Source organism: Pimephales promelas, chromosome 17 (assembly GCF_988280905.1).
Source record: "Pimephales promelas chromosome 17, fPimPro1.hap1.1, whole genome shotgun sequence".
NCBI lineage: Eukaryota > Metazoa > Chordata > Actinopteri > Cypriniformes > Leuciscidae > Pimephales > Pimephales promelas.
The window spans coordinates 2,274,706-2,346,794 of record NC_142785.1 but is presented as its reverse complement, the minus strand read 5'-3'; the positions used below and the strand labels follow the sequence as shown (position 1 = coordinate 2,346,794).

The following is a 72,089-nucleotide window of genomic DNA, read 5'->3' as shown; positions in this document are numbered from 1 at the left end:
AAGGGAAAAATTGAAGGCCTAAATATGTGTATATTGTTGGTTTTCTGTTCGTTTTCTCACACAAACCGCTCGTTTCGTGTCTTAGGCCATCAATGTGTACTTACATTTACGAGTCATTAAATCATGTTTAATTTGGACTTCTCTGTGCATGCTCTTTGAGGTGGTGACCATAGACCTCCATTATATGACTGACAGACAAGAACGGTTTGACCTAAAAATATCAAAATTGAAAATACTGCGGAAACAAAGACACCTACATCTTGGATGCCCTTGAGGTAAGATAAAACACATCAAAAATTAATTTCAAAGTGAACTGTCCCTTTAATATTTAAATAATGGAGCGTCACTTTCACATGCTCACGGCTGTCATGTCATGACTTCTACAATATCTAATCTTCCTTTAGTAAGTGTTTTATTTTTTATTGGTTTATCTTAGACAAGAATGGTTTGACCTAAAAATATCAAAAAAATAATTTCAAAGTGAACTATCCCTTTAAGGTGGAATTTAAAGTACTGTAAATATGTTTGTGTGTTTTTTAAGGGAGAAAATACGTTTGTGAACCCATGACCTATAAACAGCCAGAAAAGACCATATATTCTGGTCACTAAGAGCTGGACATGAAGTTGGCCTACAGTATCAGGAGGAATTGTGCTATTTTTATTGTTTTGCAGAGTCATGACTGTAAAAGCTGGAGATTACGGTTTGAACAGTCGGTTTGGATATGAGAGAAACATTTACTTTACAGCATGAGTAATACATTATGAATCATTTCAGGGATTAACCGAGGAAATCCTAAAGATTTGTGACAAAGCTCACATCTCAGCTTTAGAGCAATGATGGACCTTTCACATGCCGTGACATGAACCAGAGCGCACCGCGTTTACCGGCCGCAAATCTTAAGTGAGGTCAATGACAACGAGGTGCTCAGTCTTCAACACAACTACACGTCTTCAAAGCCAATATACCTGAAACGCCACACACTCGTCAGCGGGAGAAGAACCAGACGGGCCACCGTCCCACGGTCCTGGAGGATCGCATGAGCGCTGGAGGGCAATCACTGCAGGCGCCCACTGTCACGGGACGCTACAGGGGCCATCCGTCACTGGACCACACCACAACACACACACACACTGAGCATTTCTGTAGTCTAGGTTGTGTGAAAAAAGAATTATCATTTTAGCATCAGAGAAGCCTGCTTATTTTTGAAATAATATACTTTAAATAAATAATATAACTGAATGTACACTATAAAAAACGCTGGGTTGTATAGGATAGCGATACGGACAGCGCTATCCCAACCAATGAATGGCTGAGGCTGAGTGAGTCCAATGTGTTTTCCCTTGATATGTTAAACTTCGGCAATATCCGGTCGTCAAAACACCGAACACATCTTCCTTTTTTAGCACTAAAACTGTGTTCTGGACAAATGTGGGCAAAAAATAAATAAATAAAACAAAAGAGTTTACACAACAAAAAGGTTTTAAAAAAGCACCAATAGGATCTCATAAATCAACACATGTATTAGGCATGTATTAGTCCACCACTGACCATGAATCACATGAACCGCGCTCAGCTCGCATCCCTGAGAGATTCACCAGTGATTACAGTTTACAGCACTGTAGTAAAGGGGATTGTGGTGTGAGGTGTTGGGCATTATTCTGTGGCTGAGGACAGTGTGTGTGTATTACCGCAGGAAGTGAGTTGGAAGTATTCGAGAGATGACACAGAGATTCATGTTTAGCTTGGCTGCATGAAGGCATGTCATTAAAAAACAAACAGTATAGGTCATTCTGCGACACAGGGCCTATAGATCAATAAAGTGGATCTTAAAGGTTTTAAACATTCAGTGAAATTAATCATTTGTGCAATTAATTGCATTCTTGACCTAAATATTAAGGAAACGTTAAATGAGTTCTCTTCCTGAAAGAATAACAATATCATTTATTTTCATTTAAAAACTGTTACTTTACCTGTAGAAAAAAAATTTTGAAACACAGTTGCTGCACAATTTGGTTAAATTAAATTAAATTAAATATATATAACAATTTAATAAATTAAAATAAATAAATAATTTTAAAAAGCATTACTGGATTTATGTTTTGTATGTATGAGCATCGCAAAAGTTGGCGTACAGGATTTTTAACAAATTAAGACAAATAAATGAATTAAAATAAAGAAATAAATCAATTTAAAAAGCATTACTGGATTTATGTTTTGTATATTTGAGCATTGCAAAAGTTGGCATACAGGATTTTTATTACTTGTATATGATGGATACTAATATCACTAGTTTTGTAGAATGACCAAATTAAATAAAATTAAATTATTACATTAAATAAAAAATAAATAAAAAAATATTTTTAAAAAAACAAATAAATTAAAACAAATAAATAAATTAAACTAAATAAATAAATAAATTTAGAAAGCATTACTGGATTTATGTTTCATATATTTGAGCATTGGAAAAGTTGGCAAACACTTGTACAGTATATGACGCCGAGAGACGGAAACTAATATCGCTAGTTTTGTAGAATGACCTACGTAATTAGTAAAAGGTACATTGGCACATTATATAGAACTTCTGGCTATTGTTATATTCTCTTTATTTGACTTAACTGTATTACAGTAAAAGTGAAAATCGCACACTCCTGCTCATTTTAATGATTTATGTGACAACATTTGGACAGCTGCAAAGTAATTTAACTCTGGTTCTAGTTTGCAACTTTTGCATTACTTTTTGAATATGTTATGCTGCACATTAAAGTTTGATGATTCAGGAGCACATATGGCTGAAAGACTGTTTGTTCATTCCACCATACGATCAGAAAGCGACAGCAGATGTGAACGCAGAGCGGCAGGTTGTGCGGTGGAGCCCTTCGACTGCAGTGGGAGAGACATCTCTTATTCAGAGAGGATGTTCAATACGCCAATGACAAACTCAAACAGGTGAGAACACTTCTAGAAGCGCTTGAGAAAGTTGGACGCAAGCGGTGTGTGAAGAGATGTGTGTGTGTGTGTGTGTGTGTGTGTTAGCTGGGCTTAGAGGCATTGTTATGTACGCCGTCCAATAACACATGCCAAGAGTTTGGCTCCTAAATCCAAGCCCAAATCCTTCTGGGCTTCCCCTCCTCTTTCTGCACTCCTCTACCCTCCTCCATCATCGGGAGGCGTGTCGACATCGCCGTTAACCCCACATCAGTGGCCTGTGGTTGGGTAATGATAGAGTGGGTTGGCTTCTCGGGCCAGACAGCTGCAGTGGAACCGTCCTGGTTTCTATTACACCAGCTGCTCTTCACCAGCCAAGCAGAACCGGCTCGGCCTGTTCCCTCCGCAACACACAAAACATATTTAGCAAATGTTGTGAAGGCATCCTAATGAAGAAGAATCGTGTTTGAATTGTATTATTATTTATTTATTCACAGACTGGAGGTTAATATGGAAATACGCCCCTGGCGTGAATAGGGAACAATTAGGAAGTGTTCCAGGATGTGTGTTAGTTTTGGAAAAGCGGGATAGCGGTGCCCGAAGCTAAACGCTATGAGCGATATATTCTCAATTTTACACTTGCGTATTATCCGAATTATATTAATACGTTAGGTAAGTTTGGCGAGCGGAGAGATGGGGTAGTTTGGCGAGAGGGGGGTGCAACTAACTGTTCAGGCCAAAACAGAGACTGTAATACACTGAACAATGTGGAAACAATTACCTCTTGGCAAGGGTGAATTTGGCTAAGCTCTGCAAAACCAACCAACCAGACGGTGTGTGTGTGTGTGTGTGTGTGTGTGTGTGTGTGTGTGTGTGTCACTGCAAAGAATATGCAAAAGGTAGGCAAATGAAAAAAAAATGTGTTTTTTTGTTGTTGTTTTTTTTACTTTTCACCTTAAATGCTAGGACAAAATCCAGTCTAATTGTCTGTAATTAAGCGTTTAAATAGATAAATAAATCAAAAATAACTTAAAAAATTATCTGTTCTTTAGCATGAAAGTATCTTAATTTCTTGCAATTTTGCCAACTTTACCCTTGACTTTCAATTGTAACTTTTATGGAAGCTTGTTTCCGCCATTGAAAATAAAAAATGTAATTGCAACGTTTTTTTACGCACGACGTAAACTTTATAATGCAAAATTGCGAGTTTATATCTTTATAAATAAATATATATCGAGTCAAGTCTGAAGTCTATTAAAATGCGACTCGAGTCGAAGTCACTATCTCTGCCGATCTCTTGCAACTTTGTCTGATAATACCGAATTTATCACAATTGCGACTTTAAATCTCTCAATGTGGCGTTATTGTAGGCTAACTTTGACTTTTTTTTCCCTCTTCCAAAAGTGATTTTAAAATTGCATTTGTATGGAAGCTAAGCTTGTTTACGCCACGGATTAAAAACTAATAATAATAATTGTGACTTTTTATCTCACAATTGCGAGATATGAAGTCAGAATTTTGAGAAATAAATTCGCAATTGCGAAAAAAAAGTCGCAATTCTGAGAAATAAAGTCGCAATAGTGAGAAAAAAAGACAGAAAAGATACTTTTTTCCCCCTCAGAATAGTTTATATCTCACAATTCTGACTTTATATCTCACAATTCTGACTTTATATCTCACAATTCTGACTTTATATCTCACAATTCTGACTTTATATGTCGCAATTCTGACTTTATATCTCGCAATTCTGACTTTATATCTCACAATTCTGACTTTAGATCTCACAATTCTGACTTTATATCTCACAATTCTGACTTTATATCTCGCAATTCTGACTTTATATCTCACAATTCTGACTTTATATCTCACAATTCTGACAATTCTGACTTTATATCTCACAATTCTGACTTTATATCTCGCAATTCTGACTTTATATCTCGCAATTCTGACTTTATATCTCAATTCTGAATTTATATCTCACAATTCTGACTTTATATCTCGCAATTCTGACTTTATATCTCGCAATTCTGACTTTATATCTCACAATTCTGACTTTATATCTCACAATTCTGACTTTATATCTCGCAATTCTGACTTTATATCTCACAATTCCGACTTTATATCTCGCAATTCTGACTTTATATCTCACAATTCTGACTTTATATCTCACAATTCTGACTATATATCTCACATTTCTGACTTTATATCTCGCAATTCTGACTTTATATCTCACAATTCTGACTTTATATCTCACAATTCTGACTTTATATCTCACAATTCCGACTTTATATCTCGCAATTCTGACTTTATATCTCACAATTCCGACTTTATATCTCGCAATTCTGACTTTATATCTCACATTTCTGACTTTATATCTCGCAATTCTGACTTTATATCTCACAATTCTGACTTTATATCTCACAATTCTGACTTTATATCTCACAATTCCGACTTTATATCTCGCAATTCTGACTTTATATCTCACAATTCCGACTTTATATCTCGCAATTCTGACTTTATATCTCGCAATTCTGACTTTATATCTCGCAATTCTGACTTTATATCTTTAAGGGCCCTATTTTAACGTACTGAAACGCAAGTATCAAGCGCAAAGCGCAAGTAACTTTGTGGGTCCCGGCGCTGTTGCTATTTTCCCGGCGGGATAAATGCCTCTTGCGCCTGGCGCAAATCTAAAAGGGGTTGGTCTGATGTAGCTTCATTATTCATAGGTGTGGTTTGGGTGTAACGTGAAATAAACCAATCAGAGCGCCATCCAACATACCCTTTAAGAACAGGTGCGCATGTTGCATGACGGATTGTTACAACCCGATCTCACGACCAAGTCGTACGAATTCGACGAATGATTAAAAAGTGGCTAATTCGTAACAATTCATATGACCTCACTCGTACGAATTAATACGATTTTGCTAAATCGTACATATTTTACGAATTGGCCAATTCGTATGAATTCGTATGAATGACCTACCCCTGACCCCGCCCCTAAACCTAACCATCACCTGGGTTTAGACAAATCGTACGAATTAGTACGAGTGAGGTCGTACGAATTAGACACTTTTTAATCATGCGTCGAATTCGTACGAATTGGTCGTGAGATAGTGTTGGATTGTTATTATAATAGCGGGTTTACCAGGCGCACGCCAGGAGCGTTCACAGCCGATGAGACTGACGTTCTTGTCGTTCTTTAATTTTTGGTTGTATCCCCACAGATAATTGATGTGGATTTTCGTGTTTTGGCACACAAACTCCTTAAATATCTGGGTGTGTGTGTCCTACTACCGAAATATCACAGTTTATCAAGCACGGTTTTACGTATCAATTGAATAATTACTGTACATCTGAAATCCATTTACTTTTAATTCTACCGTCACTGCACACCTGTGTGAAAGTCTCTTCCATTCATTTACCAGGTCAGTCGGATAAAGTTTCTCTGCCAGGTTTACCTGTCCGACCCTTTCTCATGAAAACGTCACAAACGAGGAATGAGTGCGACCTCAAGCTATGGAATCTCAGTTTCATGATGTCATTGTCTCAGGATGAAGCTGATTGGCTTTAACATGGTAAGCATATACTCTTTTGGACTCTCTCTCTCTCTCTCTCTCTCTCTCTCTCTCTCTCTCTCTCTCTCTCCATACACACTCATCCATATGGATGTGATTTGGGTAATCCTGCAGACTCAGTGAGCTGACAGCTGTGTGATGGGGGAATGATGGGAGAGGTTTTGCTCCAGGACTGTGAATCTGGAAGACATGAACATATGTAAAGTACAGAGAGCACGTGATCCTGGAGCTCACAGGTCATGCCACTGAGGTAATTGCGAGGTTTCTTGTCTCGGTTTGGTTTCATTTGTTTCGGCATCGTTTGCTCCAGTAATTAAGAGTGAGAAAAGTTGAGTTCAAAAGATGCAATAGAAATGCTAAGTAAATAATCTGAGCCTTGGCAACTTGGCATCTCCTAAATGCACTGGAGTGCCAGAACACTCATCTGACACATCTGATCATCTGTTCCAATCCATGTGTCGAGAAGCAAACGAGCACCAGCCTTCCTCTGCGAGAAGTTAAACATCAGAATACATGTGCGAAAGCTCCGAAAATAAACCACAAATTACAGCTGCCCCGGGGAAACTTATTTAAACCTCATAAAAATAAAGTTCACTAATGCATAAAGGTTGCATAAGTATCCCTTTCAGCATTTAGTTTTCTTTCTTTTTCTCTTAGCTTTAAAAACAACAACAATGTGGCAACTTTACGAGAGGTTGGAAAGCCATGTACTATGTACCTGCAGTCTGCAGCAAAGCATGCTGGGAGATTATTTTTGGCTGGTATGGGATGGAAGATGTCACAAAGATCAAATTTAGTGAGAGATATTTAAACATGAGCACTTTTACAAATTATTACTTTAATTCTTGTATTTTTAAATATGAATTACCGTTCAAATGATTGGGGTCAGTAAAAAATGTAAGAAATTATTACTTTCATTCAACGAGGGCTCAGTAAAGACATTTGTAATGTTGCAAACAATATTTATATTTCAAATAAATGCTGTTGTTTTTAACTTTTTATTATTATTTGATCACACTGAAGACTGCAGTAATGATGCTGGAAATTTTGCTTTGATCACAGGAATAATTTGCATATTAAAATACATGCAAGATGATCACAGATATTTTAAATTGTAATAATATTTCACAATATTATTGTATTATTGATCAATCCAGCCTTGGTGAGCAGAAGAGATAAAGTCAGTTACATAAAAAAAGTATATCGGTCTAATGTAATATAGAAAAAGTAAGACTGATTCTAGGTCATTTGTACGTAATATATAGTATTAATTAATATATTTTTTTATATATTTATTCACTTTTGTATTTCATTATGCAATTTGTCTCTTCAGGGTGTACAGAGTAGAAGACAATAAATTACCAAACATGGAATAAATAACTTGGCGTGATGTTGTGTTTCAGCACTTCGTGACACACTTGCATCATTTTTAAATCCTCCAATTTCACACTCACTTAAATGCCACAAGAGTCCACAGCTCCAGATGACGCATTCGATGTTTACCGCCTGTGAATGCAGGTACCGCAGGACTCGCTGTGTACACACTTATTTTAACCAATATGTTTTAACACATGCATAAACAAAGTACGTGTTTCAGGAACTGAAACACTCTGAAATCATGTAAAGCAGAGCAGGGCTCTATGCTTGTACCAATGTTTCATCCAGAAATTGCATGTTTGGTGCACTGCCAAAAAAGAGTCCAAAAAGAGCAATGGAGATTCGCTGTAAATGCCAGTGTGTAGGTGGTCCTACAGTAGGCACAGCTTTAAAAAGTAGCAGAGCTTATATACTTTCACGGTCACTCCACCCACATGTTTACAAACATTCAGCAAAAGCCTCGGGTGCGTTCATGGTTTCAGCAACCGGTTCCTTCAAAACTACAGCCAGCAGATTTACTCACATTCATAAATACTCACATACATACATACATGCATACATACATACATACATACTTACATACATAAATACATACATACATACTTGAATACATACATACATACATACTCATATACTCACATACATGCTAATATACATACATACATACTCACATACACACACACACATATATATATATATGTATATATACATCTCTATTACATATCATTATTAGAGCATTTCAATATTTATCAAAAAAGTGTCAAACATCACACAGAAGCTGCTTCAATGGAAGTCTGTAGATATTTGTATAGGTGATTATAATGGTGCAAAGATCAGTTTTAAATCAGACAACAGACTCTTAAACATTGGGCTTTCAATCAGTGTTGGTTTTTCCTCGACTTCTTGATTCTTAATTGATCAATTATTTACATTAAGTAATCTCACTGTTTATTGGTAGTCCAACAAGCAGCTATTATAAGCAACATTGCAGATAGATAAATAGATAAAACTCATAAAGCTGACATTTTGCAGCTGATAAGTCCCATGCACCCTTACCCATGAAGAGTTTGTTACCGCCATTCTTAGAGAGACATATATCGGACAAAATGGGCGACAGAGCTTTTGTAAGTGACTCAGCAATGATGAAAGCTGGGATTTATCAGTTTTTCCTTCAGGAAACCAGAGCCTTCTTAGAAAAGCTGTCAAAATACAGGGTTCTGGTTACAGAGTTCTTCCAGGACACCTCCAACTCCGCACTATATGAGTCAGAACCACAGCCATGTGCTCTTGTGTTGGAAGATTGTGCCCACAGACCCTGAGAGGACATTTTCAAAGTATTTTCTTGCCCACCAATTTGAAAAATGACATCCAAGCAATGGAGTGCAGAACCAGCAATTAGAATCACAACATTACAAATTGATATGAAGCAAAAAATAAAAAATAAATAAAAATAAAAAAAAGTATTTGAAACTCGAACAAAAGTACAAGACTGTGAACTTAACAGCTTTAAAAAGGGAAAGAATTACAATCACATGAAGTACTGTGAACAACATTATCAAATTTGGATGGATGGATGGATGGATTAACCAGAGCCATGGATGGATGGATGGATGGATGGATGGATGGATGGATGAACCAGAGCCGTGGATGAATGGATGGATGGATGGATGGATGAACCAGAGCCATGGATGAATGGATGGATGGATGGAACAATGCATGGATGGATGGATGGAATGATGGATGGATGGATGCATGGATGGATGGATGGAATGATGGATGGATGGATGGATGGATGGATGGATGGATGGATGGATGGATGGATGGATGGATGGATGGATGAACCAGAGCCATGGATGGATGGAAAGATGGATGGATGGAACGGTAGATGGATGAATGGATGGATGGATGGATGGATGAACCAGAGCCATGGATGGATGGAAAGATGGATGGATGGGTGGAACAATGGGTGGAAAGATGGATGGAACAATGGATGGATGGAACGATGGGTGGATGGATGGATGGATGGATGGAACAATGGATGGGTGGAACAATGGGTGGATGGATGGAACGATGGATGAACCAGAGCCATTGATGGATTGATGGATGGATGGAATGATGCATGGATGGATGGATGGATGGATGGATGGATGGATGGATGGAATGATGGATGGATGGAACGATGGATGGATGGATGGATGGATGGATGGAATGATGCATGGAACGGTAGATAGATAGATGGATGGATGGATGGATGGATGGATGGATGGATGGATGGATGGATGGATGGATGAACCAGAGCCATGGATGGTTGGATGGATGGAACGATGGATGGATGGATGGAACGGTAGATGGAACAATGGATGGAACAATGGATGGATGGAACAAAGGATGGATGGATGGAATGATAGATTGAATGTTAGATGAATGGATGGATGGTCGATAGATAGAACGACGGATGGATAGACAGATTATAATTTGTGGCGCTTCATGAGTGGGCGGAGCTGAAGAGCTCCTTTGATGCATTTTGCTTTCTGCATTCTCTGATTGGTGGAATTTACTGTACAGAATCATGGGTGATGTAGTCCCCCCTCCCCTCAATTTTATTTAATTCCACTGTTAAATACAAATATAAAAAATAAAAATAAAAAAATAGGTTGAAATAATGTGAACGGATGCCATCAACACATACACACACCATCGATCCAGACCCTCATTGCTCATAGGTCTGTCTTTGGTAAGTTATTCTTAAAAATCAATTTCCTTTGGAGGAAAAAAAGTTCAGCTATTCCAGCCAAACATGGAAGCTGTGTGTAGCATTGGATCAGTGGCATTAGGTCCAATGTGGATATGGTTAACATGGTTGATCACAGTTCTGGAAATGAAAAAGAGTCTGAACTGGCAACCATACCCACTCCCTGCTCTGGTAATGGGTCCTTATGATTCACTGTGGGAGGACTGGAGGCCAACCTGGCACCGTATAAATACATGTGAATCAGAGGGGTTGCCTTAATTTCAGTCTAATCATCGCCGTCTTAATCATCATGTAACAACAACGTGTTGTGGAACGTATGAGACTGTGAAAGTGTGCGTCTCACCATCCATACTTGCGTTTCCCCGCTAATTAAACGGTTCTTCCCAAAGGAAATCTGACTAAAGTAATGAGGCCTCTTTTTCTTTCTTTTAAGGTTTCCCCAGTCTGTGAAAGACACCTAATTTTGACAATTACAACTACCCAGAAAAAAATAAAATAAATAAAGACAACAAAAAACCAAGTGCAAAAATGTGAATGAAATTGAGCTTATTCAGTAATTTAAACCAGACATCCGTGCATTTGGTGTTTCGGCCCCCAGACCCAGAAAAGCAAGCTTTCTGCAGGATACAGGGGAATAACGGCCAGTATTAACCTTTCTACCACTGAATATTAATCAGCATTTAATAAAAGGAAAACAACCCACTTGCCACTCCAAATATTATCAGTGTGACATTACCTTTATTTTCATTTTGCGAGACGTTTTGCAAAAAAATTTCAAGATAAACACTTACGCCTCAGCATTCAATAGTCCGAAAAGCAGAGGGAGTTGGGCTAGGAAAATAAAATCATGAAATAAAACAAACATGGCACTTGCCGAGGAGAGCGTATTGGACGCGGCGCTTTCCTCTGGCTCAGTCTGCCTTCAGAGCGACGCATTGTAGCTTTTGGATTGACGAGGGCAACCACGTTTCCATGTTCATGAGCTGGCGCTAGCCAGGAAGACTCCCATTAGAAACGAGTGCGTGTGGTTTCTCCTGAACACGCCTGGGACAGAAACACAAATTCCCTCATTTCTCACTGCAGATGAAAATGTCACTGTAAAATGGGAGCAATATGGTCAGTCATAAACCTACCAAAAAAACAATGTTTTATGGAAGGCAGAACAAACACACTTTAAATGAGCTCTTAATGTTAAAATAAAAAATAAATAAAACACAAGATTAAATTATGACGCTCAAAGTTTCCTCCTTGAAATTATCATAATACATGTTAGGCGTAATAAAAACATTAAAAATGTGGGTCTAATGGGGTCTAAAAGTCTGTGACATGAGATTTTTTCTCTGACTATCATCATCATAGTTTTGGTAACACTTTATTTTAGTGTTACACATGCTACATTATGCATGTTTACATCCTAACCCTAAATCTTTTTCTGACACAGTACTTAAAGGAGTAGTTCACTTTTGAAATAACTTTTGCTGATAATTTACTCACGCCCCATGTCATCCAAGATATCCACGTCTTTCTCTCTTCAGTCGAAAAGAAATTAAGGTTTTTGATGAAAACATTCCGGGATTTTTATCCATATAATGGACTTCAATTGGAACCAAACGGTTCAAGGTCCAAAAGAGAGTTTCAATACAAACTACAAACTGATCAAAGGGCTTTAAACGATTCCAGACGATGAATAAGGATCTTATCAAGCAAAATGATCGCTCATTTAATAAATAAATAACAAAGTTTAAGTTTTATAAGCACAAATGCTCGGCTTGCTCTGTTTGCCCTGCACGTTTGTGACTCTCCTGTTCGAACTCATTTATCAACATGAATGAATATTTTTTTCCGAGTTGTTCCTTGAATGAACCAAATGACTCGGAAAAAGATATGTTCATTTTGATGAACGAGTTCGAACAGGAGAGTCACGAACGCGCATCACAGAACAGAGCAAGGCGAGCATTTGAGCTTATAAAACTTAAAATTTGTTAATTATTTATTAAATTAGTGATCGTTTCGCATGATAAGACCCTTATTCATCATCTGGAATCGTTTAAAGCCCTTTGAACAGTTTGTAGTTTGCACTGAAAATTTTCTTTTGGACCTTGAACCGTTTGGACCCCATTGAAGTCCATTATATGGAGAAAAATCCTAGAATGTTTTCATCAAAAACCTTAATTTCTTTTCGACTGAATAAAAAAAGACATGGACATCTTGGATGACATGGGGGTGAGTAAATTACCCGCAAAAGTTTTTTAAAAAAAGTGAACTTCTCCTTTAAATGCACTCTAAAATATGCTGGGTTGTTTTAACCCAATTTTGGGTCAAATATGGACAAACCCAGCCATTGGGTTACATTTTTAGATTAAATTTTTAACCCAATGTTTGAGTTTGTCCATATTTGACCCACAATTGGGTTAAAACAACCCAGCATCTCTTTGAGTGTGTATAATTACACCATAACACAGACCATAACATAAGTTTTTTTTTTTTGTGTGTTGCATTTTTAAAAAATCCTAAAATCCCAGTTTTCCAGACTCTTGCAGCCCACTGCACATAGATAAGTATATGCAAACATGTATAAGCTTCAATAAAACATGGGATAGTAAAACTTCCAGTCGAACTCTATACCTGGATCCTGCGTGCCGTGCAAGTGTGAAATATGCTAGGACTGGGAAAGAGACTGTTTTGAAAGAGCGATAGCATCAGTTGGCACTCAGTGAGAAGCCATCCATCTGAACAAAGACGAGGCCAACAGACCTCAAACAGAGAAGGAGGGACGAACACGAGTGAGACACACACAGAGACGGGGAAGCAGGAACCAAAGGAACATGCTAACACGCTACATCCTCCACTGGCACTGATTTCCCATCAGCTCCAGTAATAAATACTATTCAAGTTCAAGTTTAGATCAGCATATTTAAAATAATCTTGTGATGAAATCCTCATTTGCATCGTTGAGCATCAAGACAACCCTCATAATACAGTCCCTAAAAAAAAAGCTAGTATTGCTAATGCTAATATCGGTTGTGAGCTTCAAACCTGAAGTGCTTTTGAGAAACTGTACTACAGATTATATTAATAAAATGTAAGACCATTAAAGTGAGTACAATTCTTAACACACTTTCAAAACGTGCCCCCGTGTAAAACGTTACTTTAACGTGTTTTAAATATTTATGTTTTGAATAATCTCTTGTCATGCTTTAATGAAGTGCACTTATTTTGATGTCTTGACTAACATAAAAGTACTTGATTATAATTTTAACAGTTGTGTGTTATTCAACATTACAGTACATCTACAGTAAATATATAAATTTCACCTGCATCATTGCAAATGTGTAATTATAAATATACTTATATGGCATATATGATTCAATAGAAACAACATCAAAGTGTTGTACACTCTAAACATATCAACAGATTTATGAAATTACACAAAAAGATGTTCTTGGGTCAAAAACACTAACAGTAATTGCTTCTTCATGTAAATATAAACGTTTCATAAATATAAAATACAAACTAATGCATTTCATTCAATTGTAATTAACATGCAATTGAATAAAAATTCTCTCTCTCTCCCTATATATATATATATATATATATAGGCTATATACAGTATATATATAACTGAGTGATGACATAACATTCGAAAATTTACCGTATAAAACAGTCATTATCATGAAAATATACGGTAACTTTTCGAATCACTCTGGACAATTTAAGTTTACTGGAATCTCATCAAAACATGTTCTCTGTTTGTTTATTTGCTTGTTTGTGTATGCTTCACTGTTTGCTGAGTGAGCTAGTCAACTAGTGCTAGTCAACACATGCTAGCCCTGCAGTCGTGTGTGAGGAGGCCTTGTACAGTTCAGTATTGTGGAAAGGAAAGGAAATCTAAGTCCGCTAAACCCCATATTAGGTCGGCAGACGTCAATGACCCTCTGCTAATATTTACCATGAACATTAACTCGAGTGTACAGTCAGAAATGGCTTTATTAAAAAGTGTTAATTCCAAGCAAACATCAATTATGAGCAATAAAGGAGTCCGTGTCGAGGGCTTTGATGTGAGCTGGTTGTGATATACACTTCTGGGCAATGCGACATGGAGCAGGGGGATTCTGGGAAGGTCAGCGAGTTATTTTACATTTATGTTAGAGAGCAGGCCGATCAGGCGAACGCGGCCCGATGTTTTGGGTTGGAAACAGCATCAGTTCTGTTCGGGAATAGAGTGACATTCATCTGTGTTTATTTGCCCTGTCAGGTGATACCGGAGCACTTGCTAAAAGGTTTTGTTTTTAAAAGCTCAGACTCTGGATTTTTTTATTAGAAATTCAAACTTAGTTGCATGACAAGTCTAATATGCGGTACGGTACAATGCAGAGCCAAGGGCCTGGGATTAGGGCGGAGAGACATTATACACACGCACACACACACAAATGCTACGCATGCACATACGCATGGGGGCTCTTCCAAACAGACAAAAACGTCGGTCCTGAATAAGAATGAGCAATCCTGCATAAACAGACATGATGCAAACAATGGCCTTCAGTCAGCCGTCAACAGCCACTGATAGAGCAGACCAAACATGAGCACAGGATAGGACGAGTTTCTGCCGTGGAATAAAACCATTGCAATGACAATTTTGACTTTTTATCTCAAAATTCTGACTTTATATCTCGCAATTCTGACTTTATATCTCGCAATTCTGACTTTATATGTCACAATTCTGACTTTATATCTCACAATTCTGACTTTATATCTCACAATTCTGACTTTATATCTCGCATTTCTGACTTTATATCTCGCAATTCTGACTTTATATCTCGCAATTCTGACTTTATATCTCGCAATTCTGACTTTATATCTCGCATTTCTGACTATATATCTCGCAATTCTGACTTTATATCTCGCATTTCTGACTTTATATCTCAAAATTCTGACTTTATATCTCGCAATTCTGACTTTATATCTCGCAATTCTGACTTTATATGTCACAATTCTGACTTTATATCTCACAATTCTGACTTTATATCTCACAATTCTGACTTTATATCTCGCATTTCTGACTTTATATCTCGCAATTCTGACTTTATATCTCGCAATTCTGACTTTATATCTCGCAATTCTGACTTTATATCTCGCATTTCTGACTATATATCTCGCAATTCTGACTTTATATCTCGCATTTCTGACTTTATATCTCGCAATTCTGACTTTATATCTCGCAATTCTGACTTTATATCTCGCATTTCTGACTATATATCTCGCAATTCTGACTTTATATCTCGCATTTCTGACTTTATATCTCGCATTTCTGACTTTATATCTCGCAATTCTGACTTTATATCTCGCAATTCTGACTTTATATCTCGCAATTCTGACTTTATATCTCGCAATTCTGACTTTATATCTCGCATTTCTGACTTTATATCTCGCAATTCTGACTTTATATCTCGCAATTCTGACTTTATATCTCGCAATTCTGACTTTATATCTCGCATTTCTGACTATATATCTCGCAATTCTGACTTTATATCTCGCATTTCTGACTTTATATCTCGCATTTCTGACTTTATATCTCGCAATTCTGACTTTATATCTCGCAATTCTGACTTTATATCTCGCAATTCTGACTTTATATCTCGCAATTCTGACTTTATATCTCGCAATTCTGACTTTATATCTCGCAATTCTGACTTTATATCTCGCATTTCTGACTTTATATCTCGCAATTCTGACTTTATATCTCGCAATTCTGACTTTATATCTCGCAATTCTGACTTTATATCTCGCAATTCTGACTTTATATCTCGCAATTCTGACTTTATATCTCGCAATTCTGACTTTATATCTCGCATTTCTGACTATATCTCACAATTCTGACTTTATATCTCACAATTCTGACTTTATATCTCGCATTTCTGACTTTATATCTCGCATTTCTGACTTTATATCTCGCATTTCTGACTTTATATCTTGCAATTCTGACTTTATATCTCGCAATTCTGACTTTATATCTCGCAATTTTGACTTTATATCTCGCAATTTTGACTTTATATCTCACATTTCTGACTTTATATCTCGCAATTTTGACTTTATATCTCGCAATTCTGACTTTATATCTTGCAATTCTGACTATATATCTCGCATTTCTGACTATATCTCACAATTCTGACTTTATATCTCACAATTCTGACTTTATATCTCGCAATTCTGACTTTATATCTCGCATTTCTGACTATATCTCACAATTCTGACTTTATATCTCACAATTCTGACTTTATATCTCGCATTTCTGACTTTATATCTCGCATTTCTGACTTTATATCTTGCATTTCTGACTTTATATCTTGCATTTCTGACTTTATATCTCGCATTTCTGACTTTATGTCTCGCATTTCTGACTTTATATCTCGCAATTCTGACTTTATATCTCGCAATTCTGACTTTATATCTCGCAATTTTGACTTTATATCTCGCAATTTTGACTTTATATCTCACATTTCTGACTTTATATCTCGCAATTTTGACTTTATATCTCGCAATTTTGACTTTATATCTCACATTTCTGACTTTATATCTCGCAATTTTGACTTTATATCTCGCAATTCTGACTTTATATCTTGCAATTCTGACTATATCTCGCAATTTTGACTTTATATCTCGCAATTCTGACTTTATATCTCGCAATTCTGACTATGTCTCGCAATTTTGACTTTATATCTCGCAATTTTGACTTTATATCTCACATTTCTGACTTTATATATTGCAATTTTGACTTTATATTTTGCAATTCTGACTTTATATCTCACGATTCTGACTTTATATCTCGCAATTCTGACTTTATATCTTACGATTCTGACTTTATGACTCACAATTCAGACTTTATATCTCGCAATTCTGACTTTATATCTTGCAATTTAGACTTTATATCTCACATTTCTGAGTTTGCATCTCACATTTCTGACTTTATATCTCGCAATTCTGACTTTATATCTCGCAATTCTGGCATTTTTCTTGCGATTGTAAGTCTATCACACAATTCTGAGAATAAAACGAGTCAGAAATTGCAAGATAAAAAGTCCCAATTACCTTGTTTTTGTAGCGGAAACAAGCTTTCATAAGATTTCAAACAAATTATACTTGTACTGTATTTTAGAAATAATTTAATATTTTCTTTTTAATCTTAAACTGCGAATATGAAAAATATAAAAAATGCATATAAAATGTTTTTGAATTAAAAAAAGCTTAAAGTCTTTTTTAGCAAACTTGCTACATTACTATGCTCAAAAATATAAACCAAAGGGGAAAAAAAAGATTTTGTTTTAAAAAACTAAGGCTATTTACATTCCTGTTTTCAATGTAGTTACAGTCTTTCTTAATTGATTACACACAAATTCTGAGACACAATGACCACAACATCCAACACCCAGAACCAATTCTGCTGAACTACAAGCACAATTCCTGCTTTACACTCAAATTGCAGTTCTAAAACACACTTTTTTTCAAAACACTACACACAATTCTCTGCATTTGGCACAATTTTCATGTAGTTTTCTCACTACCAATCAGATATGCACACTGATTCATCACATGTGCAAACAGTTTTACAGTTAGCAATCAGAGCTTTAACATTAAAAAGCAAAACAGAAGAGAGGATGCAGTATAGTTATTTATTTTTACTGTAACTGCATACATTTTTCTGTTGTTTTGTATGTAGACCACTGTATGTGCAACTTTGTGTTGATTGAGATACTAAATGTGTGGCATATCTCCCATTGTTTTTGTGGGGAAAAATACAGTCAAATATTGTTACCATGTATTTGTGTGTTGTAAGTACTGTAAGTAATGTAATGTACTGTCTGTAGTAAGTGTAACACTGAACAAAAAATGTCTAAGTCATTATGATGAATGGAGAAAAAGTGTTTCCCATTCATCTTAGTGTTTTCATTCAACTGGTTCTTATAAATGTCTATTCAAATGATGGTTTGTGTGTGTGATTTTGAAAACAAAATACCATTTTGAGAATATACAATTGTTTTGAATGTAAAGTTTCATTTTGCACTTGAGGGGTTTTGCCCATTGGGTGTGTGTTTTTTTGAGAGTTTTGAGGGTATGAGGCATATACTTTCAGGAAATGTGTGCAAACAATCGAGAAAACTGTAATATATTTATGCTTAACTGTCTGAGGTCAATATATATACTGTAAATACTGTATATATCAAAATATGCCTTTCAACATTACACTGTTTTCCACTTAATATTTAACCTTCTCCATACCGACTCGTGAAGTTGTCGAATTCTGTGAACTGCAGCTCCAACAAATGCGCTGTTTCCAAAGTATCACAAACTTGTTGGAAAGAAGCCTTGAGAAAGTGAGAGGGAGGAATGGAGATATCCAATCTGAAACACATAAAGATAGTGTTACACCCCACAGTATTTCACAGTAGCATTGTTGTTTCTTTCCATTCTCACTTCAAACCTCTCCTGCATTTTTTCTCTCTCCCTCTCCCTTCAATTCGAGTCACTCTCGTGCATCCTGATGGAAGAGATTTCAGGAAATAAAGCTGGACAATTTCCTCCGAGTGTAATCTTAGAATCCAGCGGCAGCGAGGAGAGTCCACAGGGTTGCTGCAATCTCGTGAAACACTCGTGCAGATACTGATATTATTATGCATGCATGTCTACATGTGTGTGTATGGCGTCTAAAGAGGCAGGTTCTGTTTCTGGAAGGTTCCTGTCTTGCTGTGCCAGTTCAATTTCCCAGGCCTGAACCGGACACGTGTGCATGTGTGTGTGTAAGTGAATGCGACACTGCTTCATCCTACATTACGACTGACTTACGGGTGACTTACACACCACGCTTTAAACTCTGCGCTCCTTCCACCCAAAAACATCTTCAATAACACTGACGAGGCGTCTCTGTTTCCTTATAATCACTTCGCTAAATACGAAAAGAAATACGCTCTTATTTTGTAAGCTCCTCTGAGGTCCGATTGGGGTCGAGTTTGAGCATTACTGATTTGAGGAAGGTTAGTTATGGCCTGAAACGTCGATTTTTAGCCAGTGAGTGTTTATCTATGCAGGCATCATTTTTCAAGCAAATGTCTTGCCGTTTGTGCATATAGTTACCTGTGTGTGTGAGGTGGAAAGAGCTGGGGGCAGGAATCACAGAGAGTTGGGCAGAGCTATTGGATCTCATCACTCCTTCATTACGCTGGCATGCCCAGGAAAAAAGAATAGGCCCTTTCATTTAGCATGGCCTGCAGGGAAGAGAGGGAGGGTCAACGAGAGAGAGAGAGATACTTCAGACTGAAAGGAGCTGGACACATGGCTGGGTGTCCATACAGAAATACACACTCTGATCGTGCGATTCCCAATGCAAACAAATAAATAAAATGCTGATGAAAATGGAATTTACTCTATAATTCAAAATGTCCTGGAAGTGCATACACTTCGGATGAATATATCAAAAGTACAAATCGCAATATGGACGTGTTTGTGAATTTTAAACTACTATTGAAATATTACACTGTAAAAAAGGCTGGGTTGTTTCAACCCAAATTTGGGTCAAATATGGACAAACCCAGCTGTTGGGTTAAAAATGTAATTGTGAAAGTTGAAGTTGGCTTAAAATTAGGGCTGTGCAAAAATTAATTGCGATTAATCGCATCCAAAATAAAAGTCTGTGTTTACATAATATATTTGTGTGTGCTGTATATAATTATTTTGTATACACACACATGCATGTATATATTTAATAAAATGTGTTAATATATAAAATATGTATATTTATATAATATAGATTATGTATTTATATATATATATACACACACAGAATTTAAGCGCAAATCATTTTTAAATATATACATGCATAGGTATTTATATGTACAAAATAATTATATACAGCACACACAAATATATTATGTAATCACATAATATACTTTTATTTTGGATGCGATTAATCTCAATTAATTTTTGCACAGCCCTAGTTAAAATTTGAAATTACATTTTTAACCCAACATTTGGGTTTGTCAATATTTGACCCAAATTTGTGTTGAAACAACCCAGCATTGTTTAGAGTGTAAGTCTGGCTCAGATTGCGCAGTTTCATCACCCGCACACACTCTCAAGCACGACAACAACACACTCTGGTCAAATATGGGTAAACCCAAATGTTGGGTTAAAATTTGCAATTCAAGTTTCAACCCAACATTTGGGTTTGTCCATATTTGACCCAAATTTGGGTTGAAACAGCCCAGTCTTTTTTAGAGAGCACAAATATTAATAATAATAATTATGAAATTCATTCAAACTTAATTTCAGGAATATCACACAATCAAAACCTCTGTTGTTATGCAATTAATGCCAAAATCAATACACTCTAAAAATGCTGGGTTGTTTTAACCCAACTTTAGGTCAAATATGGACAAACCCAAACGTAGGGTTAAAAATGTAATTAACAATAACCCAATGGCTGGGTTTGTCCATATTTGACAACCCAGCAATTTCTGGAGTGTATTTTTAACTACTTTGTACATGTGTAATTTCTTCTTTTTTATATTTTTGTTGATTTTTAAAACACATTTAAAAAATTAACATACACTTAAGTACACACATAAATCCCTTCCCCTTCACAATAGCCCTGGCAGTCGGTTGAAAAAGAAACATAATACAGCTGGAAAACAGTGAAAATCAAGTAACCCTTAAACATACAGCGCGTTATATACACTCCTATTAAGCATTATATAAATATTCACAGAAAATCAATGTGGTCTGAGCCTGATCATTAAACACATGCAGTGTCATCTCAGAGACAGTAAACATCACAGGGACAGGAAGTGGTTAAGAATTAACCTGTTTAACCCATGCCACAGTGACACGAACTGCTATATTTAGTCTGCGGTTTCTTGAGTATGTCTGAATGAACGTCACCAAGACCAGCGATGACATCAGACATCAGAAGCTGATGAACCGGCAATAGGAGCGGATTCCACTCTAAAAAATGCTGGGTTGTTTTAACCCAATTTTGGGTCAAATATGGACAAACTCAAACATTGGGTTAAAAATGCAATTTAAAAAATGTAACACAATGGCTGGGTTTGTCCATATTTGACCCAAAATTGGGTTAAAACAAATAAGCAAAATTGGGTTAAAGACAAATATGCTATATATATACAGTATATTGGTTTAACTTAAAAAATGGGTCCCACTTTATATTAAGTGGCTTTAAGTACTATGTCCTTACATTGAAGTTACTACTTTGATACATTGGACTATTGTGTACATACATGTTTTTTACATTGTACTTATATTTTGAAAATACCTGCATGTAATTACAACTGTAATTAATTCATGTAATTATATTTGTAATTACACAGTTGATCCTTCCCTTACACCTCAGCCCACCCTGATACGTACCTATACCACCACACCTGTCCCTAACCTTACCCATATCACACCTCAATAGCAGCAAAAGTGTTTTACAATACAACCTGTCCTGAACACAATAAGTACATTGTACTTATTTTCCTATGTAAGTACATAGTACTTAAAGCCACTTAATATAAAGTGGGACCAAAAAATGAAGTAACCTGGTTGCCTTCAAATTTTAAGTTCATTGAAATGGAAACATTTAGTTAATACAATGAATAAGGTCGATTTAATCATCAGAAACTCAAAATATTATGAGCCAAGTTGATTTGACAAAATAAAAAATGTTGTGATTACAAATCATGAACATATTTTTTTACTGCTGTAAACAATAACAATATATCACGCCAACAGTTCAGTAATGCCTATCGTTCCTCCAGACGTCTGAATTGAAATCCGTCTATATTTGCCCCACACCTCCGTCTGTGAGAATTCAATTAAAAATGTGCTGTGCTATGACTGGAGCAGGATCCAGACCGACTAGCGTTTCGCTGCATCAGAGAATCGTGGAGCTGTGAAAGTCTCGGGCACGGCTAGCGTCTGCGTTTCCACTGGCTCGGCCCTCCTGCTGACAAACACATTTCTGAAGCCTCAAGCCCTGAAAAGCCCAAAAGAGTCCTCAAAGGTGCGGATCTGTCATTAGCACATTTAGCTTGGCGCAAAAGCACATTGTTATTTTTAAGAGCCAGCTGTATCTTTGGATTCCCGTGGCTTTGCTCCGGTTCGGGCCCGCTTGTTTAATCAGCTCGGCGCATGAAAGCGATCCCGTTATTTACTTACGGTAATGTGCTGTGGAATCGAGCTAAATTGAAGTGCACGGATAAACTGAAGTAGAAGGGGAATGTTCACACACTGATAAAAATGATTTTGTGGTGAAGTAAATACTACAGAAAAAAACATGTAATTTACATGAAAAAGGTTAGTGCAGGCAAGAATTAAAAAAATAAGTAAATTCTATAGTAGAACTCAATTCAATCGTGTAGAAATGAAAGCGTAAATATCAAAATGATTATTACTCAACTTTTCTGATACTGCTGTTCCCATCATGCACTGGGCCATGAATGATTAACGAGGTTGATTTTTCACTGTTTTCCAGCTGTATTTACACTATTTTATCATTACTTTTGTTGTTAGGATTAGTATTTTGCCATTTTGTGACATTTGGAGTTCATTTTCTACTTAAAATGACACATTCAAACACAAAAACGATCTTACCGTCATTGTGTGTTTTTAACCAAGTATTGCGGTCTGCATTCACACATGCTATATCAAAAGTGAATTCATGATGAGACTCACTGCAATTATTAATTCAATGTTATATTGTTTGAGTGAAATGAATCAATTAAATAGAAAATATATCACTTAATCTTTAATTAGCTAAATAAAACTGAAGTTATTTTCACTTAACTTAGTTAGGTATAGTTTACTTAATTATATGTGTGAAATTTACTCAAAAAATATCAGTGCAAAAACTTGCCTTGAAAAAATTAAGTGAATTTTACTTATTGTTTTTTTACAGTGCACACATCTGGATCAGAGTAAACCCGTTTAGACTTTACTAGCGGGGTGACGCATGTTAACAAACAGTCTCTGATCTGCTGAAACTAGTTAGGCTGTCATAAATCACAGATAACGACGGAATGCCTGGAAGAACCTCTGACCTCAACACAACCCAGATCACACACACACACACATTTCTGTGTCAGAAGAAAACCAAAGAAAAAGGTGCAGCTGCAACTTTTGCTTATTTTGTGTTATATCTCACAAATAGATTGTGAAAACTATTTCTTGTCATGTGACTTTATATATCCCACAATTGTGACATTCAATTTCTCAATTTGACTTCTTCTCTCTTCGTATTTCATGTAATGACAAATTATATCCCATGCAGAATACCTTATATTTGATGTCTGTTGTGTCTATTTCTTTAAATGAATGTGAATATATCACAGTGCAGCTTTATATCTCACAATTACAAGTATTTCTTAAATATTTATATCCCACAGCAATTTAGGAATGTATGGAAGCTTGTTTCCGCCAAAGGATGAAAAATAAAAAATGTAATTGCGACTTTTTATCTCCCAATTCTGACTTTTTTTTTTCCTCACAATTGCGAAAAGTTTATATCTCGCAATTTTGACTAACACGCAATTGTGACGTTACATCCATATCTCGCAGTGATAGAAAGTCTAAATTGCGAGATATAAAGTCAGAAATGATTGATATAAAGTCGCAATTGCGTGTTATAAAGTCAGATTTGCGAGATATAAAGTCGAAATTACATGTTGTAAAGTCAGATTTGTGAGAAATAAATTATTCTGAGCGGGGAAAAGTTTTTTTTCCCCTTAGAATTGGCCTGATAACTCGCAATTGTGAGTTTATATCGATATAGTCAAACTATATAAACTCGCAATTATGTGTTATAAAGTCAGAATTGCGATATGTAAACTCACAATTGTGAGAGAAAAAAAGTCAGAATTGTGAGATAATAAGTCGCAATTCTGTCTTTATTTCTCAGAATTGTGACTTTGTATCTCGCAATTGCAACTTTATATCTCACAATTCTGACTTTATATCTCGCAATTCTGACTTTATATCTCACAATTCTGAATTTATATCTCACAATTCTGACTTTATATCTCACAATTCTGACTTTATATCTCGCAATTCTGACTTTATATCTCACAATTCTGACTTTATATCTCACAATTCTGACTTTATATCTCACAATTCTGACTTTATATCTCGCAATTCTGACTTTATATCTCGCAATTCTGACTTTATATCTCACAATTCTGACTTTATATCTCACAATTCTGACTTTATATCTCGCAATTCTGACTTTATATCTCGCAATTCTGACTTTATATCTCACAATTCTGACTTTATATCTCACAATTCTGACTTTATATCTCGCAATTCTGACTTTATATCTCGCAATTCTGACTTTATATCTCACAATTCTGACTTTATATCTCGCAATTCTAACTTTATATCTCGCAATTCTGACTTTATATCCCCAAATTCTGACTTTATATCTAGCAATTCTGACTTTATATCTCGCAATTCTGACTTTATATCTCACAATTCTGACTTTATAGCTCGCAATTCTGACTTTATATGTCACAATTCTGACTTTATATCTCACAATTCTGACTTTATAGCACGCAATTCTGACTTTATATCTCGCAATTCTGACTTTATATCTCGCAATTCTGACTTTATATCTCGCAATTCTGACTTTATATCTCACAATTCTGACTTTATATGTCACAATTCTGACTTTATATCTCACAATTCTGACTTTATAGCACGCAATTCTGACTTTATATCTCGCAATTCTGACTTTATAGCACGCAATTCTGACTTTATATCTCGCAATTCTGACTTTATATCTCGCAATTCTGACTTTATATCTCGCAATTCTGACTTTATATGTCACAATTCTGACTTTATATCTCACAATTCTGACTTTATAGCTCGCAATTCTGACTTTATATCTCGCAATTCTGACTTTATATCTCGCAATTCTGACTTTATATCTCGCAATTCTGACTTTACATCTCGCAATTCTGACTTTACATCTCACGATTCTGACTTTATATCTCGCAATTCTGACTTTATATCTCACAATTCTGACTTTATATCTCACAATTCTGACTTTATATCTCGCAATTCTGACTTTATATCTCACAATTCTGACTTTATATCTCGCAATTCTGACTTTATATCTCACAATTCTGACTTTATAGCACGCAATTCTGACTTTATATCTCGCAATTCTGACTTTATATCTCGCAATTCTGACTTTATATCTCACAATTCTGACTTTATAGCACGCAATTCTGACTTTATATCTCGCAATTCTGACTTTATATCTCGCAATTCTGACTTTATATCTCGCAATTCTGACTTTATATCTCGAAATTCTGACTTTATATCACACAATTCTGACTTTATATCTCGCAATTCTGACTTTATATCTCACAATTCTGACTTTAAATCACACAATTCTGACTTTATATCTCGCAATTCTGACTTTATATCTCACAATTCTGACTTTATATCTCACAATTCTGACTTTATATCTCGCAATTCTGACTTTATATCTCACAATTCTGACTTTATATCTCACAATTCTGACTTTATATCTCACAATTCTGACTTTATATCTCGCAATTCTGACTTTATATCTCGCAATTCTGACTTTATTTCTCACAATTCTGACTTTATATCTCGCAATTCTGACTTTATATTTCGCAATTGTGACTTTATTTCTCACAATTCTGACTTTATTTCTCACAATTCTGACTTTATATCTCGCAATTCTGACTTTATAACTCGCAATTGTGACTTTATTTCTCACAATTCTGACTTTTTTTCTCTATAATATCTCACAAGTGTAAGATAAAAAGTCGCAATTATTTATTTTTTTATTTTTTTATTCAGTGGCGGAAACAAGCTTCCATAGCAATATGATTGTATGTATACCTCACAATTTTTACTATTTCTTAAATATCTCACAATTACATTTTTATTTTTTTTTGTCAACAACGTACGGAGCCTCTGAAGAAACACGGTAAATGAGATGGGAGGGAAATTTATTTGGGAATAATAAATGTTTGTGTTCCCCATGCAGAGAAACTTTGAAACGTTTCACTCACAAAGAACACAAAAGGATTTGCAATCGAATACAAAGTTACTCGATGGAACGTAAAGCATTTGCGAGAGAACACAAAAGCATTGACTTAAATGTGATATTTTTGGCTGTGCTTTCCAACATAATGCACTTGAACGATGACTAGGAAAGTCAAGCTACAAAATGATAATAAAGTGTTATTAAACTGGTCCAAATGCTCTTCTTCCAGTTTAATACTGGAAAATGTTCAACAGAATAACTATTTTAATTTTTGGCAAATTGCCAGCCAATTCGAATGAATTCATATATGATCTGCTGACGTCCCAGTGACGGCTAGGGGTGGACTTTTATGAGTAGGCCTATTGTTTTCGAAAAATCGTACATTTGTATAGGATTTTAGAGAATTTGAGGAAGACAAAAGAAGAGAACGGGTTAAAAATGCTGGTTTTTATATCTTCCATGCAACACAAAATACCTCACAACTGCACATTTAACTCTCGCATTGTGACTTTATTTCACTTTAGGCTCCAGTACATGATAGAAAGCACAACCGTGTTTCCCCGAGGCTTTCAGAAGTTTTTGGTCCTGGGGTCAAGATGGCAGCGACAGGATGGTCTTTGGGATTTCTATATTCTTGCAGAAATACTAGATAAAGTCACGTTTCCCAAACTAGCACATGACTTCACATACAGCATAAGGAAGTTTAATTGGCTTTGGTACGTTTCTGTGCCAAAAACACAACTTCTGAATAGCACGGAGAGAACGAGAATGCTCCTTAAACACCTCCGGGACAAAGTAAGAAATGGCAAACATGATTCGCCAGTTTACCTACAATGTTTGCACAAAGTCTTCACACCATCACTCCAGGAAAAGATGAGAAGTTTCCCAAGGCCTTTTGTAGGATACCTAGCCCTGTTCATGGTCATTGCTTTAACGTATCAGAGGCGTTACAACGTAATACTAAAAAAAAAAAAATCCAACAAAACCGATTAAATTAAAATATAGGGGCGAGTTGATAAAACATGCACAGCTTTTTCCATCTGTTGCTAAAACATTTTAGTTTTGACAGGATGTGGTGTAGGTGTATCGCATGTGAAATCACTCTTGTGTGCTTAACAGGTGGTGTACGCTAATCACAACGCAAGTTGCACCCCAATAACATTTTATTACTTGAACACCTTTATAAACCAGTGGTTAGTGAAACGTGCAAAGGAGAAGTTAGTGTTATTGTGCCAATGTGGTAGCACTTATCTAATTGGCTGTGACGTTATCCTAACAGGAGTTTAATGCAATTCAAGCTCACAAGCAGTAGTAAAAAGATTGGTTGATAAAAGTATGCAAAGTTGAAAAGCTGTCATTCACTCCTGCACTGGCTTACGTGCGCATTACAATAAATAAACCAAACTTCTCCTTCCTATTAGAAGCGTGCTGTTAACAGAAGAGGGAACGTGCTATTGACGAAGGTCCTAAAAGTTCTGTTATGTTTATGCTTGAAGTGAATCTTTTAAATAAGCACATCCAGTGAAAATAAACGCTGCGTGTCGGAGCGAGGGGGAATCAAAACGCTCACAGTTCACTCTCTGAGCCTTAATTAAACTGCGGGGCAGATAGGATTTCTGACTGGTTGTGCATCGCAAGAGTTTGACATAACGCAAACAAACAGCCTTTGAGAGAACGAGAGATCTACGAAACACTCGTCAATTGCTTTTAAAACCCTTTCTTGTTATATTTTTTTAGGGCTGTCAAACGATTAATCGTGATTAATCGCATCCAAAATAAAAGTTTGTGTTTACATGATATATGTTGGTGCATTGTGTATAATTATTTTGTGTGTGTATATATATATATATATATATATATATGCATGTATATTTAAGAAAAATATATTATTTATATTATAAATATTATATATATAATTATATATATTATATATAATATATATATATAATTATACACCCACATATATTATGTAAACACAAACTTTTATTTTGGATGCGATTAATCGTTCGACAGCCCTATTTTTTTTTTTTTTTCTTAACTCATGCGACCTAAAGTTTGCACAAAAACAGATGCTGAACTCAGTAAAGTTGCCTTCAATCAATAGGGAGAGTGAGTTTTAAACAATTAGAAATGAGTTTCCACAGTGGGCACCACCATATGTATAAAAAATGTATAAGAAAATAAAAAAATACAGTATAAAGTACATTTACTTCCCTTGTTAGAATGTGTTTCATGAATTTCTATATTTATTTATTGTTTAAAGATGAAATGAGGATAAATTCATGCATAATACAAATTAATTACAAGTCAGGTTGCAATGCATGATGTACTTGACAGTAATTAGGGATACTCTATTGTATTTTGTAGGGCATTCTGAATAAATAAATTATAAATAAAAGACGTCTAAACCAAATGTGTAACCAAGCTCCTCGGTCTCCCCTGTATGAATGCTGCGTGACAGTAAATGCAGAGATATTTGCCGTTTATAATCAATAATCCACTGGCAGTATGTGCATTATAACACACAGAGTCTGACCAGCACTCATGGACTGAAGTGAACCGAGCACAGAACTCTGTCTCCCCCTATCGGTCAGTTTCAGAGCATCACTTCAGAGAGTCACTGCATGACTTGATGAATACATGCAACAATATGTGCAACTTCTCTAAACCCGTTGAAAAGAAGGAATTGGAGCGAGTGGAAAGCTTTCTCTTTGCTGAGTCACTGAGTAACACACATCCTAGAGCCGAGCATCCCTAAATCAGTCACTAAATAAAGGAACAAAAGCCAGTGGTTTGAATATTAAGCTCGTAGGATTGTTTGCATTCGCTTGACATCTTTCGTGGTGTATGTATTAGTTTGTACGGCCCGAATAATACAACGTTTCAGACCGCGCAATTGGCGCGCAATTCTTAAGAAAACAGCACTTTTTGAAACTAACTTAAAGCAGATTTCTCAAATGAAAATGCTAAATTGTGGGTGATAATTATTGAGAGAGAGAGCGAGAGTGAGTAAGAGAGAGAGGGGGGTGGGCAAGAGGAGGCATCGTTTTCTTTTTCGTCACAGCGCGTGCTCTTTAAAAGCCCGTGCGCGCTCAGCTGCTGACAAACCAAAGTTCGTCCCTCTCTTGGAAATACTACACGGGAGCGCACAGGGAGCGCTTTGCTTTTGCAGACACACTCCAGTGCTTGCCACCTGAAAGCGAGCACACATTGGATTTGCAGGAATTCCAAAGTTGGAAAGTATTTTTTGGAGGCGAAACTTGCGACCCGAATTCTCTGAGATCGTCCACCTACAGTGTTCGCATGAATCTCCTAGACCCCTACCTGAAAATGACAGATGAGCAAGAGAAGTGTTTGTCTGACGCCCCCAGTCCGAGCATGTCCGAGGACTCCGCGGGCTCCCCGTGCCCGTCCGCCTCGGGGTCCGACACGGAGAACACGCGCCCCGCGGAGAACAGCCTCATGGCTCCGGACGGGACGCTCGGAGACTTCAAGAAGGACGAAGACGACAAGTTCCCGGTGTGCATCCGAGAGGCGGTGTCTCAGGTGCTGAAGGGCTACGACTGGACGCTCGTGCCCATGCCGGTGAGAGTGAACGGCTCGAGCAAAAACAAGCCGCACGTGAAGAGACCGATGAACGCGTTTATGGTGTGGGCGCAGGCGGCGCGCAGGAAGCTCGCGGATCAATACCCGCACCTCCACAACGCCGAGCTCAGCAAAACTCTGGGAAAACTTTGGAGGTAAATACACCAACCATGCATTGCTCGTTTAAAATAAAACGCAATTAGATGTGCCACGGTGTTATTGCATGGGCTTAGCGATATTTGCATGCAACTTTTTCTTTTTCTTTTCTTTTTTTTTTTCTCGTGGATGTATCGGTGTGTTCATATTGTTCTGCTCTGGGTAGATTACTGAACGAGGGTGAAAAGCGTCCCTTCGTGGAAGAGGCTGAGCGCCTCAGGGTTCAGCACAAGAAAGATCACCCCGACTACAAGTACCAGCCTCGGCGGAGGAAGTCTGTGAAGAACGGGCAGAGCGAGTCCGAGGACGGCAGCGAGCCGACGCACATCTCGCCCAACGCGATCTTTAAAGCGCTCCAGCAAGCAGACTCGCCCGCGTCCAGCATGGGAGAAGTGCACTCGCCCAGCGAACACTCAGGTGGGCATATTCAACTTTACGTGATCAAATCGATTCCTGGCTGAGTGGGTTTTTGGTTTTGTTTGTTTTGCGCTGTTGCGTCATCTGCAGTGCTGGGTAGTAATTTGTAATCTAATTACGTAATCTGATTGCAATAATGGAATATTTGTACGTAGATTTTTGCTTTTTATTGATTACGTGATTACAAATTATTCAAATTATTCCTGTAGGATTAAAAAAAAAGGTTGCTGCCGTAATTTCTTTTTAAGTACAATCAACTTTATTTCAATTTAAATTGCATTAAACGGACATAAAAAAGTTAAACTTGGTTGAAAATTGTAAAATTATGTGAAAACATAACTTGTTGATCAACTTTTCTATTAATGTAATGCTGGGATTCCCAAAATGTGTAAGTTTTCACTCGTGTATTTTTATGTCAATATGGTATGGAATTATCTTACACCAAAAGTAGTTTGATTACGTTACCCGAAACGTGTAACTTGATCCGACGTTTTTTTTTTTATCGTGCAGTAAGTAATCTGGTCATCTGTGCAGTGCTTAACCTTCTTCTCTCCCCTCCTCCTCCGTTTCCAAACAGGCCAGTCCCAAGGGCCGCCCACTCCTCCCACCACCCCGAAAACCGACGCCCAGCCAGGCAAAGCGGATCTGAAGCGGGAAACCCGTCCGCTCCAGGAAAGCACGGGACGCCCGCTCAACATCGACTTCCGCGACGTGGACATCGGCGAGCTCAGCAGCGACGTCATCGAAACGTTCGACGTCAACGAGTTCGACCAGTACCTGCCGCCGAACGGGCACGCCTACGCGGGCGGCTACGGCACCTGGATGGGGAAGAACGCCGGCGCTCAAAGCGGCGCGCTCGGCACCGGAGAACCGGACCAGCCGAGGACGACGCACATCAAGACCGAACAGCTCAGTCCCAGCCACTACAACGAACAGCAGCAGCAGCAGGGTTCGCCGCAACACGTCAGCTACGGCTCCTTCAACGTCCAGCATCTGCAACACTACAGCACTTCGTTCCCGTCAATCACCCGCGCGCAGTACGACTACTCCGACCACCAGGGCGGCGCCACCTCCTACTACAGCCACGCCGGCGGGCAGAGCTCCGGCTTGTACTCCACCTTCAGCTACATGAGCTCCAGCCAGAGGCCCATGTACACACCCATCGCTGACTCGACAGGGGTTCCCAACATCCCCCAGTCCAACCACAGTCCTCCTCAGCACTGGGACCAGCAGCAGCCGGTCTACACGCAGCTGTCGAGACCCTGAGGACGAGCAGAGACTCATCACACGTCATTCCACTCTCTTTAGACACACACTTGAATTTTACACACACACACACACACACATAATGAAATGTAGGAAAGAAAGCTGGACTTTGAGATAAACGGCTCCCAACGTGCCTTTTTTAATCGCCTGAAATCGTGATTAGAATATATATATTTTTAGCCTTGATTGCAAGTAAAGAAACATTTTTGAGAAATGATTCCTCTGTGAGGACTTATTGATTATTGATACTTTAATATGTACTGTGTATGTTTTCTTAACATGTCCTTTTTTGTATTTCCGCCGATCCGGCCTTCTTGTTGATGTTTCTTGTAGAAAAGTCTATTTTTACTAAACCACTCTTGGTAGTACGGCTTTGGTTTCCTTTTTTTCTTTCTCTTCTTCTTCTTCCAACTTGTAACAACACCTTTTATTGTCCTCATGCAGTGCGTTTTATATTTGATAGTTTGAGTTCGTACCCTTTATTTATGTTCCTGTAAAACATCGTCCGCATCCAGCCGTTTTTTTACAGCTCACGTCTCGATTCCCCCAACATCAGTGCCTGTCAAACGCTGGAAGCGAATTAGCGGGAATACCGACGTGGCAGCGGCAGCTGAGAATTTACAGAGTGTGTAACAGCATGTGTCGCAGCTCCAGGAAGTGACCTTTGACCTCTGCCGGTCATTAGCTGCCAGTGTCATCTTACAGTCGGATCCCATCTTAACCCTTTTAATTTATTTATTAGTATTAATTTTATTTCAAAGAAATTATTTGCATTTTATTCTTTAATACTTTATACAAAAAAAAAATGATGTTATTTTGCGCCTCTGAATATGGTGACATATAATCCAACGGGCCATTTAGACAGAGGGCTGGTACTTAATATGGTACGATCCTGTATTCATCATGTTTATTTATCGTATGTAGATTTTTCTATTTTAAATGTTTATTTGTCCTTATTTCTAACCAGTTGTGTAATGCACAAAATGCTGTTGCGGTTTCTAAAACAAGGCTGATTAAACTGGAAAGTTTTACGATGCTCTAATTGGTTTTTGAGTAGTTAGTTCGTTCGTTCGTTAGTTAGTTTGCTTCAAGTTTTCCCTTTCCACTTTTGTGCTTTGCTCAACGTCGGCGATCTCAGTGCTGATGTTGATATCTTTTTTTTTTCTTTTTTTTACACGAGACTGAACAAGTTGTTTTTGTCAAGTTTTAACATTTTACTGCCTTTGAAGAAGCTCATCTTTTGTATTATATTTGCAATAAAAGTGAGAATAAAACATAAAAGAGACACCAATGGCTGTTTATTTCAACAGTGAGGAGCATGCATATGTATGGTTTGAGTTTAGTTTTGTTACGTAACTCGCTCGTACAGATGAAGCAGCGGGAGGCCTGTACAGTCAGCACATTATAACATCAGTATTTTGTTGGCGTAAAAAAGGAAAGAAAAACAGCTTTTTCCTATGTGCTTCTCTATGTTTGTTCCTCTGAACAATCCGCAAATAGAAATATCCGCAAGTCCGTCCTGCCAAAGACATAATGTTCTACTGAATTATTGTGATTTTCAGAACTTTTTATGATTGAGTCATCTGTAGCACTTCACGAAACCAGAAACAACAAACATCTGCTGGTTTTAAACACTGAATGATCTCACCACGAGCATCGCGATGTTTCACACTCATTTGCAGATGGTAAAGTAACAGGGATTGAGAGACTGAACACACTTTGGGACAAATTCCACAAATATGGAATAGTGTTAATAAACATCTATCTATCTATCTATCTATCATCTATCTATCTATCTATCTATCTATCTATCTATCTATCTATCTATCTATCTATCTATCTATCTATCTATCTATCTATCTATCTATCTATCTATCTATCTATCTATCATTCCATCCATCCATTCCATCCTAACTACCTACCTATCCATCCATCCATCCATCCATCCAATCTCTCTGTCCGTCCATCTATCTATCTATCTGTCTGTCTGTCTGTCTGTCTGTCCGTCCGTCCGTCCGTCCGTCCGTCCGTCCGTCCGTCTATCTATCTATCTATCTATCTATCTATCTATCTATCTATCTATCTATCTATCTATCTATCTATCTATCTATCTATCTATCTATCTATCTATCTATCTATCGTTTCATCCATACATCCATCCATCAATACATCCAACAGTTCACAAGTTTTGGAAAATTAAACACTAACACACTATTTTTTTTTTTTAAATGAATCAAGTGACAATAAAGATTCTTACTTTGTTACAAATATGTATTTTCAAATATATGCTGTACAATTTAACCCTGTAAACTTTTTTTTTTTTTTGTAAAACTCAAAGAATCCTTAAAAAAAAAAAAAAAAATTGCATCACGGTTTCCACAAAAATATGAAGCAGCAGCACAGAATCCTCATATTAGAGTGATATCTGATGGATCATGTGACTCTGAAGACTGGAGTAATGATGCTGGAAATTCAGCTTTGATCACAGGAATAAATTACAGTTTAACATATATTACAATATAAAGCAGTTCTTTTATTTTATAATAATATTTCACACTTTTATGTTATTTTTGATCAAATAAATGCAGCCGTGGTGAGCAGAAAAGACTTCAAAAACATGGTAATAAGCAACTAGATACACTCTAAAAATGTTGGGTTGTTTTAACTGAATTTTGGGTCAAATATGGACAAACCCAACTGTTGGGTTAAAAAAATGTCATTACATTTTTTTTTCCTCAACTGTTGGATTTGAAAATGCAATTTATAAATTTAACCCAACAGCTGGGTTTGTCCATATTTGACCCAAAATTGGGTTAAAATAATCCAGCATTGTTTAGAGTGTAATATTGAGACTTGGACCTTAAACTAAAGTGTTATCAAAAATACATTTTTTTTTAAAAAAAAATACACGACTCCAAACTTTTAAATGCTATGTCTGTGCATTTGTAATTCCAACACAGTTTGTAATTGCAATTCCATGCCATTAAAAATTCATTTTATATTCACAGCTTGGCACACTTATAAAGACTAGATTCTTCACATGAATGTGCAGAAAACTCAACCCTCACCTCAGAGACCCAGACGGGGGCAGAGGAAATGGTGGAATGACTGAAAGCAAGTGACAGAGAGTCAAATACAGATAAAGAATGTGAGAGGGATTGAAGGAAAAGAGCTATGACTTCAGCGAGCTCTGCATCTGTAGAAGCCATTAGGATGGTCTCTCTCATAACGCTGAACCAGATGAAATGTCTCGCGAGCTCTGCCATCGAGTGGGAAAGACTGATGAAAACCAGTGGTGATCGCCATCAGTGTCACCTCTTCTCAGTGCTCGAACGAGCTATTCCCAATTTCAATCAATATGTCTTATTATTGATTACTGCAATAAAATCGAGACTGAGGAATTTCGCATATTAAATGTAGCCGTTCCTGAGTTTTTCATTGCGCAATAAAAACAGCAATATATTTTACTGACATTCTGGAAGAAAACGTCAACTTCAAGGGTTCTTAATGAAACATCAAAACACAAGTTTGAGGTGTACTTGAGGTTCGTCCAGACCTGATTTGTCCCGAAGCAGCTCACACCCTCACGAACCCTCAGGACAGCTGAGCGGAAACAGAGACAGCGATGGAGCGGCCCATTCTGTGGGCAGTTTCCCAGGAGAAGCCCATTAATATTCCAGAGAGACGGCGTGCAGGGAATCTCTCTCCTCCGAGCCCAATGGGTGGTCCTTTCAAATGCAAAATAAGAACACAAAATAAGGATGAAAAAGAGGAATCTGGCAACTTCCCACTTCACTATAACAAAGAAAGCATGAAAAAAGCATAAAGCATAAAATAAATGCATGCATGCACGACCAAAGCAGGTGGACTGCGGTATCATTTACGGAAATACAGGATTTGATTAACTAACAAAGATGATGTTTGATTCACTGCATCATTGCAAAAACACCCACTGAATTACAATGTCGGGAGAGTCAGGGGGAACTGGGACACTTCATGGTTTTGGTCAATATGTTCTGAAAATGTTCATCCTCAAGATTAGAAATTTTGCCTCAACAGTCTTTACTGTCAGAAGTCATAATCAAAGCAGTCAGATACTTTAAATTTACGTACTGTATGAAGCGCTGCGCTGTTACACTACGTGAATAGTTCAATAAAGTTGTTTGCGCACAGAAAGTTTTCTCATCGTTAAAGTAGTCACTCGGACTATTTTAACGATGTCTTCAATAACTTTCTGGACCAGCAGCTCTCAGATTTAATCAGAAATATCTTAATTTGTGTTCGGAAGATGAACAAAAGTCTTGCAGGGGTGAACAACATGAGGGAAAGTACACTGGGTTGTTTGAACCCAAATTTGGGTCAAATATGGACAAACCCAAATGTTGGTTTAAAAATGTAATTTAAAATTTTAACCCAACTTCAACTTTCACATTAAACTGTACATTTTTGAATCGCATTTTTAACCCAACATTTTGGTTTGTCCATATTTGACCCAAATTTGGGTTAAAAAAAAAAAAACCAGCATTGTTTAGAGTGTACTCTCCCTCATGTTGTTCAACCCCGTAAGACTTTCGTTCATCTTCCAGTATGTTTTAGAGTGTATAATTACTGACAGAGTTTTAATTTTTGGTGAATATAAGTACTTTATACAGACAATTTCCTTGTAATATACATGGTGATACACAGCTAGTTATGCACTCTAAAAAAATGCTGGGTTGTTTTAACTCAATTTCGGGTCAAATATGGGCAAACCCAAATGTTGGGTTAAAAATGTACAATTTTTACCCAACTTCAACTTTCACTTTAAACTGTACATTTTTTAATTGCATTTTTAACCCAACATTTGGGTTTGTCCATATTTGACCCGAGTATATATTTACATATTTGACTTCCAGTATTTTTTAGAGTGCAATTACTGACAGAGTTTTTAATTTTGGGTGAATATAAGTCAAATTTATAGTATAAGTATAATGTAGTTTATGTAGTATAAGTACTAATAAACAGACAATATCCTTGTAATGGTGATACGCAGCTAGTTACACTCTAAAAAATGCTGGGTTGTTTTAACTCAATTTCGGGTCAAATATGGGCAAACCCAAATGTTGGGTTAAAAATGTAAAATTTTTAACCAACTTTAACTTTCACTTTAAGCTGTACATTTTTTAATTGCATTTTTAACCCAACATTTGGGTTTGTCCATATTTGACCCGAGTATATATTTACATATTTAACTTCCAGTATTTTTTAGAGTGTAATTACTGACAGAGTTTTTAATTTTGGGTGAATATAAGTCAAATTTATAGTATAAGTATAATGTAGTTTATGTAGTAAGTACTAATAAACAGACAATATCCTTGTAATGGTAATACGCAGCTACACTCTAAAAAATGCTGGGTTGTTTTAACCCAATTTTGGGTCAAATATGGACAAACCCGAAATGTTGGGTTAAAAATGTAATGTAAAAATTTAACCCAACGGCTGGGTTAGTCCATATTTGACCCAAAAATGGGTTAAAACAACCCAGCCTTTTTTTAGAGTAAAATGCTGGGTTGTTTTAACTCAATTTTGGGTCAAATATGGAAAAACACAAATGTTGGGTTAAAAATGTAAAATTTTTACCCATCTTCAACTTTCACTTTCAACTGTTGGGGTAAAAAAAAATGCAATTTATAAATTTTACCCAACAGCTTGGGTTTGTCCATATTTGACCCAAAATTGGGTTAAAATAACCCAGTATTCTTTAGCACTCTAAAAAATGCTGGGTTGTTTTAACCAAATTTTGGGTCAAACATTGGGTTAAAAATGTAATTAAAAAAATGTAACCCAATGGCTGGGTTTGTCCATTTGACCCAAAATTGGGTTAAAACAACCCAGCATTTTTTAGAATGTGCTACTTGGACCTTAAACTAAAGTGTTACCAAAAATACAATTGTTCATTTTTAATTCATTAAATAAGAGGAATAATGCATTAGTAAATGTTGAAGTTAAGATTAAAAAATACTTATATCTGTGTTTGATTACGGTCCATTTTATGGGAGGAGGAATTGTACTTGCATAACCCTGTTATGAGTAATTTATTTAGCGTTACAGTCATCCCTGCTCTCTCATAAACAAGCAACTATTCTATTGACGAGGAAAGTAATTATTCCGTGGCCTAATTTTTCGTTGCCATAAAAAGCCAGTCTACTGGGTTGCATCTGCATCGAACTCATTAAAAACATCAGGAGCAAGAATTTGCCTATTCAAATTTCATCCCCTGGGGCGAACTTGTTTGCTTATGCTGCGCTAAACAGAATACAGTACGAAGCTTAGCTAAAACGCATGATCTCTCTCTCCATCTCTGCTGTATAACTGTATCTGGACGTTTCCACCTCGACTCCGGCAACATGCGGTCCTGCTATACCCCTGTGTGTCCCGAAGGATCTCACCCCTGCGCCTCCACATAGCATCATTGTCCCCCAGGAGCTCCACAAAAGGGACCATTTGACCTCTAAACACACCCCCATTTCCTCTCTTTTGAAAGTGTCCTGGCCCACAGAAAGTCTCATTGCGACTCAAAGGAAACTGTACATCAATAAAAGATGGCCAGCCAAACCTCATAGAAAAAAAAGCGAAGAAAAGCACTCGCATTTCAAACCCAGCTGAAATTGACGGAGTGGGCCACTCGCTCCCTAGCAACAGACGCCTACAGCACAGGAAGCTACAAGTTCACAGTTCAGTTTGGTGCGGCCGGACTCTGAGTTGAATAGATACCCGAGGCCATTATTCTAACAACTTTTAATGACACTTTGAAATATGTCATGCCTTGAAGGCACAATATGTACGATTTTTTGCATTCAAATATCCATAAATCACTCGAACAATGCTATATATTTTGTTGACGTGTGTACTTGCATTATGCCAAATGTTTACAGCAATCCAGAGAAATAAGCTGTTTTAACCAAGCAGTGTAACAGCCCGTGTGATTAACGACGTCATATCCACGGTTTTAACACCAAAGACTCAGTATAACCTGAGTTTCGGTTCATTTTTATGATGCACTCGAGTTTACTGAGACCGAGATAGCATTATTTTACAAAAGCCCAACGTTATCGTGAGTTTAGTTTTTCAGTTTGACATATCTGTATGACCAAAATGATATGTTGGCTTTAATTCACTTTTTTATGTTAACAGGTTCCATAAATTCACTTTTTCATGTCAACAGGTTCCACATAACTGGGTTACGTAAAACATAATCTGTTCACGTACATTTAACATCATGGAATAAGTCATTTAAAGCGACCCAATTAAGCTTAAATGAACACTGAAGCAGTGTTACAGTTGATTAAGAGCCCAACTAAAACACACAATGATCATCATAATGATGACTTGCAAATTCCGGTTTTCTCCTTCAGTGATGTTGCTTGTTGCCATCAGGTGTCTTCAATAATGATCAATAAATTGTTCACTTAATTATCTCATTAACTTTAACACTGCTTCAGTGTTCATCGCTTAAAAGTACTTAATTCCATGATGTTAAAACCAATTGCGTTTGTTTAACGTGGAACCTGTTGACGTAAAAAAGTGAAATTTAAGCCAACATATATTTTTTTGAGTGCTCGCCAGAAACTGTCATGCAGTGAGAGCACTCTCCACAAAAACACCTGAATAATAGCGCACATTTATCCAGTATAACGTTTTTAACGAATTTTACGAGGTGGCTAATTCGTAACAATTCGTACGAGTGAGCGATTAGTATTTTGCTAAATCGTACATATTTTACGAATTAGCCAATTCGTACGAATTACCTACCCCTGACCCCGCCCCTAAACAGAACCATCACGCGGGTTTAGACAAATCGTACAAATTCGTACGAGTGAAGTCGTATGAATTAGTACGAATTAGCCACTTTTGAATCACTCGTACGAATTGGTCGTGAGATAGCGTAGGTATAACCAGTGCTGCTATTTATATGTTTTTAAATGATAAGCCATATTTGAGGTCGATGAATGACCTCAATTTTTTTCTGCGACTAACCAACTAATAAAATGTTGGTCGACCAATCCTCTTCTAGTCGAATAACGGTTAGCCGAATATTAGGGGGCAGCTCTAATTTTGTACTGCATTACAGTACAAATCTCAAATAATATGGATAATATAATACCAATAAAATAAAACGCCACTTTAGAGCACACGTTCATACGTTTTTGAACACACTTAAGTTGTTTATAATATAAAAAACAAACTTTTGGCTACACTTTATTTTAGGGTGATGTAGTTACATTGTACTTAAGCATTGGGTATTATTAATTAACATACTTATTATAGAGTTAGGATTTAGTTTAGGCTTAGTTACTTGTAAATTATGCACAATTTATAGTACATATAGCAAAGCTTTGGTATTACAACCCTCTCAGTTTGATATTTCTTTCACATTATCATATTAAACTGATCCCGATGACACCAAGTCTGGCATTTAACACACATTAACCTGATGCAAAACCCCACCGGTGTCTCGTAACCAATCGTGACGTGGCAAATGTGCATATTCAAATGAGATTCGACAGCTACGATGGATATTTTATGTTCCATGGAAAAAGTAACCGCACCTTTAGAACCGAATTTTCATTTCTGAGTGAAATAATCATTTAAACCGTGGCAAAAAAAGTGGGTTTTTAATGGCGTTGTACACTGGATTCACTTCCCCTCCCCTCCCATTCCCCAAAGCACCTTATCAAAGGCTCATTATGCAAAGGAATCCTGAAAAGGAAGTGGTTTCAAGGTTAGAGGACACTTCTTTTTATCTATCTGCCATTTAACTGCTGCAGTCCACAGGAATAATGCAAATGTGTTATCTCAAAATGAAACCAAATAGTCGAAGGCAAAAGCGTGTCATCATGTGTCATTACTTCAGCTGATGTCGGCCAGCATTAATGCGCACAAACTTCCCTTCACACCAGCCGATGATATTCTGATGGGTTCAAATGATTCAAGAGTATAACCCAGCTTGGTGGAAAAACCACATGGTCTGAGCGGAGCAGATGATACGTGGAGGGAGACATCACACGTGTGACACGGACAACATCTCATATCTCAACACAAATAAAGCACAGCCATCCACCATATCTTCCCATTCCACTCCTCGCATCTTTCCCCGGCTACACACGTATCCCGTTACGGTAGAACGCCTATGATCAGTTCACTAAGTATGATTACATTTAAACGCAGGCTCTCCCAGCGTCGGCTCATGTGGTAGAAATAACATCTTTAACCAGGGTAAATACACACGGCCCACAGTCCGCACCTCCTCTGTAACCCGGCCCGATTCAGAGGCTGGAAGGAGTTTACATTGAGAGGCCGGTTTCAAACAACTGATCTGTGAGTCTGGGTTCAGGTTCAGGGTTCAGCGACTTCGCTGGAAGTTGTTGGGAAAAAAAAAAAAGCGTTTTCTGCACACGTCTGCAGTTTTGGAAAATATGCCGTGTCTAAATGTAGCGATGATGACCTGAGCTGTCCGGAGAGATAAAGGAGCGAGGGAGCTTTAGCGGGCGACATGGAAAGGTGTGGACACTGAATATGGGAGGAAAGCTGTTTGGACTGGGGGCTTTTACCATGACGAGTGTGGGATTTATGGGGCTTCCATCTGATACACATGCCTGGATTACTGAAAATGTGTGGCAGCACCCATTACTAAAATAAAGAACTTCCACACCGAAATGATTCATAATCATTCGTTGTATTTTTAAACTTGGTCTGATATTATCTAATATTTAGAAGTCGCATACACACAGTACAGGGGTAGCTGATAAAAATGATTTTGTGGTGAAGTGAAGTGAATACTACAGAAAAAAAAAACAATGAAATTTATTTTCTATAGTAGTGCTCATTTCAATCGTGTAGAAATTGTAAAATTACTCAACTTAAAAAGTGTGGTCTGCTTCGGGTGGTTATATTGTTTGAGTGAAATGTTGTAAATAAAACTTACTTCATTTCTTGTGTTGGTTTCACTTAACTTAGTTAAGTATAGTTTACTTAATTCTATGAGTGAAATTTACTCAAAAAATATTACTCAAACTTAAAGCTACACTGTGTGATTTTTACCCCCATCTAGTGGTGAAAAGGTATATGACCATCCAGTGAATATTAGTTTCTGTTCCTCTCAATTCCGATTTCGTTTTAACTCCTACGGTGGCCAATGTAGTCCAAGATTAACATTGCTTCCAGTTCGACCTCGTCCATGAGTGTTAACTCAAACGTAAACGCGAAAGGCGAAGCTTGAATTAACGGGTATGTCCCTCTTTGGCTAATGTACTTTCAAGATGGAGGGGCAACATGGCGAACCCCTTACCCGTATGTATTTCCAATGGCATATTATACACTCACGAGAATACTTTATTACTTGAACGAAGTTAATATACATTAATGAGCACATATATTTTTGAAAGAACTAAGTGTTTTTAAACGTTTTAGATAAGAATAAACTAAAAGAGTTACACAGTGTAGCTTTAATAAAATTAAGTCAATTTTACTCATTGTTTTTTTTACAGTCTACAGCAAATCTTGAATGCGCGATTGTTCGCAAAATGCAAACTATATCATCGAACAACAATATATTAAAATATCCAAATCTATCCGCATATTCATGTAAAACATATAGCAAGAACATTTGATAAAACTACAGTATTTTAATGGATTTTATCGCACAGCTTTTTAAGTAAATGTTTATATATTTTCACTAAATTTGTTTAGGCTTGGCGCTTGTCATAAACTTTGTTTATAATGAATTCAAGTATAATTCTTTTCTATTTTTTAGATGTATGAGATGTTTTATATCTTTTAGCTTTGCTCTGAATACCAATACATGTAAATGATTTGATTTTAAGTAAAACGCATGTTTGTTTAATTCACCAAGTGTAATAATAAGAATGTGACTTAAAGGGATAGTTGACTTTGAAATAAATTTTTGGTATGTTTTATCGTACCTCAAGGGCACCCAAGATGTAGGTGTCTTCGTTTCCGCAGTATTTTCAATTTTGATATTTTTAGGTCAAACCGTTCTTGTCTGTCAGTCATATAATGGAGGTCTATGGTCACCACCTCAAAGAGCATGCACAGAGAAGTCCAAATTAAACATGATTTAATGACTCGTAAATGTAAGTACACATTGATGGCCTAAGACACGAAACGAGCGGTTTGTGTGAGAAAACCAACATTTTTATATTGTTTTACCTCTTGTAACAACAGCCACGTCCAAGTGATCTGAGGCTGTGGGTGCTTCGGTCTGCACGAGCGTTTACACAGAGATTTCACAAGTGTTGCCCTTCACTGTGAAGATCTAAACATATTTAGATATACAGGAAATTGCAATGGAAAACGATTTCGATTTTTATATCAACAGATGTTGATTTTTTTTTCACAACCGCGCAATAGATCACTTCCGCTTGCGCCGAAGGAAAGCGCCTGCGCCCTCAGATCACTTGGACGTGGCTGTGGTAACAAGAGGTAAAAACAATATAAATACTGTTGGTTTTCTCACACAAACCGCTCGTTTCGTGTCTTAGGCCATCAATGTGTACTTACATTTATGAGTCATTAAATCATGTTTAATTTGGACTTCTCTGTGCATGCTCTTTGAGGTGGTGACCATAGACCTCCATTATATGACTGACAGACAAGAACGGTTTGACCTAAAAATATCAAAATTGAAAATACTGTGCAAACAAAGACAGCTACATCTTGGACGCCCTTGATGTAAGATAAAACATATGAAAAATTAAATTCAAAGTGAATTATCCCTTTAAGCACCAATGTACTTTTTTCTATTTTTCCTCTCAACAAACACAATTTTGACCCGGTGCGACATCAGAGCGAAAATACGGAACACACTATTCATCTAAGATGTATTTAGTTTCGTGTTTATACTGTGGATTGTGACATTGACACTCCCTCCGTTTCCTCCTCGGAGAAAACGCCTCCTGACCGAACAACACGAGCAAGATGTCTGACAGAAACAAATGTTGCTTCTGAAGAACTTCACAGTTGTGGAGTAACACAACCAGGAAGACATCTGACAATCAGGAAGAAACACACACACACACACACACACACACACAGGAAAACACGTGTATGCAAACATAAATCATCCGCATGAGGTTATCTCACCCTGACCTCCATATGCAGAAACGCAGTTGCTTGCACAGCTGGTGAGGCCACTGACTCACTGCAGCCCCGACAGATGCAAACATTACCCATAATCCCCTATCACCAGAGCATACGCTCTTTGTAGTCGCCCCAGTCTTGATGTCTTGCACTAAACACTGCAAATGTGAGCTGTTTTCTTCTGACGGACAGAGACATACGGACACAGACCTCATCGAAGTGTGACCTACTTAGTAAATATGATTGTCCTTATCAATATTTTTGCATAATAAAAATACATCATAGTTGGAGAGCAAAATGACTTGAGATATAAAGTATCAAAATAAGATTAATATTAAGTGAGTTTATGTTTAAAACAAGACAAAATATCTGCTAATGGGGTAACGGAAAATTAAAACTTTAGTTTAAAACTATACAAGTTTATTTTTCTTGTTTTCTTGTTTAAAGCATAAACTCACTTAATTTTTATTTTAAAAAATTAGGAAACAACACCCTATATCAAACGTGATTTTGTTTTCCAAGTGCATGTATCTTGATTTGAGAATGTTACACTGTAAACAATATTTTCAAGATTTGTTATCACAACATATTTTCTTTTGTCAAATTCAACTTTATAATAATTTATTTAGTTCAGATAACATATAATTTTGAGTTTCTGATGGTTAAATTAATCTCCTTCATTGGATTAACTCACTTTTTCCAGTTCAATGAACTTAAAATTAAGGCAACCAGGTTACTTACTAATTTTTTTTAAGTTAAACCATCAATATTTTTTACAGTGTAGATGTTTGTACTGGAAAACAAGACTAAAGACAATGTGCATCCACATATTTTACACTGCAAAAAGGTACAAATCATTCTTAAATCAAGATGAACTTGGGAAGCAAAATCACTTAAGGTATAAAGTCTCGTCTCCTGAATTTTTTTTTATCAACATGAAGTGAGTTTATGCTTAAAATAAGACAAAATATCTGCCAATGGGGTAACGGAAAATTAAAACGTTAGTTTAAAACTATACAAGTTTATTTTTCTTACCACATTCGCAGATATTTTCTTGTTTAAAGCATAAACTCACTTAATTTTTATTTTTAAAAATTTAAGAAACAACACCCTATATCAAAAGTGATTTTGTTTTCCAAGTAAATGTATCTTGATTTGAGAATGTTAGATGTTTGTACTGGAAAACAAGAAGCATATAAAAATCTAAAACAAGCATAAACTCACTTAATTTTTATTTTTAAAAAAAGCAAAATCATTTAAGATATAAAGACTCTTCTCCTGAATTCTTTTTATAATTTTTTATCAAAATTAAGTGAGTTTATGCTTAAAACAAGACAAAAATACTACTTTTTTTTTTTTTTTCGCAGTGTACAATGTGTGAATGCACAAACACACACTCACACCACTCTCCAACCCCACAAGTTGCTGGGCTTTATGTCTTGACGGTGCATATATCACTAGAGATTAGCAGAGGCATGCACTGCACAGCCAACAGATGCAGCAATTCGTCACTTTTTATCTCTTCCTAACACACACACACACACACACAATTCCAAACACTTTCACCACCTGATGCACTGCGTGAACTTTATGTGCTTGAGGAAGAGTGTGTGTTTGTGCAGGGGGTGGTGCAATATAACTTTTTTTATTTTTTGTTTCATAAACCACAACTTGTTAGCCTCACAGAGATCAGAGACCGCCACGACTCACACTATCGGCCTCCCTGGAAGATGAGCTGACACTGATTATAGCCTGTGACATCTCTGAGACGAACAGTTAACCAGACGCTGGGTTTCACACGCATGCACTTGATCTGCTTTCACCTGAGGATCTTTGGCCACTCGTTCACAAAAGATTTAACAATTAACCCTATACAAGCCTGTCTGTATCATATTTGAAAGGCCTCCAAATGATCAAAACTTTGCTGAAAATCCTGGTACACGTCCTTCTGCCGTCTTTTAGACTTTTTTAGCAAGTAAAAGTCATTTTAGTACACTGCAAAAATTTAATATGAATGAATATGTTAAATCTAATCAATAAAATTGAGGCAACAGATTACAATCAAAATTAGTAATTAAATTTAACAAATTAGAATTGAGTAATGATTAACCAAATTAATTACTTAAAAGTTAACCATTTAAAATGAGTAGAATTAACACATTTTTCAAACAAAAATATCAGAATAACCGACTGCACTGTAAAAAATAGTATGACTGAATATAATCAATAAAATTGAGGCAACAGATTACAATCAATATTATTAATTAAAAATTAGAATTGAGTAAAAATTAACCAAATGAATTACTGAAATATTGATTATGTTAAAACACAACCAACACCATCAGATCACCTTATATAATTGTTCATCTGGCAGTTATAATTCACGTACACTGAAAAAAAATAATATGCTTTATCTAATCAATAAAATTGTGGCAACATATTACAAGCAATATTATAAATTAAATTGTACAAATTAGAATGAATTAGAATATTAATTTGATTAACTATTACTCAATTCTAATTTGTTCAATTTAATAAATAATATTGCTTGTAATCTGATGCCACAATTTTATTGACTAGATAAAGCATATTCATTTTTACAATGTATAACAGCCAAACAGCATCTAAAGCTAATGATTTAAGGGTCAAAAGCCCAACTAAAAACACACACATTGATCACCATAATGGTGGCTTAAAAATTAACTTTTAAGTAATTCATTTGGTTAATTATTACTCAATTCTAATTTGTAAAATTTAATTAATAATGTTGATTGTAATCTGTTGCCTCAATTTTATTGATTAGATTTAACATATTCAGTCGTATTCACTTTTACAGTGTATACTTATTAAAACGTCCACCTTCAGCTGGTGAAATATTTACTGATTTTAATAAAGTAAACATACACTTATATTGTATTTTTTATATTAGTAATATTTCAAGATGAAAACGTGGACTGAAGCCATTCAGCTTCACCTAATGCATCATTTTTTAGAAAAACTTTCAAATATGTGAACATCAGGCTCTTGAGCAAGGTTTATTTGTATTTGTTGTTATATGTTTTAAAACTACAGCTTTGATTATACAACTAAGCATTTAAATGTCATCTTACACTCTAAAAAATGCTGGGTTGTTTCAAATATGGACAAACCCAAACGTTGGGTTAAAAATGTAACAAAAAAAATGTACAGCTGAAAGTGAAAGTTCAAGTTGGGTTAAAATTTGAAATGACATTTTTAACCCAACATTTGGCTTTGTCCATATTTGACCCAAAGTTGGGTTAAAACACCCCAGACTTTTTTTGAGTGTATCTAATATGATGCATGAAAAACCATGCAAAATATATATAAATAAAAAACCATGGAGAACCAGTTATACAGAAGGTCTTTCTGTGAGTGTCTTCAGTGCGGCCCTAAAACATGGGCTTAAAATATCCCACACCAGCTGAACAAAGAAAGACAAGACACCAGGTGAGCACAAACAGGCCTGTTTTTGACATTTAGCACTGGGTTTCTGGAGCCCACTGACAATGAGAAGGACAGCAGGAAAGAAAGCCATGGAGAAGTCAGTCTCTTCACACACATCTTCACTACAAACTAAACAAATAAGGTTTTGGCTCAGTAAAACAATTAATGCAATCATGCATCAGTTTTTATGAGGTATGGCAAGTTCTCATGAAATTATACTTTATTTTGGACATTCTACTAACTATAAGTAACTTCACAACTACATGTAAGCTAACTTGAGTTTTAGACTGTGGTTAGATGTTAAGGTTTGGGTTTGTAGAATAAGTTGACATACTTGCAAAGTCACGTATAGTCAAATGACTGCTAGTTGACATGTAGTTGCAAAGTTACTTAGAGTTAGTAGAATGTCTAAGTGGACTATTGAAAAAGTGTTACCATAATTTAGCAAATACATTTACATTTTTGCACTCAGCTAAAGGATTATTAGGAACACCATATTAATACTGTGTTTCCCCTTAATTCTACGTGGCATTGATTCAACAAGGTGCTGAAAGCATTCTTTAGAAATGTTGGCCCATATTGATAGGATCGCATCTTGCAGTTGATGGAGATTTGTGGGATGAAGCTCCCGTTCCACCACATCCCAAAGATGCTCTATTGGGTTGAGATCTGGTGACTGTGGCGGCCATTTTACTACAGTCAACTCATTGACATGTTCAAGAATCGATTCGAGCTTTGTGACATGGTGCATTATCCTGCTGGAAGTAGCCATCAGAGGATGAGGACATGGTGGCCATAAAGGGATGGACATGGTCAGAAACAATGCTCAGGTAGGCCGTGGCATTTAAACGATGCCCAATTGGCACTAAGGGGCCTAAAGTGTGCCAAGAAAACATCCCGCACACCATTACACCACCAACACCAGCCCGCACAGTGGGAACAAGGCATGATGGATCCATGTTCTCATTCTGTTTACGACTCTACCATCTGAATGTCTCAACAGAAATCGAGACTCATCAGACCAGGCGACATTTTTCCAGTCTTCAACTGTCCAGTTTTGGTGAGCTCTTGCAAAATGTCGCCTCTTTTTCCTATTTGTAGTGGAGATGAGTGGTACCCGGTGGGGTCTTCTGCTGTTGTAGCCCATCCGCCTCAAGGTTGTGTGTGTTGTGTCTTTGCTGCATACCTCGGTTGTAACGAGTGGTTATTTCAGTCAAAGTTGCTCTTCTATCAGCTTGAATCAGTCGGCCCATTCTCCTCTGACCTCTCGCATCAACAAGGCATTTTGGCCCACAGGACTGCCGCATACTGGATGTTTTCCCCTTTTCACTCCATTCTTTGTAAACCCTAGAAATGGTTGTGTGTGAAAATTCCAGTAACTGAGCAGATTGTGAAATACTCAGACCGGCCACGCTCAAAATCGCTTAAATCTCCTTTCTTTCCCATTCTGACATTCAGTTTGGAGTTCAGGAGATTGTCTTGACCAGGACCACACCCCTAAATGCATTGAAGACACTGCCATGTAATTGGTTGATTAGATAATTGCATTAATGAGAAATTGAACAGGTGTTCCCAATAATCCTTTAGGTGAGTGATTAATATCAACATAAATGAGTGGTGGCATTGAAACCAATTAATCTTGTTTAGGCTACTTCAGTTCAAATGAATAGTTGGTATAGTGCATGTTGATTGTACCTAATAAACTCAAAGAACAAGTAAGATATTACAGGCAATAGTCATTGCTCATACGTTAGTGTAAACCATTATTTAGCCACGCACATCGTAATCAATCAAAATCTGTTGCACATATTAAATCTGTCTTGAAAAGTATACGCATTATTGCAAAATCAGTTTGCAGAAAACTGCTTGGTTTGCATCAATCTGCATGAACTTTCTCCATTTTCCATCCGCTTTCCCCTCTCGTTCTCACCCAGACCAACGGACTCCCATTTCTGACCTCAGTCTTGCTTTCTTACTCTTTTCAAGCACAACAAGACCAAAACAACATTTGGTCTCCAGATTTACCTACGGTTTCCTCATCCAAGCCGACGTCAGAGCGCCTCCTTGATTATCTCGTCCATGCTTGAACACCACTGGAAAAAAAGAGCAACCAAGGAACGGTTGAGAAATTGGAGAGAAGACCATTACTCAACCGACAAGTATAGTTGCGCATGGAAAGGGATATCCTTTCACAGGTCAGTGCTTTAAAGCTGGCAAAATCTGCTATGTTATTAAATCTCATTTAGGAACAGACACCACAATCAGAAAGCATCTGATAGTAATAAAGAGGCAGTGGAAAAAAGTCGAGCGCGTTTGAGACTGAGATAATAAGAACATCTTGTGCTTCGTGAACAGAAAACCGACCCGCTCCCTGCAGAAAAAATATTCTAATCAACGTCTGTAACTTGATGATTTTGATCGCTACAATAATAATTGAACTGATTGACTCCACAGAGTCGTTCATTTGAAAGGTCATTAGCTTTGTCATATTTTGCTCCTGTGTGAAATGTGCTGAAGTTGTATTTATTTTGGAATAATTCACACACTCTCGTTACGCAGTCCTGTTTTTAATCTCAGCGGTCTATCAAATATGCTATAATATTTTCATTGTTAATGCCGAGGACAGCCAGAATGATTAAAACACAAAACAGGAGCAACCGTACACTCTAAAAAATGCTGGGTTGTTTTAACCCAATTTTGGGTCAAATATGGACAAACCCGAAATGTTGGGTTAAAAATGTAATGTAAAAATTTAACCCAACGGCTGGGTTAGTCCATATTTGACCCAAAGTTGGGTTAAAACAACCCAGCATTTTTTAGAGTGTACATTTTTTAATTGCATTTTTAACCCAACACTTGGGTTTGTCCATATTTGACCCAAAATTGGGTTGAAACAAGCCAGCATTTTTTAGAGTGTATGAAAAACAAGTGATATTAATTTTGACAATGAAATTACTGCCGAAATGTTGTTGTTTTTTTACACTCTAAACAATTCTGTGTTGTTTTAACCCAATTTTGGGTCAAATATGGACAATCCCAAATGTTGGATTAAAAAAATGCAATTTATAACCCAACAGCTGGGTTTGAACCCAAAATTGGGTTGAAAAAACGAAGCATTTTTTAGAGTGTAAGGCAAAAAAGTAAATTATGACGATAATGAAAAAAATAATCAAAACTTTATATTACTCGCATTTACACATGCATGATGCTTGTTGAAGAAAATTAGATGCAATTTTTAAAGTAAAATAATGAATATTATATTTGAAATATGGACTATACTAAAAGACTTAAATTAAGCAATTTTCATCTTTTAAAGCTAGTTTATTCTTAGCTAAAAACACTTAGTTCTTTCTAAAATATACGTGCTCATTGATGTATATTTAGTTTGTTCAAGTAATAAAGTATTCTCGTGAGTGTATAATACGCCATTGAAAATACATACGGGTAAGAGGTTCTGATGTCGGTCGCCATGTTGACCCTCCATCTTGAAAGTACATTAGCCAAAGAGGGACATACCCGTTAAATCAAGCTTCGCCTTTCGCGTTTACGTTTGAGTTAACACTCATGGACAAGGTCGAACTGGAAGCAATGTTAAACTTGGACTACATTGGCCACCGTAGGCGTTAAAACGAAATCGGAATTGAGAGGAACAGAAACTAATATTCACTCGTTGGTCATATACCTTTTCACCCCCAGATGGGGATAAAAATCACACAGTGTAGCTTTAAGTTAGACAAGATTCAACTAATTTTAATTTAAGTCAGTTGAATGTAATTGAAGTTGAAATTACTTAAACATCCAAGTTGATTGTATATTACAGTATACAAATAATAATGCACTGTTACACTGTAAAAAAAATATTGTTGGTTTAACTTACAAAAGTAAGTAACCTGGTTGCCTTAAATTTTAAGTTCATTGAAATGGAAAAATTGAGTTAATACAATGAAGGAGATTGATTTAATCAACAGAAACTCAAAATATTATGTTATCTGAACCACATAAATTATTTAAGTTGATTTTACTAAAGAAAAAATGTTGTGATTACAAATCAGGAACATATTTTTTTTTACAGCATGATACCTGTAGAAATGTATCCGTTAGCATTCCCATTCATTTCAATGGCAGTTGCTCGGCTGGTGCAGAAACCTCCAGATGTGAAATCTGCCATCAGCCAATCGCCTGTCATGTGACCAATCCCTATGGAGCAGCAGAAAAAGAACGTCATCATTGAATAGCCTCTGACATCACAATAACGTGGAAATTCCAAACTAATTGCACTAGCACCCGTCCTGAGCTCGCATCAAAGCAAGTATGGGGAAATATGATTACTGTGAGAGCCCTGAAATAAGATTAGACCACTGGTAAAAAAAAACTTCTACAACATAATAAAGAAGAAAAGAAGATATTTTGAAGAACCAAACAGTTGATGGACCCCATTGACGTCCATATATGGAAGGTCCACGGACCATATTCATATTTAAAATATCATCTTTTGTGTTCAGCAGAAGAACAATCTCCATTCAGGTTTGGAACAACATGAGTAAATGATGACTGAATTTTCTTGGGTGAACTATCCCTTTAAGTATAAACCCACACAGGCGCGCACACACCCAAACACATGCATATGCATGTGAATCCGTAGAGCACCTCGAAAGGATTCTCTCCCTCGGGACGCCTGATGATGTCATTCTCATTAGTCATAATGATTGACAGGTAAGAGGGAGTTTGAGATGAGTGACAGTCACTCGTTTACCCTGGTTGGGTTTCGCCTCACGTGTACACCCCCCCTCCCAAACCTTCTAACAGGACATCGCCCATCTGGGTAGGGGGTGGATGCCAGTCCCAATTCATCCATCAGTCATTGAAGAGGAGAGTTAGGGGGTCCTTTCAGTCCAGTGAGAGAGGGTGAGAAAAAGGTCATCTGCTTCTGACTCACAAAATGAGACATGATCCAAAAGCCTGACATGTGGCAGACAGAAGACTGGGGAAGGATGAATACAACACCAAGCATGAAATATCTTCCTAAATATTTTGAGAAGAATGTAAAGGGATATTTGGTTGCATCTGGTTCACCGATAAACCATTACTTTGTGGAAAGTGTTTTTGATATTTGAAGAAATAATGCAATCCAGAAGTTTCTGGCCCCATGTCGTCTGTACAGAATTGTCATGCATACAATTTCCATTGTACACCAACAGAAAAGATGAAGCACGTTCCAAAATTGACAAAATGTCCCCACAAAGATGGTAATATCCGAAATGTTTGTTCTTGTGGGAACATTTTTGGCCCCTATGAAGAAAATATTATAAAATCACACTAAGTGATGTTTTTTGAAAATGTAATAATGCAGAACGTTTACTATGACGGGTAGGGGATAGAATATACAGTTTGTACATAAAAATCATTATGTCTATGGTTCCCATACAACATGAACATGTGTGTGTGTACTTTACTATATTTTGGGGACAAATTTTTACCCTGAAGTGACCAAAACCTGACAAAATCTTCAAAAAAAACTCCCTTTACTGTGCGTTCACACTACGCAAATAGCGCGTGACATGTATGTGCACATATATGTTGGTTGTCTTTACATTAAAATAATATTTCATATAATCTAGATATGGAATAAATAACATTCAATACAAAATTAACATGTCTCGTATATTGAAATACATGTTTAAGAGATAAAATTTTGCTTTTTGTGCATTAGTCCCACACCAGGCATAATTTATTGAAGCATCTAGATACTTCACCACGTGAGCAAGCAGCAGGCTCCTGATTGGTTAACGCGGCGCGAATTGACACCAAAGTAATTTTTTTTCAACTAGGGCAGCAGACGCGAATTCGCGTCAAACGTGTGAATGCACAAATAACACTAACTAAATCATTCGCGCGTAACACGCCAGACGCTCAATTCGCGCAAATTTTACGCGCGAATGAGGCATACTCGCGTCTACCGCGCTCTTATTCGCGCCGCAGGAATTTTTACGCGCGTAACGCGTCTTTGCATTGACTTAACATTGAAATCACTCGGGCCTGATGCGCTATTCTCATCCGGTGTGAACGCACAATTAGGGATGTCCTCATTTGTAAATCCAACCCGATCTCACGGGAATTCGTACGAATTTTACGAGGTGGTTAATTCGTACGACCTCACTCGTACGAATTAGTACGATTTTGCTAAATCGTACACATTTTACGAATTAGCCAATTCGTATGAATGACCTACCCCTGACCCCGCCCCTAAACATAACCGTCACGTGGGTTTAGACAAATCGTACGAATTCGTACGAGCGAGGTCGTATGAATTAGTACGAATTAGCCACTTTTGAATCACTCGTACGAATTTGTACGAATAGTTAAATCTGTTATAAAAATTAAAGGTTTTTAAAAATGTAAAAATGCAGAATGTTTTGTGTGATGGGTAGGGTTAGTGTAAGTACAGTACAGTATAAAAACCATTGCATCTATGGAATGTGCACATTTTTAGCTAAGTAAACGTGTGTGTGTGTGTGTGTGTGTGTGGGGGGGGGGGCGAGTTGTCCATCTAGATTGCAGATGAACTAACTGGTATGAACATGATGGACGTAGTGAAGACCTGGCAACCCGACTGCTGTGAGACTCAGCAAGTCTCTTTCTCTCACTCATGCACATATGCACATACATCTGTTCCACATTAACACATTAAATGCCTCAAAGGTGTTTGAAAACACTGTGGTGATCAATTTCATCTTGAAATAATCTGTGGTTTCGATTGTGCCAAATTCTAATTCATAGTGCGTACGCATCAGAGAGATTTACTTCAGAAAAGAGTCTCTCAGCATATACAGGTTAGAAAGTCTCGTCGCACCGAATCACACCGTCACAGATGCATCTTCAATATAAACTCATACAGTGTGTGAATGTCCTTACAGATTGCTTCACACATCATAGTTTGACAGGTAGTGTTCCTTAAAGAGTTTGTCACACCATTTGTCAAATGTCAGATTCTAGCATGAGTTATGAAGGCCACCTAAAGCTATGTGACATTCAGTGTGTATGGCCCTTTATGGTTGCTATGGGAAGTAGGAAGAACAATGCAACTGGACGACAGCAATCTGTCATAGGGGTTAACGTAAAGGACCAGAAAGAGGATCCGAAGATTTCACACCCATCATCAGTAATAAGAAACAATGTGTTGTGTCATTTATCAAAATCACATCTGACTGCTCTCTGTCAATTCGTCAGTCCATTCCGCATCCATCAAACTCACGTTCGGTTTCCAAAACGTCTCCACCCTTATGTGTTGCGCTGTCCACAAATAGTTATTGAATTTGACAGAATTTTAGGCACAATGCTCTATCACCTCCCACTGATCTCACATTCATCATTGTCAGCTCTACTAAACGCACACGCTAGTCAATGATGTGATAGTGGAACTCCTACACACGAAGAAAAAAAAAACATTCGGATGAAATGTGACAATTTCACATGTCAAGAGAAATTACAAGACAGATCTCCATGCACTAACAGTGTGTGCGTTTCACGTGATGAATGAGGAGTTGATCCATCAGGGCCCCAGACAGTCCAGACAGGCCCACATGCTGAGACCCACATTCTCCCTGACCACCCTCAGAGAGAATTGACAGGAAATGACCTCAGTAGCAACCCTCTCAATTATGGTCATATCCATTATAACTGGCTTTTATAGCATGGCATCATCACTCCACACAAAACAACAGATGCACTTTAGTCAGACCAGACATGTTGTCAAAACAGACATTTAATCCTTTTTGATAGACTACTAAAGACAATGCTTACTGACAATACAAAACAAGAGCATGCATGTTTTCTGATATGTTCGTTGTTTTGAAAATGGATAAAACATCACACTTGCTGAGCCTAAAACACACAGATAATCTATTGGAACAATCAGTGAGATGGTCAGAAAACAATTGGAAAACCATTAGAGAGGAAATGAGGTCAATACCGTGTTTTTTTACTTTCATAATGATGATGGCAATATGATTATGGTATGTGGTTGTTTTGTAGCTTAATAGTGAGGCCGGATGACAGTATATTCTGTTCAGTCAAGCATGATCGCTCCCATCCGCTAGTATGTGATTAGCGTTTTGCACTTCCCGCCACCCGAATCTCTCACACACCTGTAATTGTTGCCGATTAAGTTTAGGAACTTTGGGGTTGGATTTCTGCATAACCACTTTCCTACCGTTGTCTCTTAAGATTACTGTTCTCACTTTCTTAATAAAGTTTTGAGCAGTGTCTTTGTTCACAAGTGGGCCGCCTCCAGCTCTCCTGCAGGGAACTACCGGGAGTGAACACCGATCGTTTCCTCAATTCTCCAAAAATTCCATTCCCGTCTAATTGAGTCGGGTTCAGAAACCATCACAGGCCATGTAGGATGTGTTTACCCCCAACTCCATCACTTCTTCAAAAATGAGACGTCATGCCAGCCAACAGGCAACTGATCACTTCCATATGCGCTTGTTGTCAGGTTGGACCCAGACGTGCCCCTTTCCATACACACATACACACCACTCCTCATCCCCCTTTCACCACACGCCATTGGAAATAAGAGGAGCTCCCTCTGCACTTCATAGTCTCCTACCTCAGATGAAGGCTGTTTAGGATAGCCCCAACAGTTGAGGGTGAGGTCATTACCGTGGATGTTTTGCTTCAATTATTGGGATTATCAAGTATGTACAGTGGATATTAACCAAAAGAAACTTTATCTGCCACCTCAGCCCCAAGTCTTAATCCAGGACGGTCTTCTAGGCATTTTGTTCCCACGACAAAACACCAATATTCCCTGTGCAAACAAACGGAGAGGCCTTCGCCTGCTTCTGCTCAAGCTCCCCTTGATGGCAAATAATCACCACCATACACCTCACCCTTAATCAAAACACCCCTGCAGACTGACGATGGTAGATACCTGCTTGCTTAGAGGACACCCCACTACTCTCCAGGCTTTGAGAAAAAGGTTAACAGTGAGGGGATTATCAAAGCAGACTGAGAGAATCCCACGTATTGGTTTTAGAGAAACCACGGCACACCCTTCTGGTAATTCCAGCATTTTTTACATTCAGATGAAACAGAGATTGAGGACATGGAAACAAAGATGCATATTCTCCAGGCCACCAAATCCACCTGTAATTATGAACGCTTGTATGAAGAAAATCCCCACCCAACAGTTCATTCTTTTCTAAAGCGTATATGCACAGAACCACCTCTTTGACTTCACTCTTATGCAGCGGACATAAATTTCGAGGGTTATCACTGTCAGATTGTGATTATGAGGAAATCTTGGGAAGCAGCCACCACCACAAGCCTTTCATCTAAAAATTTGACCATGTTGTGCCTGAGTTATATTCTGACTGAGAATAGCAGGGAAAAGACCCTTTTATTTTGAGCTCTTGCGTCAGCAGTCGCAAAGTACCCTGGCATGATTTGTGAAGCTTCGTCTGGAAACAACCAAAGACGTTGCTGGCTCGTAGATTAACTTTAGAGTCTAAAATTATGCTGGAGCACACCCAATGCTACCTTATCAAACCAAGGTTTGGAACTGAGTGTACAAACTGTGTAAAGTCATAAAGTCAACTGTGCTCCAATAAAAACGACTGACCTGGATTATGCCCTCCCAATGAATCATCTCAGCTTTGGTGGAACCTCATATCATGTGGAGACTTCAAATGATGGAGATTGTTCAAATTGGCTCAGAGTATCAGAGGTGAAAGCCAGTCACTTGTTACGGTCCTTAATACCAGACCTTCACCACAGTTCAGTGGTCTGGCAATCGCATCCATATTGAGGAATCAACTCATCTGGACTTACTCTGCATACAGTGATACAACATCTTTGAATCCAGTGGGGGATAAGGTTTCACAGAGCTCATTTGCAAGAGAGGTTCAACTGCCAAGAGAGAAAGTAGTTGAGTGGGACGCTGAAGCCAACAATGATTTTAATAGGAAACATCCGTATATGCCAGCCGTTCACCAACATTACACTAATTGCCCTGTTTTGAAATCATTGTCTTGAGCAATACTGCGATTGGGAAGGTAGAGAAAGAGAGCGCGGAAGCTTGTGCAAAATCACAAATGTGAAGAGAGATGCGTCTCCGAAGCAAGCGGGATGATGTGGGAAAGAAATACGCTGACTGGAGGGGGGCTGAAAGAAGCAGGGGGTAAAAAAGTTAGGGAGAGTTGATGAAATCTTGAAGATAAAGAAAGGCCAAACTTACGTTTGGGTCAGTTGGTGTACCTTAGTGGACGTTCTGTGCAACCCAGTCTGCACTCGCTCAGCCAGGATCCAAGTCCTCTAAATCAGTCGGCAGTTTGGGATCTCACATCATTACCATTTTGAACAGCCTATAAAAGAATTTGAAATGGATGTCTTGAGAATAATAAAGAGCAAAGGGAAACAAATGCCATCAAGGAAAAAAAGCTGTGAAAGAGTCCAACATACTGTATAAAAAGCCTTTTTGCATGAAGATGTGAAAAAGATGTGAAGACTAGGTTGGAAAGAGACTTGTGAGGTTGAGTCGTCAACCAAAGAACCAAAGACAAGGTTTAGACACCAAAAGCCATGTCAGATGAGGTCATTCTCCAGTGTCCTCTCACCTTGTGAAGTTTCCTGGTCCAGAAAGGGCGTATTGACGTCCTGTAGTGCTGAAGCCGGATCTGGGGCTCTGTTATCCATGACTCCAACCAGAGTCCTCACTTTTCCCCAGGTGTGTGGCAGAAGAACTGAGGGTTTTGGGCTCGTCATATGGTTCTTATCCTTCTATTTGCCATTAGCATTGGACTGCAGCCCTGACACTTACTCTCTGATCTGCAGTTGATCCGGCTCCAAAGGCCGTAGGGGCTTAAGAGCAGAATATGGGCTCTGCCTGGTAATAAGTTTGATGGTGTGGGGGGTCCACTATAACAGTTCTTCCTTACCTGCAAGCTCCTCATAATAAAGGTGCAAATGAGGAAAAGTTGCAGATCACCATGCAAAAATCCATGGCATATGGAAGAATGCACTGTTTTCCCTTGATCAGCTGATTTCTCTGAAATAACATCTTTCCAGATGATAACCTTTTGTTCACAGGGAAAGAAATAACCATATATAACCATTAACCTCTTAAAGGGTTAGTTCACACAAAAATGAAAATTAAGTCATTAATTACTCACCCCCATGCTGTATCAACCCCGTAAGACCTTCGTTCGTCTTCGGAACACAAATGAAGATATTTTGTGATATTTTTAACGAAACTTGACGGCCCAGAAAGTCAATGAAGAAAATGTTAAAATATTCCATGTGACTGCAGTGGCTCAAGTATAAGTTTATCAAGCGACGAGAATACTTTTTGTGCGAAAAAAACAAACAAAAATAACGACTTTATTCGACTATTCCTTTTCTTCCTTGTAGGCCTGAGACGAGAGTTCGAGAGATTTCCACGACGCATGCGCGAGAATTGCGATCTGCTTCAACTACTTCAGTTCAGTTCTCGCGTGTCGTGGAAATCTATAAGTATATAAGTATAAGTTCAAGTATAAGTTTATCAAGCGACGAGAATACTTTTTGTGCAAAAAAACAAACAAAAATAACGACTTTATTCGACTATTCATTTTCTTCCTTGCAGGCCTGAGACGAGAGCTGAAGAGATTTCCACGATGCATGCGCGAGAATTGCGATCTCCTTCAACTACTTCAGTTCTCACGCATTCGTCGTGGAAATCTATAAGTAAAAGTTTCTAAGTATATAAGTATAAGTATATAAGTATAAGTTCAAGTATAAGTTTATCAAGCGACGCAAATACTTTTTGTGTCAAAAAACAAACAAACAAAAATAACGACTTTATTCGAATATTCCTTTTCTTCCTTGTAGGCCTGAGACGAGAGTTCGAGAGATTTCCATGACGCATGCGCGAGAACTGAACTGAAGTAGTTGAAGGAGATCGCAATTCTCATGCATGCGTCATGGAAATCAATAAAGATAAGTTTATAAGTATATAAGTATAAGTATATAAGTATAAGTTCAAGTATAAGTTTATCAAGCGACGCAAATACTTTTTGTGTGAAAAAACAAACAAAAATAACGACTTTATTCGGCTATTCCTTTTCTTCCTTTGTAGGCCTGAGACGAGAGTTCAAGAGATTTCCACGACGCATGCGCGAGAATTGCGATCTCCTTCAACTACTTCAGTTCAGTTCTCGCGCATGCGTCATGGAAATCTATAAGTATAAGTTTATAAGTATATAAGTATAAGTTCAAGTATAAGTTTATCAAGCGATGCAAATACTTTTTGTGTCAAAAAACAAACAAAAATAACGACTTTATTCGACTATTCCTTTTCTTCCTTGTAGGCCTGAGACGAGAGTTCAAGAGATTTCCATGACGCATGTGCGAGAATTGCGATCTCCTTCAACTACTTCGGTTCAGTTCTCATGCATGCGTCATGGAAATCTATAAGTATAAGTTCATAAGTACATAAGTATATAAGTATAAGTTCATGTATAAGTTTATCAAGCGACGAGAATACTTTTTTGTGAAAAAACAAACAAAAATAACGACTTTATTCGGCAATTCCTTTTTTTCCTTGTAGGCCTGAGACGAGAGTTCAAGAGATTTCCATGACGCATGTGCGAGAATTGCGATCTCCTTCAACTACTTCAGTTCAGTTCTCGCGTGTCGTGGAAATCTATAAGTATAAGTTCATAAGTATATAAGTATAAGTATAAGTTCATTTATAAGTTTATCAAGCGACGAGAATACTTTTTTGTGAAAAAACAAACAAAAATAACGACTTTATTCGGCTATTCCTTTTTTTCCTTGTAGGCCTGAGACGAGAGTTCAAGAGATTTCCATGACGCATGTGCGAGAATTGCGATCTCCTTCAACTACTTCAGTTCAGTTCTCGCGCATGCGTCATGGAAATCTATAAGTATAAGTTCATAAGTATATAAGTATAAATTCAAGTATAAGTTTATCAAGCGACGCGTATACGTTTGTGTGAAAAAAAACACAAAAATAACGACTTTATTCGACAATTCCTTTTCTTCCTTGTAGGCCTGAGACGAGAGTTCAAGAGATTTCCACGATGCATGCGCGAGAATTGCGATCTCCTTCAACTACTTCAGTTCAGTTCTTGCGCATGCATCATGGCTCTTGAACTCTCGTCTTAGGCCTACAAGGAAGAAAAGGAACAGTCGAATAAAGTCGTTATTTTTGTTTGTTTTTTCGCACAAAAAGTATTTGCGTCACTTGATAAACTTATACTCCATCTCTCAAATTTAATCAAAAATATCTACATTTGGGGTTCCGAAGATGAACGAAGGTCTTACGGGGTTGGTACAGAGTAATTAATGACTTAAATTTCATTTTTGGGTGACCTACCCCGTTAAACTAATTACAATTATTCGATCAGGGGTGTGTTTCCCGTAAAACAATGTAACCCACTGCTTAACTACCATAAGATGCATGTGTTGAAGAAATCAACTAGCTAGTCACGACTGTTTCCCGAAACCATACTGTCGCAAATTTGTCGTTCAACCACGTTGGTTATTGAGGTCACGCTTTTGGAAACAGACTCGTTGAACAATGCTGATAACAACGGATAGTTGGCGGACGATGCTTTCGGGAAACACACCCCTGATCACTTCTGTGAATCGGTTGAAATCAGTAAAATGCATAATTACAAGTGCACAAAGAGGACTGAGCAACACTTGGTGAAAAGAAAGTAAATGTGAATTACCTCAAACGTCTGAATATCAGAATGGTACTTGGTGTGTTCAGGGTTAAAGGGCAGTTCCCACAGGGCTGGGGCTGATAAAGCCATCTGACAGCATCTTGGATGAGGGAAGTACATCTGCTTCACATTTCCACCATGTCAGAACCCATACTATCTTTGCTTTGGCTTGTTTGCAACTCATTGGCTCAATCATATTTCTATTGTTGTAATGACATTTAATGGCATGTAACTACATCTGTACTAATGCTTTGACTTTATACTAGTGTCATCAGTTCTTCTACTGAGACCACCATTCATGTGAAGCTAATAAAGCAGCATGAATATGATACACTTGAGGTTTACCATCTAAAATACAGATAATTATGCTAAGGTCTGAACACCCCGCATGCCTTTCAGGATGATTCATCATTCACTTACTATTGCGAGAATACTTTTTTGGCTCCCCTCTTGTGCTGAATGTTAAAAAGGTACTTGACAGTAGTGGATGTATTGACAAACAAACCAGTAGTACCACTGTGTTTTGCTACTTTCTCAGGCCCTCTATGTGCCAGGCTGTTCTGTACGTAATTGCTAAAATAGAATTGACTGCCCCTTGCTGCTGTTGTGCGTCAGACTGCCTCTGCAACCTCAATGGTTTTGGACGCTGTTGGCTGAGCCCATATGGAGCCACTTCACACAAATTTTAGCCCAAGCCAGATCTATGCTCAAAAGACACAGCACCGCCCCAGCCACAGACATGTAACTGAGTTGGCGTCCTAGTAATGGTCTGCTGGCTACCGTCACAACGTTGCCAAGAAGTCATTGTAAAGCACTACAACTCAGACCATGTTTAGGACCCTTTATTAATTATTTCCAAACTCTTGGGAAATTTCCTGTTGTGGTGATAGCAATTGAAGCAACAGAGAAGCTTTCTGAAACGTTAACTATTGCAGTTTCTCACTTCAGTCAAATTTGTGAATGTGCAAAGTCACATCTTAAAAATAGAACATGATGTCATTGCACTTTACCAAACAACTCCAAGGCACTCCCTAAAGTGTAATATACTTCGATCTTGTTTGCCTTAAGAGGAAATGATTTTGTGAAAATTATTAACAGGCATTTTTGCATAAACACGTTAATTTGGAACAAATTTGTATGCAGACTCTGATAAGCACAAGTATGAAACCTGGTATTCCACTCCACTGCATAGTAAACAAATTCCTACTTCCTGGTGAACTGAGCTTCTGAAATGGGTAACATGGCCCACAAAAATGAAAATGCTGTCATTAATTACTCACCCTCATGTTGTTCCAAACCTGTACGAGTTTCTTTCTTCTGTTGAACACAAAAGACGGACTGATTTCATGAAGTGGCGTATGTACGGCACGCCAATTCGTATTTCCATTTTTGGCGTGCAATATTACACAGTCTCATCCCAAGAAGTCATATAACTGACGTCTTGGGACGTCTTTTGACCATACGTCAACATCCGCCTTTTTAGGGTACCCTAAAACGTCGGTTACATGACAATACATCTGACGATACATCTACGTCATACAACTGACGCTTTACCTTTAACGTTGGTTAGGTTTAGGGGTAGGTTTAGGTCTGGGGTAGGGTTAGGATCCGATAACGTCATCTAACCGACGTTTAAAGGTACCCTAAAAAGGCGGATGTAGACGTATGGTCAAAAGACGTCCCAAGACGTCAGTTATATGACGTCTTGGGATGAGACTGCGCTGCATAATCACTTTTCTTTGTGTTTATGAACGCCGTTGAGTTAACGTTAAAAAAAAAACCCCTCCCTAAACCGACCCGTCACTAGGGCTAATAGCATTTATGAGTCTTCCCCTACCATCCTAGGAAAAAACAATATCGCTCCCCAGATGTAGATCTACATTTTGCTGTGTTTCGCCCGAACATTTAACGGCGTGTACATACACGTGGAATCACTCGGACATTTAACGGCGTAGACATACGTGCATAAACTCGGACAGCTCAAAATGCGTATAGATAACACGCCACTTGACTTGAAAGTGGCGTGTATGTTTACGCAAAAGTCATGATGTCATTTTGCAAAAGAAGATATTTTGGAAACACTTTAGAATACGGTTCCTTTATTAATGAAGAACTAATGAGTAACACAATATTAACAATCTAGTAACTATTATTAACTAACAAGAAACTCTGATTAACGAACTAGTAAGTAACAATTCCAATGATCTTCACTTTATAATACGGATCCAAATAATTAGTAATTCCCACAGAACTATCTAGTAACACTTTCATCTGTGACCTATTACTTACTAATTATTTGGATTCGTATTATAAAGTGAAGATCATTGGAACTAACTAGTAATGACTCAAGTGTTACTACATGATCTAGTTGTGATTTGTGCAAACGTTTGAGATTGTTGGTGAACTTTAGTATACTTTTAGAAAATGTCTTTAGTAACACTTGAGTAATTACTAGTTAGTTCCAATGATCTTCACTTTATATTACGAATCCAAATAATTAGTATTTCCCACAGAAGTATCTAGTAACACTTTCATCTGTGAGCTATTAGTTATTAATTCGTTAATAAGAGTTTCTTTTAGTTAATAGTAGTTACTACATTGTTAATAAACTTTTTCAGTAGTTCTCTGGGAAGTATTAAAAAAAATAGTAGTTATTGATTACTTAATAGTGAACTACCACTTTCGTCTGTGCGCTATTACTTACTAGTTCGTTAATCAGAGTTTCTTGTTAGTTAATAATAGTTACTAGATTGTTAACCTGTTAACTGTCACCTCCCCTTTTTTGAATAGACATGAAATTGCACATTTCGAACTTAAATGGTTGTAATTCAAGAATGCTTTGGAATATAGACATATGATTGGTCTTGTTTTAAAGAAGACATTTGGCAGATTTTTGTAGAAGTGAAATAAATTAAGAAAGTGAAACAGAAAAAAAGTTATAGAAGTTTGAGTTTATGGAAATGTACAATGTAAAAATATTAATTATTCATATTTTACATAAAATATATATTTTCAAAACCTGGGCTACTCTAAAATGTCAGAAAGATCAAAGCCAAAAATATGAACAAGTTGTGTTTCAAATTTTAGGTTGATATCTCAAAAAATGAGCTTTCAGTAAGATTTTGTTTGAGCGCAGTACCAAACTTTTTCACTAGGGCACAATCAGACTCCATTACTGCCCATATAAGGGCGTCTGCATTTCCATTCGTGTTTTGAGTGATATGAACTATTATTTTCACAATTTTCATACAATTTCTGAAGTAGAGATCCTATTCAGAAGTAGCATGGGAAGTTTGGCAGATTTGGATATGAATTGAACCTCTAAGAAACACATACAAAGAACACGCATGCAAGTCATAGCTAGCTGCCACGTCACAAATGGTGAATTTATTATTTTTTTCTTGATATTTCAAAGTTTTCAGACCTTTTTTTTCCAAAATAATTGAATGGATTCTATCTTTTGAACTTTTGGCATGAAAACAAACTGAGGTATCTACCATTTTTTATGATTTTTCATGTTTACTGCTATTTTAAAATAAAGGTCTGAACACGCCTTATGAGTATGAAAATATTCTTGTTTTATATTGATAAATTATGGCTCCTCTGTAATATATTTTGAAAATCAGTCACCAAATATGGAAACTAGAGATTGTAAGCTTTCAAATGATATATAGTTTGTCAATATTATTTAAAGTATTTACTAAGATATTATTGTTTTAAATATATAGTGGCAAACGTCCCACCTGTGGGACGGTGACAGTTATATTGTGTTACTCATTAGTTCTTGTGTAGTTATTCATTAACGAAGGAACCGTATTCTAAAGTGTTACCGATATTTTAAAGAGTGTTGACAAATCAAACAGTTGACAGTAGCCATTGACGTCCATAGTAGAGGAAAAAAATACAATGGGAGTCAGTGGCTAAATATCCTCAACAGAATAATTTTCAATTGTGGATGGACTATCCCTTTAAGCCCTGCCTGTACAAATAATCAATATTTGTCAATAACTTTTTCCGTCCTCCGTGTTTACGGCTCTAGTATGTAGCAGTGCGGTGTATGGCAAGGCTCTTGGCTGAATCCAACGTCTTGGCCACTGTCTCTACTTTTATAGGCTGATTAAGTCATGCTTTTGTTTCCAGGGTCACCAAGACATTTCCCATAATCCCAACACGAGGCTTAGCTAACGAGGTAACGACGGAAACACTCTGACGCGCGCGCGTCCAGACTGAGCATGGGTCCGTTGTGCAAGAATCAGGCAAATTCGGGATGTGCTCTCGCCACTTTGGTCTCTTAAGGACGCTTGTGTGTCCACTCAAGTGGAGAACATCGTAAAACATGGCTAAAGTGGTGTACGAACACCAATAGCTAATGTTCTCCACCCTAAAAACGGGTTCCATATTTTAGCAAAACATCTAATTTCATGGGTGGGTGGGAGGGAGGGAAGGGGGTGTGTGAGTGTGCGCACATGGCAGTTTAGATGCATTAGCTGTCATATTTTCCTCTCTTGGAGAAAACAACACTGTTTGTGCGACGAGGCAGGAGCAAAGTGTACCTTTTCTTCAGGAGTCTTTGTGGAGTGACGCTCCACAAACCACAGAGTTGTCATCACTTCCTGGCACTTCACCTAGAGCTCTTCCAAGCCCACTTTCCCAACACGCCTTGTCCAATGCTTGCCACTGCCCTTGATTGAATGCAAAAACCATTATGGCCAGGGTTTGGCAGAAAGGGTTTCGAATAGGGAGTCTTGGGAAATGGCAAATCAAATCAGCTTGGCAGCTACTACTCTGCCACTTCCCATACAGTGAGCATTCGCCCCCTCACCCAACACATGCCCAGTCAAAACAGTGAACTCAAAGCTTGGCGTAGGTGCCCGTGGGTACGGGACTCCCTTAGAAGTGTCAGGCTCGTCCGCTGGGCTCAAGCTGCAGAGCTGAAGCCCGGAGTACGGCCAGGGCCCGGCCCTCTCTTTCCACTGCCACCACTCAACGCTGAGGATGTTAAAAACAAGTTGATCGCTGGAGAAAACAAACTGCACAGAGACGCATTGTTCACGGACATGAAGGAAAGGTCTGGGAAATAGGAGCTGTCTCCATTGAGGTTCCACTGTCAGCGCACATGATGCAAGCAGGCCAGATTCCACAGCATTGATAACATCGTTGATTAAGAGCACTAGGCGGACCTGAGGAAAAACAAGCCGTTCTTATACTAACTAGGCAGCTCTCCTATTATTTGTTCAAGCTGATGATGCGCTTTCGGCAACAAAACACTTCATTCAACACATCCTTTGTTTAAACCATGCTGGTTCGACAAATTTTAGATAACATGAGAATCTTTTCCGTTTTTTTTTTTTTTTATAAATCAAGTGAAACAAGTGGTGTCATTGCTTAGTATGTGCATGTAAATCCTTGAAAACACTGTAGGGGTTCAAATTTGGGGGGATTTTATATATATATATATATATATATATATACAGTGTTGGGTAAGTTACTCTAAAAAAGTAATTAATTAGTAGTTACTAATTACCTCTTCAGCAGTGTAATTAGATTACTGTACTAATTACTCTCTCTAAAAAGTATTTAATTACTTTTAATTACTAATTACTTTCAAAATCCCATATCAGTCTCAACCAGCTGAATAATACAAGGATAGACAAGAATCTGTTTTAATTCTTTCGAATAAATACTATAAAATTGCATGAATTATTCTTAAACTGACCAAGGTGGAGAAGGTTACATTATAAAAACATACTATAAAAACATACTTTTTAACATCAGACAGTACATTTTGATGTTAAACCCACTATTGTTTTATGTTTTATTTCAAGGGAAAAGTAATTAAATTACAGTAACTAATTAGTAAATAGTTACACCCAACACTGTATATATATATATATACGCATTCCCATTTGCTCTACTTTTAATGCCTATAGTCAACCTACATTCTTAGAAGAAAAGGTTCTATATAGAACCTTAATAGGTTCTAAAACGCTACGTATTTGGAACCCCTAAAATTTTCTATATCAAAATTCAAGATATGGGGGTTAGAAAATGTATATATATATTTTTATATAATTTTATGTAGTTAATCAATATACCACGAAGAGTGCCATTTCAGATTTTCTCCTCAAAAAATCAGCATGATTAAAATGTGATACTAGGTTTAATAAACAATAATTTAATTACAACTAAATATTGCAGAATATACCCCCCTCCCCTTTTTTTCCCTTGTTTAATTCTATTTTGTCAATTATTGTTCTCCGTTGTTTCATGTTCTATGTGTGTTACGCACTCTGTATATGTATATCTTTCTATATCTGTAAAATATTCATTGTATACACGTTTTGTTTGTTACACTCTGGATTTTGTATTATGTGCAATAAAAAATAAATAAATAAATAAATATTGCAGAATAATGTAATATATGAATGAATAATAGCCTTAAAAGAACCTTTGTGCCAAACGGGTTCTTTCTTGTCATTATAGAACCTTTTTTTAGCATAAAATGTCCTTTGGAGTTGAGTAAAGAACCCTTTGCTACATATATAGAACCCTTATTTCTAAGAGTCTGCGCTGATTAAAGTTGAACAATCCCTAAATTTGCTGCCAGCCATAACTTGCAGGCCAAAGACAAATTACTATAGTTTGCTGGGAACAAGCATTAGTTCTACTTCAAATTAGCTCTTTAATATAATATGTTCAGTACATCATATATATGATTTTTATAGGGAATCATCTCTCGAATGCAATTTCGTCTCATGGTAGTCCATCAAGATGATAGATACATGTTACACACCCAAACATTCATATTCAACCGCATATACATTACATATAACGTAAGGCGAATTTGTGGTGAGCTGTATCACATGTAACTCTGACGCTGGTGGCTTCATTCGCCATAATAAGCTTCTCTTATACATTTTTTTCCCCTCTTACTCTATTATTACCAAATCATGCCAATTATTCCCCTCCCAAAAATGACAACCATTGTGACCACTACTGCGCAAATCCCAAGCAAATTATTTATACCACTTGTTTAATTTGGTTTGATCTCCAGTTTTGACATTTCATAAAACCATTGGTTTGCATATGGATTTTCACAGAGGTCTTGTGGAAATCCCCCATTCTGTCGGTCAGACTGTGTGTATAAATGATTGAGTAGCATGGCGGCCAATGGGAAACTCAAAAGTAGATATGTGCAAGTGTGGGTGGATGGCAGTGCAGATGGATACATTTTGCAATGTCTCTCTTTTTGGCACAAAATGTACTGCCAGACTGAATCTTAGTCCTACACTCTTTCACACCTGCATATACTGGAAACAAAAAGCCTGACATCACTGCAACGGAGAATAAGAAACATCCGTGTTTCAAGGCTACCTAATCTCATTACGGACACTATCACTGTAAACACTCCGACATCTGCAGCTTACCTGGCCAGTTTAAAAGAAAATGTGCAGCTAAATGTGTTTATTTATTTATATATTTATTTAGGAATTATTTTTTTAAATAAGTAAATATACAAATATATATATATATATATATATATATATATATATATATATATATATATATATATATATATATGTGAAATGACAGGATGGAATTAAATTAAAATGAAATGATGAAATGAAATGACAAAAATATACAGTATATACAATAAAAATAAAATAAAACAAAAAACTAGTAAAGTAAAAAAAGATTAAAATAAAAAGAATAATAATAAAAAATAAATACAATTATAAAATAAAAAATTATAAAAAGTCAAATAATATATATATATATATATATATATATATATATATATATAAGATATATTAAAATAATAATAATAAAAAATAAATACAATTTTAAAATAAAAAAATGACAAAAACTAAAATAAAATATAAAACAAAATAAAATAAAATATCAAGGGATTAAGCTTATGTGAATTATGCATGGATTTTTTTTATGGAAGTAAATTAAAATAAAATTAAATGAAATTAAATGAATGAAATATATATAATTAAAACAAAATAAAACAAAAATTAGTAAAGTAAAAAAAAATGATTAAAATAAAAAATATATTTATAAAATAAAATCATAAAATAACATTGATTAAAACTAAAATAAAATGATTGAATTACCTGAGTCTTACTGTCTCACAAAAGTGTTCGGCAGCAGCCCCTCTAAGTTTATTATAACCTCGCTAATGAGAAATATCATATCGCTTTTAAGATGATAAACTATTTCACTGATAAATAATCAAAGCAGTACTTAACACATGTGTGTGTCCATATTTTACGTGTGAGTGTTTGATCGGAATAACGGCAAATCATTTCCATGTTTTATTATGTACGGAAAGCACATACTCGCTTGTGCTTTCCGTACATAATAAAACATGAAAATGATTTGTCGTTTTCATCCTACTGTTTACTATATTTATTTAGCTGGTCTGTGTCGTGGTGGGTTTTGGTTCTTTTGTTGTATAGGCAGTAAAAACCTTTGACATAACTTGTATACACTGTTATATCACTGAAATTATTTGTATACACCTTATAGCGTTCCTCAACCAATCAGATTCAAGCATTCAACAGCCCAGTAGTATAAAATAAGATAAGAATCATTGAAAAGCTCATGTGCTATTGATGTTTTTACATTATCGTCTAAGTTTGCATCTCGTGTACATGTGAAACAGTGGGGGATTATATGCTGTGGTTGTGATTGGCAAGTATAGGGCCTGAGCTGTTTTTCAGTTTCAGTCCATCCCTTCTGCCAAACCAAGCAGCACCGAATAAGTCAAATGTGACGCAACAGCCAAAGAGATCAGTCTGCATGGGTACATAGTAGACGACAACCATACAATATCAAAGAACTCGTCACACAGACAACCACACTCAACTTGGATTGCTATAAAGACTTGACACCTAGAATTAAAGGAGTAGTTCACTTAAAAAAAAAAAAAAAAAAAAAAAAAAAAAAAAAAAAACTTTAGCTGATAATTTACTCACCCCCATGTCATCCAAGATTTCTTCAGTCGAAAAGAAATTAAGGTTTTTGATGAAAACCTTCCAGGATTTTTCTCCATATAATGGACTTCAATGGGATCCAAACGGTTCAAGGTCCAAATGAGAGTTTCAGTGCAAACTGTTCAAAGGGCTTTAAACGACACCAAACGATGAATAAGGGTCTTATCAAGCAAAACGATCTCTCATTTAAAAAAATAAATAAAAAGGTTTAAGTTTTATAAGCTCAAATTCTCGCCCTGCTCTGTTCTATGGTTCTGTTCGTGACTCTCCTGTTCGAACTCATTCATCAAAATGAACAAATCTTTTTCCAAGTCATGACTCCAAGGGTCCTAGATAAGACCCTTATTTATCGTCTCGAATGGTTTAAAGCCCTTTGAACAGTTTGTAGTTTGCACTGAAACTCTCATTTGGACCTTGAACCGTTTGGTCCCCATTGAAGTCCATTATATATATGTTTTCATCAAAAACCTTCATTTCTTTTCGACTGAAGAAAGAAAGACGTGGACATCTTGGAAGACATGGGGGTGAGTAAATTATCAGCAAAAGTTTAAAAAAAAAAAAGCGAACTACTCCTTTAACATGCGTTTTCAATAATCAGATCACACTTGACCACATTCATGCAAATGTGTTTCATTGTCTACATAAGTGATAACAGACCTTGCACTTCAAATAATCATTTTCCGCTACGGTTACTATGATGGGCTGTAAATTTCCCAACATCGCTCGATTCACTGAGCATGGATTACCCGACTGGAATACACTCTCCTTAAATCCTCACTGGCGTCTCTCTCTCTGGTCTGCATTCGCAGGGGAGCTTTAACATGTCTACATCCCCCTTTCACTTCTAATCTGCATTTCCGTGGAAAATGCCTTATTTTTTCGGACAATTTCAAAATGACAGAAAACGTGTTTTAAAACTTGATAAATGACGGAAATGTTCGTTTAACGCGACCTCTGGAGTGCTGTTTTCCATTTTGCGTGTTGGAAGCGCATGATGTAAAGGAGGCCGCTGAGACGAGTATGGGTTTGGAGATTTTGACTACCAGGCTTTTATTGTTGTATTTATACACACACGGTGTTGCCAAGAGGTTCCTTCAGTGCTGTCAATAAACAAACTCAATTGTAACTGATTATGAACTTAAGCGCTCCACTTCTTCATAGTGTCTTTTTTCCCCTCTCTCTGTTGCTTTTCTCTTGGACGAAGACGAGGGACAGAAGGCAGATGGAAAAGTGCCCCATTTTAAAGTGTATTCTCAAATTGGTTTTCTTGGACAGTGCTTCCCAGCGCATGTGTGAACATTAAACATCAGTGGCAGGCCGGCTCGGATCCACTGGCACTGCTCGTCACTCCCAGCGCTGGCAGGCCTGAGCGTCCCAATCAAGACGCGGTTCTTTCGGTTAACCCAACGTTCCCTGGTTCTCATCGGACACACTGCCAATCTCCCGTGCCATTGCATAAGCTTCCCAATGCTCTGACGCAGACATGAACGCTAAATATGCGCTACATCCCATGCGCTGAACTGTGGCAGTCTGGCGTTTTTCCTCTTTGTCGCCATCTCTGTTCGAAATCTGCAATTGCAGTCATTCGCGGAATTATCAACTTTACATGAGTTGTGCTTCGTCACCTTCGAC

At 37.1% G+C, this 72,089-nt stretch overlaps 1 protein-coding gene and 2 long non-coding RNA genes across 3 annotated transcripts; 1 reads left to right on the top strand and 2 right to left on the bottom strand.

The window, feature by feature from the left end:
- Nucleotides 1–11,365: 11,365 nt before the first annotated feature.
- On the bottom strand, nt 11,366–19,884 carry LOC148971024 (uncharacterized). Its single transcript, XR_016147167.1, has 3 exons — nt 19,760–19,884; nt 18,908–19,030; nt 11,366–11,677 (listed from the first exon to the last, which is right to left on the bottom strand). It is a non-coding gene; the product is annotated as an uncharacterized LOC148971024 (long non-coding RNA).
- A 9,905-nt stretch (nt 19,885–29,789) lies between these two features.
- Nucleotides 29,790–32,491, top strand: sox9a (SRY-box transcription factor 9a). Its single transcript, XM_039674331.2, has 3 exons — nt 29,790–30,439; nt 30,607–30,857; nt 31,435–32,491. Exons 1-3 carry the CDS (start codon nt 30,003–30,005, stop codon nt 32,121–32,123), a joined length of 1,377 nt encoding a protein of 458 aa, XP_039530265.1. The 5' UTR covers nt 29,790–30,002; the 3' UTR covers nt 32,124–32,491.
- Nucleotides 32,492–35,025: 2,534 nt separating this feature from the next.
- LOC120480885 (uncharacterized) lies at nt 35,026–60,741 on the bottom strand. The gene is made up of 5 exons (XR_005623186.2): nt 58,343–60,741; nt 57,984–58,090; nt 51,807–51,923; nt 49,752–49,819; nt 35,026–35,851 (listed from the first exon to the last, which is right to left on the bottom strand). It is a non-coding gene; the product is annotated as an uncharacterized LOC120480885 (long non-coding RNA).
- Between the last annotated feature and the right edge of the window lie 11,348 nt (nt 60,742–72,089).

Bases quoted from the DNA above. Each gene is read 5' to 3' on its own strand.
- sox9a (XM_039674331.2), top strand. From the start codon at position 30,003: ATGAATCTCCTAGACCCCTACCTGAAAATGACAGATGAGCAAGAGAAG. The intron at 30,440-30,606 runs GTAAATACACCA...TGCTCTGGGTAG, and splicing joins ACTCTGGGAAAACTTTGGAG to ATTACTGAACGAGGGTGAAA. The intron at 30,858-31,434 runs GTGGGCATATTC...GTTTCCAAACAG, and splicing joins CTCGCCCAGCGAACACTCAG to GCCAGTCCCAAGGGCCGCCC.